The 72089-nt window shown below is 44.6% G+C and overlaps 2 protein-coding genes and 1 pseudogene across 9 annotated transcripts; all 3 read left to right on the top strand.

The window, feature by feature from the left end:
- Positions 1-25336: 25336 nt before the first annotated feature.
- On the top strand, positions 25337-31892 carry LOC123494653 (cysteine-rich receptor-like protein kinase 6). Of its 8 annotated transcripts, XR_012189005.1 has the most exons (11): positions 25365-25659; positions 25759-25879; positions 25974-26042; positions 26179-26277; positions 26834-27017; positions 27119-27374; positions 27670-27892; positions 27995-28118; positions 28732-28947; positions 29233-30374; positions 31688-31892. XR_012189005.1 is itself a non-coding variant. In XM_073503431.1 (10 exons), exons 5-10 carry the CDS (start codon positions 26856-26858, stop codon positions 29389-29391), a joined length of 1140 nt encoding a protein of 379 aa, XP_073359532.1. In that variant the 5' UTR covers positions 25337-25659; positions 25768-25879; positions 25974-26042; positions 26179-26277; positions 26374-26855; the 3' UTR covers positions 29392-29907. The 8 variants fall into 8 exon arrangements, 4 of the variants coding, with proteins under 4 accessions (XP_073359532.1, XP_073359531.1, XP_073359533.1 ...); XM_073503431.1 differs by lacking the exon at positions 31688-31892 and having other exon boundaries at positions 25337-25659; positions 25768-25879; positions 26374-27017; positions 29233-29907; XM_073503430.1 differs by lacking the exon at positions 31688-31892 and having other exon boundaries at positions 25337-25659; positions 26374-27017; positions 29233-29907.
- LOC141026795 (putative disease resistance protein RGA3) lies at positions 29397-32222 on the top strand (annotated as a pseudogene).
- Positions 32223-47260: 15038 nt separating this feature from the next.
- Positions 47261-50080, top strand: LOC109755852 (phosphomannomutase). Its single transcript, XM_020314733.4, has 10 exons — positions 47261-47539; positions 47677-47743; positions 47878-47954; positions 48040-48075; positions 48204-48259; positions 48327-48426; positions 48501-48596; positions 48674-48763; positions 48982-49033; positions 49682-50080. Exons 1-10 carry the CDS (start codon positions 47420-47422, stop codon positions 49735-49737), a joined length of 750 nt encoding a protein of 249 aa, XP_020170322.1. The 5' UTR covers positions 47261-47419; the 3' UTR covers positions 49738-50080.
- The last annotated feature ends 22009 nt before the right edge of the window (positions 50081-72089 follow it).

Here is a 72089-nt window from a genome sequence, read left to right as displayed (position 1 = left end):
TCGAAAACCATAACTATATACGATTGACTATATATTGAAGTGTCTATTTATTAGGCCGTTCTTATCGGAGAGTTTGCTGGTACAAGTTTTCGCACACCGGCGAGAGTATAGGCAGTGGCGGAGCTACACCCCAGGCCTGGGGGGCCTGGGCCCGGGTCGTGGCAGGAGCAACCTTCGTTGACTGTAGCAGAAATTGTACTGTTGATCACTGTACATCACCATTGTTTTAAATAGCGGGGTATTGCCAAATAGCGGCGGAGCTTAAAATCTGCTATAGCCTATAGCGGGTTATTTGTACATAGGATCATTTAGCGGCACCTTGCTGAAAAGGCTATATAGCGGGCTATAGCGGAGCTATAGCCGGCTATTTAAAACATTGTACATCACTGTAGCAAAGAAGCAGGCCCGGGGCCCAGCTTCAGCCTGGCTCCGCCCCTGAGTATAGGAACCGTGACGTATACTTGAATTTCGCCGACGACTCTTGATATGATCCAGAACACAATCGAGAGGAAGGATGTGAAATACTCCCTCCGTCCGAAAATACTTGTCGAAGAAATGGATGTATCTACACGTATTTTAGTTTCAGATACATCCTTTTTATCCATTTCTACGATAAGTAATTCAGGACGGAGGGAGTATAAGTTAAACTCTATATGCATGTTGTCAATTATAATTATGCCGTCCTCAAATCATTCAAAAAAATGTATGTTTGTGCTCTCTGTTAACATTTATTCTCCAAGTTAACACGTGCATCTTCTCTTGGCTTGGCTTGGGCTAGTCGACAAACGTTGAGCGGCCTAGATCATGGGAGAACTATATTTTTTACGCTCAAATCCCTCTTTATTCATTGGTGCAGTAGTTACATCCCTGATCAGCAAAGGAATAATAGCCACAGGGGCGGGCCTCATCTAAGCAAATTTCAGAATTGGAAAATCTACCTAAGCTAGCTAATTCATCGGCTATCACCTTAGCATATCTAGGATAATGTTCATAGATTAGATGAAAAAAACTCGTGGTCATGTGATAGCAGTCTTCGAAGACAGCTGCTGCATTTTTTTTCGAAAAGGGGATCACCCCGGCCTCTGCATCAGAGTGATGCATACGGCCATCTTATTAACGAAATATAAGGTTCCAACAAGGTTTCAAAGTCTTGTACTGAAAAGTAGTAAAAAGACAGCTCACACAGAGCTAAAGAGGCTAGAAACACAGACTAGCCAAGATACGACGCCACAACCGGCTGGCTAAAGATAGAGAGGTAAACTAATTGCCTATCCTATTACATGACCGCCATCCAAACCGGTTGAAGATATCCTGAGCTACCATCTCCCAGCGGATAGATCCAGTAACCAAATGCTCCCTGGCCTCCATCGGAGTGAGTAGCGACCATGAACGGATCAAGGCCGTGGCTCGGAAAATAACCTGCAAAAAGTGAATACGTGATGTTCTGTTAAAAACCAAATCATTTCTGCAAGTCCAGATAGTCCACAACAAAGCGCAAACTCCAACACGAATATGTCTCGCTAAATCAAGCTCAATCCCAGTGAGCCATGTCCCAAATAACGTAGTGACAGAATTCGGTGGAGTAATGTTAAAGGCAATGTGAACCGTCCGCCAAAGGACTCTGGCAAATGGGCAATCAAGAAAGAGATGTTTGATCGTCTCGTCCCGATCACAGAAGCTACACCTCGTAGGTCCTGTCCAATTACACTTAATCAAGTTATCCTTGGTTAAAATAACCTGTTTATGGACAAACCACATAAACACTTTTATTTTCAAAGGAACTTTGACAGCCCAAACATGCTTGGAGGTAGGAATGGAGCTCGAATTAATTACATCAATATACATTGATTTAACCGTGAATACTCCTGACCTAGTAAGTTTCCAGCGTAATTCATCGGGTTGTTGCGAAAGATGTACATCCATTAGTCTCCGAACTAGACGGAGCCACTCTTCCCAACGATTGCCCACTAACGACCGTCTGAACTAAATATTAAGGGGGATAGATTGAAACACCGTAGCAACGAACACCTCACGTCGTTGAACAATGCGATACAAAGATGGATATTGAATGGCCAAGGGTGTCTCGCCGAGCCAAATATCCTCCCAGAAGCGTGTACTAGCGCCGTTGCCAATAACAACCTTTGTCCTATTAAACAGAGATTGTTTGACTTTCAACAGTCCTTTCCAGAAAGGCGAGTCAGTTGGCCTGACGGTGACCTGGGACAAGGATTTTGTCTGTAGGTACTTGCTACGAAGGATTTGGGCCCACATGGCGCCACTCTCAAAAGAAAGCTTCCACAGCCACTTGCTAAGAAGGCATCTGTTCTTAACTTCAAGATTTTCAATACCAAGACCCCCTTGGTCTTTCGGTCTACAGATGATATCCCATTTTACAAGTCTGTATTTTCTTTTTAGATCATTACCCTGCCAAAAGAAACGCGATCGATAAAAGTCCAGTCTTTTCCTAACACCAACTGGGACTTGAAAGAACGATAAGAGAAACATAGGCATACTCGTGAGCACCGAATTAATCAGAATTAATCGGCCTCCGTATGACATGAGCTTGCCCTTCCAGCAACTTAGTTTCTTCTCAAACCTGTCTTCGATGCACTTCCATTCTCTATTAGTTAGCTTTCGATGGTGGATTGGAATACCTAGGTAAGAGAAAGGTAAATCTCCCAAGTCGCACCCAAACAATTGCCTATAAGCCTCCTGTTCGTCTTTGGCTCTACCAAAGCAGAACAACTCGCTCTTATGAAAGTTAATCTTTAACCCGGTCAATTGTTCGAAAAGGCATAACACCAGCTTCATATTTCTCGCCTTGGCCAAGTCATGCTCCATAAAGATGATTGTATCATCAGCGTACTGAAGGATGGATACTCCTCCATCAACCAGATGAGGAACCAAGCCACCTACTTGACCATTCTCCTTAGCCCTTCCTATCAAGATGGCTAACATATCAACCACAATGTTAAACAGGATAGGGGACATCGGATCTCCTTGTCTTAGGCCTTTATGTGTCTGGAAGTAATGACCAATATCGTCATTCACTTTAATTCCCACACTCCCTTTTTGCGTAAATGATTCAACCTGGCGGCGCCAGGCTTCATCAAAACCTTTCATACGCAATGCCTGTTGGAGAAATGGCCATTTGACCTTATCGTACGCTTTCTCGAAATCCACCTTAAAATTACACCATCTAATTTCTTGGAATGGATTTCATGGAGAGTTTCATGAAGGACGACCACCCCTTCAAGGATGTTTCTGTCCGGCATGAAGGCAGTTTGGGATTGCGGCACCACAGAATGCGCAATCTGTGTGAGCCTATTAGTCCCGACCTTGGTGAAGATTTTAAAACTAACATTGAGAAGGCAGATCGGCCTGAACTGCTCAATTCTCACGGCATCCGTTTTCTTAGGAAGCAGTGTGATAGTTCCAAAATTCAAGTGAAATAATTGAAGTTGTCCAGAGAACAGATCATGAAACATAGGTAGCAAATCCCCCTTAATAATATGCCAGCACTTCTTGTAGAACTCAACCGGAAATCCATCCGGTCCGGGACCCTTATTATTTTTCAACTGTGCTATAGCACCAAACACCTCCTTCTCCGAGAACGGGGCAACCAGAATATCATTATCAGCAGCTGAAAGTTGAGGCACATCCTCAGTCCTGGACTCATCGAGGGATACACAATTATCCTCCGGAGGTCCAAATAACTGCCTATAATACTCGGTTATATAGGTTTTTAGGTTATCCTGTCCTAAAATAGTGCCCTCATCTTGTTCAAGTTGGAAAATTCTCTTCTTTCTGTGCTTACCATTAGCAATCAGATGAAAGAATTGAGTATTCGCATCCCCTTGGACCACTTTGCGGACCTTTGCCCGCAAAGCCCACTTCAATTCTTCTTCGCGGAGAAGTTCTTTCAACCTCTTCTCTGCCTCAGTTTTAACCTGGAGCTCATCAGGCATCAAAACCGTGGATTCGGCCTTATTGTCCAGAGTCTGTATAACCAGCAAACGAACCTCCTTCATGTATAGTTGTGATTACATTGGCGTTATTAGAGTTGATTATAATTCAGTTACAGCTGACTGATTGAGCTAGATTCAAACCAAATCACAGCGCAATAGCTTCCGCCATAAGAGCATCCACACAAACCTCAAGTTTCTCATTTGCTGCTGCTATGAAGGTACCTCTATCATCTCTCGGTATTGCACCAACTGCAAGTTGAAGCGAATCAGAGTCGAAAGCGGCATCAGCATTCAATTTCACATATCCCCTGAAAAGGTTTACACCACCCACCTCCCTTTAGTTTATCCTTTTGGTGAGTAAGCAACCTGAAAGTTTGCTGCTAGAGACCGGACGAAGTGCTTATTTGCCTTGGCAACTGGACTTGCTTTCCATGAACCAATTTCCTTCTTTCCCACAACAGTTGCCATGTTGTTGTTGTTGCCAAAGGCCTCTTTGAATCTCGTATTACCAAGACTATGAGCCTCATGGTCAGGTATGTCTTTTTTTCGACAAAGGGTGAATTTTATTGGCTCAAAATGAAGCATCAAGAAATCAAGAGGATACAAACAAAATGAACATACACCCGGCCTCTACGTAGCTAGGATGCACACAGCCAACACGAACACACACACGCTGGCAAATAGAAAGTCATATAAGACCAAAGCTAGCGTTGGTGAGAAAAAAAACCATTGGCTCCATGATCAGCAAACTACATCAATGATAATATTTGCAGCAACATCTCATGAGACCACATAGACGACGAGGTTCTTCGACAGCAACGCCTTCAGGAAGGAAGCGATGAGCAAGCATCGCCGTCACCAGATCCAACCAAGCAAGGTCAGATTCTAAGTTTCCACCCTAAAAAACCAGTCCGAGCATGTCCGAGCAATACCTTCAACAAGGTAACGATCTGAAAATCGCCATTGCCAGGTAAACAATGCTGAAAACAATAATCATAACGACCGGGTAAAAAAAGAGTACATCCACCCAGCGGCATGGAGCGAGATAGGTGCACACAGCAAACGATTTCGCATCAGATTTCACCTAATTTAAACACAAACTCTGCTGGAAACGTTGCATTCCCCTTGCGGACACGATCCAGACCAAGAAAAAAACGGCACGATTCTGCTGGGATCGAGAGTCAACCCCCGCGCGCGCCAGATCCAGCGAGATCTCAGCCTAAAGCCCCAGCCCCGATCGAAACTGCTGGGGCGAAGCAGAGGAGGGAGGGAGGGACTTACTACTCGGGATTCATGGCGGGATCTAGGCGCTCCCGCGACGTCCAATCTCTCTCGCAGGCAGGAGGACGGGGATCGGCTTGTTGGCGGGGATCGAGATTGAGTCCTGGGCGGGCGGAGGCAGGAGGCCTCACGACTTCCCCGAGTTCTTGGCGTCTCGCTCTGCCCGTGAATCAATCAACAATGCGCTGGGAGAGGACCCGGCTCCAGCAGGCCAGCCCAATTTTAGACCAGGCTCCTCGGAACCGGCCGGCGTGGGTGGTGGAGGCGGCGAGGAGATCGTGGGGAGAGGAGCCGGGGTGGGGTGGACCGAGGAACATGTGAGTTCGTGAGAGTGTAGTTTTAGGGATGAGAGAGAGGGAGTGGTGGGGTGGACACGCTTAGTAGTAGCGTGGGGGTCTTACCTGCGCTACTACTACTTACTTAGTAGTAGCGCCGGTTTTATACCCCTGGCTACTACTATGGCCTATCCCCGGGGCATTGTTGGAGACCACCTAGTAGCAGCGCGGGTTTATACCCCTCGCTACTACTATCAACTTAGTAGTAGCGTGGTTTTTATATCCCTGGCTACTACTAATTAGCAGTAGCGCCCACTTTTAAACCGCGCTACTGACAAACTTCTGTGTATAAGGTTTTCCCTAGTAGTGGTAGTCCCTCGCGTATTCACGGTGCTTTGCGCAGACTCCCAAGAAGCCCTCGTGCATGAAGTATGGGTCAGCGACACAGATATAAGGTATCTGCTCAATCCCGATGATGTAGTTCATGTACAAGGCATAAAGGCGGACAAACGTAAAATCCAGCTTCTTCAAGTGAAACATGTCGAAGATGTAATCGAATCGAAGGAAGAACTTCTCCGCGGGGAATGTGTGGACGTACGACCTTTGCCGCGGCACGTTAACCACGTAGAGTGGGTATCCTGGATTTTCCGAGGCGATGAGGCTTTTCTCTCTCTGCAGCACATTGTCATGAAGTCTCCTTAGATCGCCGTGTGTGGCCTCTATCGCTGCCTTAGGTTGGATTGGTTCACCAGGGATATACCATTTTGCCGCACCGGGGATAGGTATACGGTCTTGAACCCGAGGCTGCGGAGGCGGCTGCATCATAGAAGCAGCTTTGTTGCCTTTCCTCGGTCTCTTCCTATGCTTCTTTGCTGCCGGAAGGTCGTCTATAATACATTCAGCCTCCGGAGGCGGCAATTCAGGCACCGACTCATGACGCTCAAACCGTGAGTCCTCATCTATGGCGACCTCATCAGCGACTAAGAGCCTCTTCCTCACCCCGTCCGCTATCACCCAACACGACAGCCGACGCTAATTGGGTAGGTGGGGTGTTGATGTTCATACCTTGCTGAGGCTGCGTGCTCGTGGGTGTGCTCCCGGCCGCCTCCAGACGAAGTAGACTCTTTGGCCACAATAGGACCCACCCATTGCAATCGCCAAGCCGCCGCGGGGTCTCGTCGTCATCCCCCCTAGTACCGAAGGAGCCAAATTCTCGTGGCCCGGTTTGACACTGGCCACGGAAACCTTGAAGATGTCAGGGGGGATCGGCGAGCTGTGGAACAATGGTTCCTTCGGCTTCATTATCGTCGCCTTCCCCACGTCCACCTTCTGGTTGCCGATGGTGTGCAAAATGGTGCACGGGGTTACGTCGGCCTGCAAAGATGAAAGGATCGTGAAGAGGTGTCTAGAGGGGGGTGAATAGACTCTTAGCGAGAAAAGTGGCAGTTTTTAATTTCTTCAAGTTGAGGTGGAGTTTTAGCACATGTTTAAACATTCACAATACATATCAAGCAAGCATGGCAAGAGTATATGAGCAACGGAAAGTAAAGCATGCAAATTGTAAGAATGTAAAGGGATGTGATTGGAGCACTACTAGGATGTAAAGGCTATAGCTCATATGGACATTAATGGCGCACAATGTATAGCAGTGGCGCACCAGATACAGGTGCGCCATTATTGACAAATTACTAATGGCGCACGTGGTGTGTGGTGCGCCATTAGTAGTTTTGAAAAAAAAATAAAAAAATTTGTTAGCAGTGGCGCACCAGGGGATAGTGCGCCAGTACTAGTTGACATAGTAATGGCGCACCACACCCACCGTGCGCCATTAGTAGTTTTGAAAAATATATAAAAGAATTGTTAGTAGTGGCGCACCATGGGATAGTGCGCTGAAAAAATATAAAAAAATTGTTAGTAGCGGCGCACCATGGGATAGTGCGCCATTACTACTAGTAATGGCGCACTGTCCACTGGTGCGCCACTACTAACAATTTTTTTTCAAAACTACTAATGGCGCACCACACACCAGGTGGGCCATTAGTAACCATGGTGCTAAAAGCACCCCCCTGGACCGCCTTTTCAGTTAAAAAAATAAAAGAAAATGATGGAAATGTCAAAAAAATAAAAGAAAATAAGTTTCCCATATGATATGTGGTCTAGTTGTTGGAAAAATTTACAAATATGAATTTCGACTTTATTTGCAAAATCTCTCTGGAATTTAGTAAAGTGGGCATAACTTTTGCATACAAACTCGGATTAAAAAGTTTTTTATATGAAAAATCATCTACTCGAAAAGTTACATCCGAATTGAACCGGGAGAACTTTGTTCAACATCTTCAAAATCCCCAGAAACCTAACAGAACGAAAGATATAGGTCTTTTAAGATCTAGAGGGGGGAAAATGAAAAAAAATTCAAACTTACTAGTGGCGCACCATTTGCTAGGTGCGTCACTAGTAACAGAAAAAAAATTGGTTTCAAAAATTTGTTTTTGGAATTTTTTTCAAAATATGATACGTAATATGACCGGGAAGTTTGAAATATTTTTTCAAAATTTCATCACTCATGAACATGAACAAAGTCCTAGACATCAACAAGGTTTAATCGGATTGATATGATAAATATATCAACAAGTGCCTGTGAAGTGAGCTGGTGCTGGGGTTGGATAGAACTGCGAAGTTAAGCATGCTCGGTCTGGAGTAGTGTGAGGATGGGTGACCTTTTGGGAAGTTTGACCACGGAGTGCGATTTGACTTGAGATTAAGCATATTGACCTCAGATTAAGCCATAGTGACCCGAGATTAAGAAAAGAACGTTTTTAAATTTGAAAAAAAATTCTGAAAAAAAATTTGAAATAAATATTGTTAGTAATGGCGCACTTCTATGTGGTGCGTCATTACTAAGTCAGATAGTAATGGCGCACCAGATAGGCATAGTACTGGCGCACTATAGGTGCACCATTACTATCTGGAATACTAATGGCGCACCAGAGGTGCGCCATTACTATTTTGTTACTAATGGCGTGATAATAGTGGCGCACCTGTAGTGCGCCATTAATGGCAAAAACAGGTGCGCAACTCAGAGATTTTTTATCCGTGGTTCCGATAGGTGATGCTATCGTACATCCACGTTGATGGAGACTTCAACCCACGAAGAGTAACGGTTGCGCGAGTCCACGGAGGGCTCCACCCACGAAGGGTCCACGAAGAAGCAACCTTGTCTATCCCACCATGGCCATCGCCCACAAAGGACTTGCCTCACTAGGGTAGATCTTCACGAAGTAGGCGATCTCCTTGCCCGTACAAACTCCTTGGTTCAACTCCGCAATCTTGACAGAGGCTCCCAAGTGACACTTAACCAATCTAGGAGACACCACTCTCCAAAAGGTAATAGATGGTGTATTGATGATGAACTCCTTGCTCTTGTGCTTCAAATTATAGTCTCCCCAACACTCAACTTTCTCTCATAGGATTGGATTTGGTGGAAAGATGATTTGAGTGAAAAGCAACTTGGGGAAGGCTAGAGATCAAGATTTATGTGGTTGGAATGGAAGATCTTGGTCTCAACACATGAGTAGGTGGTTCTCTCTCAGAAAATGAATGCTGGAAGTGTAGGCACGTTCTGATGGCTTTCTCCACGAATGAAGAGTGGGTGGAGGGGTATATATAGCCTCCACAAAAATCTAACTGTTACACACAATTTACCAAACTCGGTGGGACCGAATCAGAAAACTCGGTCAGACCGATTTAGTTCATAATGTGACCGTTAGGCATTTCGGTGGGACCGACATGATCAACTCGGTGGGACCGATGTGCTAGGGTTAGGGTAAAGCCTCATCTCGGTTTGACCGATTACTCAAACTCGGTGGGACCGATTTGGGTAATAAGCGAAACAGAAAGTTGGCCAAGCAAACTCGGTTGGACCGATTGTATATCTCGGTGAGACCAAGATTATTGCAATGGGCAACAGAGAGTTACAAGCCCATCTCGGTGAGACCGAGAACCCATCGGTGAGACCGAATTGATTAGGGTTTGTGGCAGTGGCTATGACAGCTGAACTTGGTGGCGCCGGATAGAAAGTTTCGGTGGGGCCGAGTTTGACTTTTGCTTTGGGACATATGTGGACATGAGAAAGTGGTTGAGGGCTTTAGAGCATATCACTAAGTACTTTGAGCAAGAAACCCATTAAGCAACACCTCATCGCCTTTTAATAGTATTGGCTTTCTATGGACTCAATGTGATCTTGGATCACTGAAATAGAAAATGTAGAGTCCTGAGCTTTGAGCTTGAGCTAATCCTTTGTTCTTAGCATCTTGAAGGGGTTCCACATCCTCTTGTCCATGCCACTCCACTGTTGAACTTATTTGGAACATAATAGGTGGAAATATTAGTCCAACAAGAGATATGTTGACATTAATTACCAAGATCACCCAGGGAGCACTTGTGCTTTCAATCTCCCCCTTTTTGGTAATTGATGACAACATACATCAAAGCTTTAGAATAAAGATATAGAGAAAGGTAGGTAAAGCTTTGGAAGGACATGTAACATGCATAGGCTCCCCCTACATGTATGCATTTATGTAAATATGAGTATAAGAGCATGTGAATGCATGATCATGACAGAGCAAGCAATGAGTTACATGTATCTTGGCTATATGCATCAGATCAAAAGGTGTGAATATAGGAAATATACCTTCATGCTCATGAGTTTTTCTTGCAAACAATATGTACATCAGCAAGAGATCCTCATGCACATGAGTGTGATGCATATACTTACCTTGTGGTCTTGAGCTAGCTTTGGAAGAGATGAACCTGGGTAAACAAGGTTAGATAATCCAGATACATCTACTAAGAAAAGCAAGAACAGCAAACCACAAGAGTACCAAGATTGGGATGACATGTACAGAGTGATTACTAGGTACTCTATTGGATATAGACATGTCCCCAAAGGTAAAGATATGCAATGAATTCAAAGATTTCCTTCCCTTAGATGTCTTGCTCCCCCTGAATCTTGTATGGGATACTGGGAGAAAATAGGGAACAGAAAATTAGAGCAAATGCAAACAACCAATTAAACAAAAACAAGAACATGCCTTCCCCCTCTTAAAGACATGTGTCTTTTCTCCTCTTGAACACCAAGCATCTGGGGCTTTTGATGTGATTCCTCTTTCCCCCTGTTGAAGAACTCTCTCCCCCTGTTAAAGTGATTAAGCTTTGATGTGATCTCTCTCTCCACCATTTGACATCAATTTCCAAGAAGGGCTCTTCTGGATTTTGTTTCAAATGGTTTTGGTCCTTGAGTCACAGAGCAAAGCAGCATATAGAATGTGATGCTGGTAGAGGACAAGAGTCATTGAGTGGAGCTGGAACAAACAAAAAAAACAGGAACAAGTGGCAAATTGTCTTTTCTGCAGTGAAATCGGTGACACCGAATTGTGTTCTTCGGTTTCACCGAAAGAGTTCGGTTTGACCGAGAACAACAGACCGGTGTGACCGAGTTCAACACAGAGAGAACACTTGTCACCTCAGCTCACTAGGCAAATAAGATCTCACAAAGATTTGCAAGGAATTAACTGAAGGATTTGCAATGAATTGGATGCAGGGAATGCAGAACAGAAATAAAAAGAAAAGAAATCTAGATGAGGTTTTTTTTTGAAAGGGGAAACAAACATGCATGAGTCGAATGCAAAAGCACAGAGAAACACAAGAGAACTTCATCTAGAATTGGTCGGCGACAAAGTCACCTATGTTAGAGTATATTGACTTAGGAGTCAAGTGAAGGCACTTGATCATAGGTCATACTCATCGTTTAAGCTCAAAATGGGGTTACCATTTTTCGTTTAAGCATCTTGATGTATTCACATCTTGTTGAGTTGCTTTGACCCATGACTTGGGATAAAGCTTCTCTAAGATGGAATAACATACCTTAGGTGGTGGTGTTGATCTTGATCATGTAGTTGAACTTGTGTAGGTTGCTCAAGGTTGATGTAGCTCATCAAGAGTTGGGAGCACCACTTGTAATTGGAGTTCATCTACCTACATGGGTTAGTCTTGCAAGGAAGAGCACTTGTGTATCCAACATGAAAATCATGGAATTTGATACCAAATGAAATTCGATATATGGAATTTGTCAAAGGATATGTTGAAGGGTTTCATGCTTCCTTGACTTCAACCACCATGGAGTAGAGACTTGGTGATGTAGAGATTGCTCAAAATGTGAGTGAGTTGCAATCTCATGGATTTAGATTCATCCAAGTACCTATAAGGGTTAGATAGCATGCAAGGGTGCGAATGTATCCAAGACATATGATTATCATCATAAGAGAAATATCAAGGATTAGTCAAAGGCTCATGCCTTGCATGTATCCGAATGGAGTTCCTACTACAAGTTTGAAGCATCAATGATGTTCAATTCACCTCTCAACTGGCAAAATACTTTCTCATCAAGCGGTTTGGTGAATATATCCGCCAATTGCTTATCGGTACGAACATGCTTAAGATCAATGTACCCTTTAGCAACATGATCTCGAATGAAATGATGACGAACTTCAATATGCTTAGTTCGAGAATGTTGCACGGGATTGTGAGCAATCTTAATGGCACTTTAATTGTCACAAAGCAAAGGAACATGTTTCACATATATCCCATAATCTTTAAGAGTTTGGGTCATCCAAAGTAATTGAGCACAACATGAACCAGCGGCAATGTATTCCGCTTCGGTGGTGGATAAGGATACAGAGTTTTGTTTCTTGGAGGACCAAGACACAAGAGATCACCAAGAAATTGACAAGTACCCGAAGTGGACTTTCTATCAACCTTGTCTCCGGCATAGTCCGAATCGAAGTAGCCAACAAGATCAAAAGAAGACCTATTAGGATACCAAATGCCAAAATTTGGTGTATGTGTTAAGTATCTCACTATCCTTTTCACAGCCTTAAATGACATTCTTTAGGGGCCGCTTGATATCGTGCACACATGCACACACTTAGCATAATATCGGGACGGGAGGCACATAGATATAACAATGAACCAATCATAGAGCGGTAAACCTTTTGATCAACCGGTTCACCATCTTTAGTCAAATCAAGATGTCCACTAGTAGGCCTGGGTGTATTCATACCTTTGCATTCTTGCATATTGAACTTCTTGAATAAGTCCTTGGTGTACTTTGTTTGAGAGACAAAGGTACCTTCCTTAGTTTGCTTGATTTGCAAACCAAGAAAGAATTTGAGTTCACTCATCATAGACATCTCAAACTTCTCCGACATTAACTTTCCAAACTTCTCACTAAAATGAGGGTTAGTCGAACCAAATATTATATCATCAACATAAATTTGGCACACAAATAGTTCACCATTAACCCTTTTAGTAAAAAGAGTAGAATCTATTTTTCCAATTTCAAAGCCTTTTTCAATAAGGAACTTGGTCAAGCATTTATACCAAGCTCTAGGAGCTTGTTTAAGACCATAAAGAGCTTTGTGAAGTTTGTAAACATGATTAGGTTTCTTAGGATTGATAAAGCCGGGAGGTTGCTTAACATAAACTGCCTCCTCAATTTCACCATTTAGAAAAGCACTTTTAATGTCCATTTGGTATAAGGTGATATCATGGTGATTAGCATAAGCAAGTAAGATGCGAATGGATTCAAGTCTAGCAACGCGGGCATATGTCTCACCATAGTCCATACCTTCGACTTGAGTGTAGCCTTGGGTGACGAGACATGCTTTGTTGTGGATGACTTGACCATCTTCGTCTTGCTTGTTGCGAATCACCCATTTGGTACCAATGATGTTGTGGTTGTTGTCGGGCTTCTCGACCAATGTCCACACTTGGTTTCTCTCAAAATTGTGTAGCTCTTCGTGCATGCAATTATCCAATCCGGATCTTCCAATGCTTCTTCAACCTTCATAGGTTCAATGCTAGAGATGAATGAATAATGTTCACAAAAATTAACCAAACGAGTTTTAAAGCGAGTGATTCTCCCGGTTTGGATATCATTGTAGATTTGCTCGACGGGATGGTCTTTGGCGACTCTTGCTCGAACTCGTGAGAGCTTTTGTTTTGGTCGGGGTGGAACATATTCTTCATCATCTTGTTCTTCTTCTTCTTGGCCTTCTTCATTGTTGATGTTGTCATTCCCTTGTCGTGGTGGAGAAGGAGGTTTATGAGGTTCATCTTGGTGTACTTCCTCGTTTTCTTCGTCTTGGTGTGTACCACTTGTGGATGCTTCCGTGTCAACTCTTGGTTCACCTTGTCATGAGGTAGAAGCTTCCACTTGGACGGATGAGGTACTCTTCTTCACCTCCGTTGGACGGATCTTGCCAATAGACAAGTCTTGGATTGCTTCCGAAGGGTCTTTGTCTCCTACATCAATTGGCAATTTCTCTACGTGTGAGCCGTTAGATTCATCAAACTTCACATCTACCGTCTCTTCAACCTTTCCGGTGAAATTATTTTAGACACGGTAAGTGTGAGAGTTTGAGCCATAACCAAGTAGGAAACCATCATGAGATTTAGGGGCAAATTTAGAACGACGATGCTTATCAAGAATGTAGCACTTTGAGCCGAATACTCGAAAGTATCCAACTTGGGGTTTGTTACCGGTGAGGAGCTCGTATGCCGTCTTGTCGAGTAGTGTGTGAAGATACAAGCGATTTGTTGCATGACAAGCCGTCTCAACCGCTTCCGCCCAAAAGTGTTTTGGAGTCTTGTACTCATCAAGCATCGTTCTTGCCATCTCAATAAGAGTCCGGTTCTTCCTCTCAACAACTCCATTTTGTTGAGGCGTGTACGTAGCCGAGACCTCGTGTGAAATCCCTTCTTCGTCAAGAAAGGTATCTACATTTGCGTTCTTAAACTCCGTTCCGTTATCGCTGCGAACCTTCTTGATCTTCACTTGAAATTGATTTTGGGCCTTCCTAGCGAAGTTCTTGAAGATCTTTTGGACCTGCGATTTATCATCAAGAAAGAACACCCACGTAAATCATGAAAAATCATCGACTATGACTAGACCAAATGAGTTACCACCGAGACTCTTGTAGGCATTGGGACCAAAGAGATCCATGTGAAGTAGCTCGAGCGGTCTTCTCGTGGTCATGATGTTCTTCACGGGGTGGCTTCCTCCAACTTGTTTTCCTGCTTGACAAGCACTACAAAGTCTATCCTTGTCAAGTATAACATCTTTTACTCCAAGGATATGATCACCTTTAATAAGCTTATCAAGATTTCGCATGCCCACATGACCTAACCTCCTATGCCACAACCAAACTTTAGAAGATTTAGCAATCAAGCAAGTTCTAGGTTGAGCCTTTTTAGTGAAATAAATAGTGTAAAGATCACCTCTACGTATACCGGTAAGGACCATTTTATGATTGTCTCTTCGAAACACTTGGCAATCTACTTCAGTAAATAGGACATTGAAACCGAAATCAGCAAGTCTAGATACTGAAAGTAAATTATACCAAAGAGATTCAACGAGCATGACATTTTGTATGGAGCTATCATGTGAGATGGCCACCTTACCGAGGCCAACCACCTTACCCTTTGAGTTATCACCAAAGGTGACATACTTTCGAGGGCCGTCGTTTTCAGCAAGCTCATGAAACATATCCTTGTCTCCGGTCATATGATCGGTACATCCACTATCAAAGACCCATTCCTTTCCTCCAGCCATGTAGCCGCGAAGATTAGCCATAAGACCAAAGTTTCTCATCGCGTCATCAAGATCATAGTTACTATCATCATCCTCATCATAGTATCTGTGTTCAACATCGTCTTGTGATTGATCAATTCCTAGAGAGGGTAATTCATTAGACAAATGATCATCACAATGGTCATCTTTGTGAATTCTAATGGCTTCGGAGAAGATATTGCTAATGATTCCAACATCTCCTTTGGCACGCATGGGACTTGTAAGCTCAAATAGACAATCAGCAAACTTAGGATCATTGGAATTCATCTTACTCAAGGCAATAGACTTATGGAGAATTTGATCTAAGTTTTGCAAGGAATAGTTTGGAAATCTTTCCTCAAGAAATTTCCATATAGTGTAGTGATGACCCACAAGTATAGGGGATCTATCGTAGTCCTTTCGATAAGTAAGAGTGTCGAACCCAACGAGGAGCAGAAGGAAATGATAAGCGGTTTTCAGCAAGGTATTCTCTGCAAGCACTGAAATAATAGGTAACAGATAGTTTTGTGATAAGATAATTTGTAACGAGCAACAAGTAACAAAAAGTAAATAAAGTGCAGCAAGGTGGCCCAATCCTTTTTGTAGCACAGGACAAGCCTGGACAATTTCTTATATGAAGGAAAACGCTCCCGAGGACACATGGGAATTATCGTCAAGCTAGTTTTTATCACGTTCATATGATTCGCGTTCGGTACTTTGATAATTTGATATGTGGGTGGACCAGTGCTTGGGTTCTGTTCTTACTTGAACAAGCATCCCACTAATGATTAACCCCTATTGCAAGCATCCGCAACTACAAAAGAAGTATTCAGGTAAACCTAACCATAGCATGAAAACTATGGATCCAAATCAGCCCCTTACGAAGCAACGCATAAACTAGGGTTTAAGCTTCTGTCACTCTAGCAACCCATCATCTACTTATTACTTCCCATTGCCTTCCTCTAGGCCCAAATAATGGTGAAGTGTCTTGTAGTCGACGTTCACATAACACCACTAGAGGAGAGACAACATACATCTCATCAAAATATCGAACGAATACCAAATTCACATGACTACTAATAGCAAGACTTCTCCCATGTCCTCAGGAACAAACGTAACTACTCACAAAGCATATTCATGTTCATAATCAGAGGAGTATTAATATGCATATAGGATCTGAACATATGATCTTCCACCAAATAAACCAACTAGCATCAACTACAAGGAGTAATCAACACTACTAGCAACCTACAGGTACCAATCCCAGACTTAGGGACAAGAATTGGATACAAGAGAGGAACTAGGGTTTGAGAGGAGATGGTGCTGGTGAAGATGTTGATGGAGATTGACCCCCTCCCGATGAGAGGATCGTTGGTGATGATGATGGCGATGATTTCCCCCTCCGGAGGGAAGTGTCCCCGGCAGAACAGCTCTGCCGGAGCCCTAGATTGGTTCCGCCAAGGTTCCGCCTCGTGGCGGCGGAGTCTCGTCCCGAAAGCTTGCTTCTGATTTTTCTTCGGACAAAAGACTTCATATAGCAGAAGATGGGCACCGGAGGGCCAACAAAGGGCCCACGAGGCAGGGGGCGCGCCCAGGGGGGTAGGGCGCGCCCCCACCCTAGTGGCCAGGGTGTGGGCCCCCTCTGGTATTTCTTCCACTCAGTATTTTTTCTTATTTCCAAAAATAACTTTCGTGGAGTTTCAGGACTTTTGGAGTTGTGCAGAATAGGTCTCTAATATTTGCTCCTTTTCCAGCCCAGAATTCCAGCTGCCGGCATTCTCCCTCCTTATGTAGACCTTGTAAAATAAGAGAGAATAGGCATAAGTATTGTGACATAATGGTTAATAACAGCCCATAATGCAATAAATATCGATATAAAAACATGATGCAAAATGGACGTATCATGTAGGCACAATCAAGAGTAGGCAAACATCCAATCATGTTTCTAGGCAAGCATCTAGTGATAAGATTAACAGTTCTAAGGTTGCGGATCATGTCAATAGACTCATCAAGGGTAGGATGCAAAGGATCAACATGAGGTGCACAAGGGCTAGTAATGTACTTGTTCAAATGATATTCATTCAAAATCTCAAGCATCTCATTTTTCCACTCATGAAAGAACTCTCCATCAAGAATAGGCACTCTACGTCTAAGACTCCCCAACGTAGACTCATCCATCTTCCTCCAATGGTGACTAAACCAAAGCAATGGAGACCAATGCTCTGATATCAATTGAAAGGATCGAGAAGAGGTGTCTAGAGGGGGGGTGAATAGACTCTTAGCAAGAAAAGTGGCAGTTTTTAATTTCTTCATGTTGAGGTGGAGTTTTAGCACATGTTTAAACATTCACAATACATATCAAGCAAGCATGGCAAGAGTACATGAGCAGCGGAAAGTAAAGCATGCAAATTTCAAGAATGTAAAGGGATGGGATTGGAGTGTGCAAACGGAATGTAGACTCGGAGCTTTTTTATCCGTGGTTCTGATAGGTGGTGCTATCGTACATCCACGTTGATGGAGACTTCAACCCACGAAGGGTAACGGTTGCGCGAGTCCACGGAGGGCTCCACCCACGAAGGGTCCACAAAGAAGCAACCTTGTCTATCCCACGATGGCCATCGCCCACGAAGTAGGCGATCTCCTTGCCCATAGAAACTCCTTGGTTCAACTCCACAATCTTGACGGAGGCTCCCAGGTGACACCTAACCAATCTAGGAGACACCACTCTCCAAAACGTAATAGATGGTGTGTTGATGATGAACTCCTTGCTCTTGTGCTTCAAATGATAGTCTCCCCAACACTCAACTTTCTCTCATAGGATTGGATTTGGTGGAAAGATGATTTGAGTGGAAAGCAACTTGGGGAAGGCTATAGATCAAGATTTATGTGGTTGGAATGGAAGATCTTGGTCTTAACACATGAGTAGGTGGTTCTCTCTCAAAAAATGAATGCTGGAAGTGTAGGCACGTTCTGGTGGCTTTCTCCACGAATGAAGAGTGGGTGGAGGGGTATATATAGCCTCCACGAAAAATCTAACCGTTACACACAATTTACCAAACTCGGTGGGACCGAATCAGAAAACTCGGTCAGACCAATTTAGTTCATAATGTGACCGTTAGGCATTTCGGTGGGACTGACATGATCAACTCGGTGGGACCGATGTGCTAGGGTTAGGGTAAAGCCTCATCTCGGTTTGACCGATTACTCAAACTCGGTGGGACCGATTTGGGTAATAAGTGAAACAGAATGTTGGCCAAGCACTACTAGGAAAAGGGCTATAGCTAATATGGACATTAATCTCGCACCATGTATGTGGTGCGCCACTGCTATATAGCAGTGGTGCACCAGATACAGGTGCGCCATTATTGACATATTACTAATGGCGCACCTGGTGCGTGGTGCGGCATTACTAGTTTTGAAAAAAAATAAAAAAATTTGTTAGCAGTGGCGCACAAGGGCATAGTGCGCCATTACTAGTTGACATAGTAATGGCGCACCTGTACAAAGTGCGCCATTACTATGTGTATGACTGGGTCAAATCTTGGTCAAACTTAGTAATGGCGCACTTTGCATAGGTGCGCCATTACTATGTCAAACTTAGTAATGGCGCACCTACACAAAGTGCGCCATTACTAACTTTGACCAAGGTTTGACCAAGTGATACACATAGTAATGGCGCACTTTGTGAAGGTGCGTCATTATTATATTAACTAGTAATGGCGCACTATCCTCTGGTACGCCACTGCTAACCAAATGTATCCCCCTGGACCGCCTTTTCAGTTTTTTAAAAAAAATGTTGGAAATGTCAAAAAAAATAAAAGAAAATAAGTTTCCCACGTGATATGTGGTCTAGTTGTTGGGAAAATTTACAAATATGAATTTCGACTTTATTTGCAAAATCTCTCTAGAATTTAGTAAAATGGGCATAACTTTTGCATACGAACTCGGATTAAATAGTTTTTTATATGAAAAATCATCTACTCGAAAAGTTACTTAACAGAATAAAAGATACGGGGCTTTTAAGATCTAGACGGGGAAAAATGGAAAAAAAAATTCAAACTTACTAGTGGCACACCATTTGCTAGGTCCACCACTAGTAACAGAAAAAAAATTGGTTTCAATTTTTTTTAATTTTTTTTCAAAATATGATACGTAATATGACCGGAAAGTTTGGAATATTTTTTCAAAATTTCATCACACTAATGAACATGAACAAAGTCCTAGACATCAACAAGGTTTAATAGGATTGATATGATAGATATATCAACAAGTGCCTGTGAAGTGAGCTGGTGCTGGGGTTGGATAGAATTGCGAAGTTAAGCATGCTCGGGCTGGAGTAGTGTGAGGATGGGTGACCTTCCGGGAAGTTTGACCACGGAGTGCGATTTGACTTGAGATTAAGCATATTGACCCGAGATTAAGAGAAAAATGAAAAAAAATGATTTTTTTTAAAATTGAAAAATTTTGTTAGTAATGGCGCACTTCTATGTGGTGCGCCATTACTAAGTCAGATAATAATGGCGCACTAGATAGGCATAGTAATGGCGCACTAGATAGGCATAGTAATGGCACACTATAGGTGCGCCATTACTATCTGGGATACTAATGGCGCTACTATTTGTTACTAATGGCGTGATAATAGTGGTGCACCTATAGTGCGCCATTAATGGCCAAAACAGGTGCGCCACTAATTAGCCTTTTCCTAGTAGTGAAGCAAACTCGGTGGGACCGATTGCATATCTCGATGAGACCGAGATTATTGCTATAGGCAACAGAGAGTTTGCAAGCCCATCTCGGTGAGACTGAGATCCCATCGGTGAGACCGAATTTATTAGGGTTTGTGGCAGTGGCTATGACAGCTGAACTCGGTGGCGCCGGATAGAAAGTTTCGGTGGAGCCGAGTTTGACTTTTGGTTTGGGACATATGTGGATATGAGAAAGTGGTTGAGGGCTTTGGAGCATATCACTAAGCACTTTGAGCAAGAAACCCATTAAGCAACACCTCATCCCCTTTTAATAGTATTGGCTTTCCTATGAACTCAATGTGATCTTGGATCACTGAAATAGAAAATGTAGAGTCCTGAGCTTTGAGCTTGAGCCAATCCTTTGTTCTTAGCATCTTGAAGGGGTTCCACATCGTCTTGTCCATGCCACTCCACGGTTGAACTTATCTGGAACATACTAGGTAGAAATATTAGTCCAACAAGAGATATATTGACATTAATTACCAAAATCACCTAGGGAGCACTTGTGCTTTCAAAAGACATGTCTGCGACGTGATACATCCGAAAGGAAACGGAAACGGGAGATTATACATTTATTGAAGAGGGCCGGTGTGACAGATATCGTGAGGGCGTCGAGCTCAGCCAAAGACGAAGCACTGCCGAGCAAGTCCGAGACGGAGGACGGGCTGCTATGAGCAGGTGTGGGAGCCGGTGCAGGAGCTGGTGCGGGAGCCGGTGCAGGAGTTGGTGCAGGTGCTAGTGCAACGCTAGTCGAGCTGCTCCCGAAGAAGTCGGCAAGAGGAAAGTCCGCTGCATTTTTTTCGGGATTTTGCTTGCTCCAACTAACAATGGCCAGAACCAAGACACCAGACATATCAGCAATCACCTGTTTTGCAGCAGCTACCGCTGTTGCGACTGTCTCAGCTGATTTCTTCTCAACCGCAATCTCAACCTGCTTGTCTATGTTTTCTTCAGTTAACCTCCTTCTTTCCTTTCTCTCCTCCGTGGTCTCACGGTAGTACTTCTTCCACGTGGCGCCGTCTCCGACACCGTGCACACGTCCATACGACGGTCGAGTGTCCACCGGGAGTCCATTCAATATGTTCAACGTCCGGTTGAATGGGGTGTCCCACTTGGGCCTCGCCAATGCCCCAGACGGCGAGTCGCTTTCTGCCGCAACCCTGTGCTGCTCTCTCAGCAAAAGGAACAAGGATCGTTTACAAATATGACTAAACGTGCAGTCAAATTGATCAAAAACTAAAATTACCAGCAGTCTCATGAACTCCGTTGTGACCGGGTCCGTCTCGAAAACCTTCTTGAGTGTGTCCCAATGGTACCGGGCCCTGAGGAAGTCACGCTCCTGCGGGACGGTGAACTCCGCCAAGGGGTCTGGGATGCCCAGACTTTCACGTTCCACGTCCTCCTTGGCCCATATGGACCTCTTCCTGCCGTAACAACGGCTTTCGAGGTGGTGGCACCCCATGTTCCTCTGTTGAAGCCCCTTCATGTACTTCGACTTTTCTTTGGCAGCTTCGGCCTCGCAAGCCGACTTGAATATTTGAAACTGCTCTTCCGTGATTGTCGGATTATCCTTTACAATCTCGGAGTAGGGTTCCTTTTTCTTGATGATCCGATGTTTCACCCTTGCTTTCCAGGCGGCCAACGCGTCGCTAAACTTGGTCATGGCGCGTTTGTTTATCTTCTTCATTGCCGGGTCTTTATCTGGATTTTTATATTCCTTTTCATCCCGGCCCGGGAACAAGAATATCTGGTGCAGCTTCTTTAGGAGGGAGGGCCTCATATTATCTATCTTCTTTAGTTTCTCATCGTTGATGGTGGCGGTTGTCCCTACGATGCAGCCTATTTGATTGCCGTAGCACGCGCGCGCTTCCGCGGGCTCTTTTGGCTCAAAATTGTCGTCGTCCACCTCCGTGACCACCAGTCTAGTAGTCATGAGCTGGTTTGGGCGCCATTGCCTCTTTGCTTTCGGTTCTATACCGGCTCCCCTAGTCTCGATGCCGGTCCCAGCGCTGGTCTCAGTCTCAGCGCGGTCGGGATGTCGGTCTCAGTCTCCGATGCGACAGGTGGGCCCAGCAAGAACAACCGTTGATCGTCGGCAAGGTTCAAAAATTCATCCGCCGCCCGGTAGACGTCGACGCAATCACGAGAACCCTGTCCTTCATCATTGCTAGCCATGTTTCCTACGATTAAATCTAGTCAATTAATTCTAGACCAAATAAAATGAATAATGATAGAAAAAATGCCTATATTTTGCAGGAACGTTGATTCCTTGCCGGTGCGGCAAATTCCGTGCACTCGATATGTCCTAGTTTGTAGCACAAGTCATGCCGAAATTCACTGAAAATTTTGGCATGACCTTTGCTAAAAAGTGGACAAATTGAGCACCTAAAATTTGCCGGAATGGAAATGAATCAACATTCCGGCAAAACATAGGCCACTCGGCTTCATTCCCTGGAAACAACAAAAGGCCACTTGGGCACAATCGAACCACTTCAATGAAAAGATATAACATGACCACTTCAATGAAAAGATATAATCAACAATAAAATTCTAGGAAGGGATCATCTTTAAAATAAAACTTGCCTAAATTCTTTTCCTAGAAAAATAGTGGTCTTTTCAAAAATCAAAAACCTTTGCAAAATGACCTCACTAAATACTTCTCTGCCTAGGACAGAACCCAAATTCTGTTCTATCTATTCCCCTCTCTCTCTCTCTCTCACACACACACACACATTATTTTCTCTAACCCTTCTCTGCCTACGACAGAACCCAATTAAATTGCAAAGGAACTCCATTTGTCTAACCCTTCTGAACTAATGCTCTAAAATAATTTTTTGCTCTAACCTAGCTTGTTAACCTAATGAACCATATTAACCTAGCTAGTTACCCTAGTTAGTTAACCTAGCTAGTTAACCTAGTTTACCTAGATAATTAACCTAATTATCTAGTTAACCTAGCTAGTTCTCTGTCAAAGCCCTAATTTTTTTGCACTAACCTAGATAATTAACCTAATTAAACTAGTTAACCTAACTAGTTCTCTCTCAAAGCCCTAACTAAATTTTTGCACTAACCTAGATAATTAACCTAATTAAACTAGTTAACCTCGCTAGCTAGTTCTCTGTCCTATGTTTGTGCTATGCATGAGAGAGAGAAAGGAGGGGTGGGGGCTTAGAGAGGATGGCTCCGGTGGTGGCGAGGGAGGTAGTGGTGGCGAGGGAGGCAGGGGCATCTCCGGTGACGGCGAGGGAGGCAGTTGTGGCGAGGGAGGCAGAGGCGTCGAGGGTGGCTCCGGTGGCACCGAGAGTGGCTCCGGTGGCGTTGATGAGGTTGCGCGGCTCCGGTGGCGTCAACGGTGCGCGGCTCTGGTGGCTCCGGGGGCATCGACGTCGGCAGGAGACGGCGGCAAAGTGGGGCGACGGTGAATTGGGGAGACGGTGGCGAAGTGGGGCGAGGGATATGGGGGAGAAGTGGTGGCCGGGGGGAGGGAAACCGCTTTTGGGTTAAGTCAAACTTAGCGGTAGCGCGTTAAGTAAAAACACGAATTTTACTAAACGCGCTACTGCTATAGCTATGTATTTTCCTTTTCTTTTCTTATTTCCTTTTCTCTTTCTATAGCGGGGGTCTAAGAAACGCGCTGCTGCTATATTATCTATAGCGTCTCTTCTGAACTGACGCTACTGCTATGCCTTTCTCTTTTTTTCCTTTTTCATTTATTTTTCTTTACATTTTATTTTTTTTCCTTTCTCCTTTTTTTATTTCTTTCATTTTCATTTACTTTACTATTTGTTTTTCATTTCATTTTATTTTCATTAGCAGTAGCGCCTTTCACCGTAAACGCGCTGCTACAATAATCTTAGCGGTAGCGTGGTTTTTATAAGACCGCTACTACTATGTGTAGCCTATCGACTTAGTAGTGGGAATTTTAGTAGTAGCGCTTTTACAGGGAGACGCGCTACTGCTACATTTGTATCTGTAGCGCGGTTATCCTGCACGCGCTACTGCTATGTAACACTAGCGCCCTTTTTTAACAAGCGCTACTGCTAAAGTTCTGTGTATAAGGTTTTCCCTAGTAGTGACTGCAGAGTGCTTGGTCTGCTCCAACCCTTACCTGTACCTGATGGTCCTTGGCAAGCAATCAGCATGGATTTTATTGAGGGTTTGCCCAAATCAGATGGGTACAATGCAATTCTAGTGGTTGTTGACCGTTTTACCAAAGTAAGTCACTTCTTACCACTAAAACATCCATTCACAGCAACATCAGTAGCAAAAGTTTTCCTCAACACTATGGTCAGACTGCATGGGCTACCTCTGTTTATAGTTTCAGATAGGGACAAAATATTCACCAGTGACTTTTGGAAAGAATTGTTCATAATTTGGGGCATTGAGTTACAGATGAGCACAACATACCACCCTCAAACAGATGGGCAAACAGAGAGAGTAAATCAGTGTCTAGAAATGTATCTCAGGTGTGCTGTACATGCTTCACCAACTAAGTGGGTCTCATGGCTACCTCAAGCAGAGTTCTAGTACCACACCACCTACCACTCTTCTCTGGGTTGCACTCCTTATAAAGCTTTATATGAATATGAGCCACATGTGGGACAACTGTACAGTCAAACTCAGTCTCACAATACTGAAGTACATCATTGGTTGTCTATACATACTGAACACACAGCAGCAATAAAGGAACAGTTAGCTCGAGCACAGAGCAAGTACAAGCAGTTTGCATATCGTAAGAGGACTGACAGACAGTTCACTGAAGGAGAGATGGTCTATTTCCGACTGCAATCGTATGCCCAGTCGTCAGTGGTCAATCGTCCCTGCCCTAAACTGGCCATGAAATACTTTGGTCCCTTCAAAATTCTCTCCAAGATCGGTCAAGCAGCTTACAGACTGGAGCAGCCGCGCGGAAGCTTGGTTCATCCGGTCTTTCACGTCTCTCAATTGAAAGAGCACATGCTTGACTACGCCCCAGTGTTCACTACTCTGCCAGCGCCACTGGACTTGTCTGATCCCGTTATGCAGCCAGAGGAGATCATTAATCGTCGCTTGGTCAAGAAAGGCAATGCCGCTCATCAGCAAGTGCTGGTGAAATGGATAAAGTTTCCTGCAACTGAAGCTACATGGGAAGACTACCAATTACTCCGTTCCAGGTACCCGACTACACCAGCATGGGGACAAGCTGGTTCTCCAGGGAAGGGTACTGTCAGTACTGGCGCACTGATCGCAGTCAAGAAGCAGAGGGCAGGGAGGAGCTTCGCCAAGAAGAAGACAGAAGAAGTGAGCGGGTGATTCAAAAGGGCGAGTTGGGCCGCATGCGTTGCGTGGTTGTTCGGCCGTGGGCCGGCCCAGTCTTGTAAACGAACCGTGCGTAAATAAGCAACGGTCGACTACTGTAGCAAGTCATCGTTGAAATGAAATCAGTTTTGAACCTCTCGTTCGCTCTTATCCACTTTGCTGTCTTCTCCTACCTTCCGACTCCTTCCCGATCTAGATCCTCTTCTCCAGCTCCGATCCGATCGCTGGCGAAACCCAGCCGCCCCTAGGGCGTGACAATCTCCCAGCTGCGCAGATGCCAGTGGACACCAGCACTCCCCTGGAGGCTGACGACGATTTGGAATCTGGATGCTGCACACACTGGCTGAAGCTTGCGGCGACTCAGATGACCTGACGAGGCAATAGATGTTCCTGGTGACCGAAACTGGGATTGGGAGACTACAGAGGTACTGACTTTGCTTCCATCCTGACTCTTGGGCAATGATTTTGTGTAACCATTTTAGATTGCCTAGCCCTGTAATTAAACAACCTGCTAAAATAACCAGCACATGCAGTGAAGGCAATGTTGACAAGCAACTCTGTTGAGATAGGCACCGCGTTTGCATCCTGCAAGTAAACTTTGAACCGCATATTGGCAGCGTCATCCAGCTTGTTCCAGCACACAGAGTAATCGGATATTTCTGATGCAGTTTTTTTTGTCCAATTTGTGTTCAGGATCTAGATCGAACCTCTTTGCTTAAAAAATCTGTCATGCCTGCAGATCAATCTACTCTCGCACGTCTAGACAGTGCTGGGTTGGTGGATGCTGTAGACAGACAATGAGAAAAGTGTAACCTCCTTTCCCCTCTCGCACGTCTCTCCTCACCTACTCTCTTCTTCCTCGATTCCTCATCTCCTCTAGTTCGGGCCGTGACAAAATCCACGTCTAGACAGTGGGCAACATCTAAAATTCATGATCGTTGCAGAGGACTGCAGCTGAGCTTCTTAAGGTAATCACTGCAGAGGACTGCAGTTGAGCTTCTTAATGTAATCGCTTCAGAGGACTGCAGCTGAGCTTTCTTCAGGTAATTGCCATTTTTTTCTGCCAGCAAAATATCTTCTCCTGCATGCATGATTGCTGTCTTTACTTACAGGACATCCTGCTTCTTTATCGTGTTCAGGATGCTTTGAACCAATCATCCACACAGTGGCATCTTTGATTCAAATAAATCCCATTGGAATTCTGAGAAGTGGGCTTCTTTTAAATGTTTTCGTATAAGAACCTTTCTTTATTCAAAGGAATTATATGGAATTTTGGAGTACTCTGTTCTTTGGGACTTCCCCCCTATACAGCATGTTTGATTTGTTGGACTGAGAACCATATGAATTTCACGTGCAATTCAAAAGACTATTTCACGTGCAATTCAAAAGAAGAGTCTAACCTCATGGGTTTGTTCCATTCAAAAGTGACATGTTAAGTGTTTGTGACATGTCTCATGCTAAAGCGTAGCGCTGTCTAATGTTTTCCTAAAAGTGTAGTATAGTAATAGTATTGAAAAAGAAGTATATTGTCATGAGCGATGAGAATCTAAGAGCCAGATCTAATAGACTCATGAAGAATGCATTTTTTCTTGTTTTAAGGGTATTGTGTTTGTAACTGCAAATGGATCACCGAACTATTACCTCACAAAAAGTACTGGAGCGTATTCTATTTGATGAAAGCGCAGAACCAAAGGCCCTATCGTTATCACTTCTGGAGCACATCACCAATAGTTTCTCTGATGACAAAGAAATTGGCTGTGGTGGCTTTGCAACGGTTTATAAGGTACGCCTATACAGTAACTCTCAGTTAGTCAACTGCCCTCGTCTTGATCATGGTTTCTGTGAAACTTAAGTTGACGCTGCCAAAGCATGTTGCTGTTATAGGGAGTGCTTGACAATGGCACTGTTGCTGTGAAGAAGCTTTGCGATATGGTTGATATGGATGAGAAGAAATTCAGCGAAGAAATTCGTCGTCTGATGAAGGCAAAGCACAAAAATATAGTACGGTTCCTAGGATATTGCTCTGACACACAAGGGGAAATGGTAGACTGCGAGGGAAAACTTGTCTTAGCAGATGTACGACAAAGGCTACTCTGCTTTGAATATCTACCTAAAGGCAGTCTAGATAAGCACATCACCGGTAGGATGATGTCACATGTATTTGGTTCAATCATCCATTTTATTTAGTGTTTAGCAATGTTTTAAATAGCCGGCTATAGCTCCGCTATAGCCCGCTATATAGCCTTTTCAGCAGGGTGCCGCTAAATAGTCCCATGTACAAATAGCCTGCTATAGCCCGCTATAGCTCTGCTATAGCTGATTTTGAGGTCCGCCGCTATTTGGCAATAGCCCGCTATTTAAAACATTGGTGTTTAGTGACTAAGGACTTCAAGTTTCTCAAATACAAAACCAACTTTCTGCTCTCCGTTTTGTAGATGTATCTTGTGGACTTGAATGGAGAAAGCGCTACCAAATCATCAATGGAATTTGTGATGGTTTATATTATCTTCACCAAAATCACATCGTTCACTTGGATCTTAAACCGGTAAATATACTGCTAGATGATAATATGTTGCCGAAAATTGCTGATTTTGGTCTATCGAGGTGCTTTGATGAAAAGCAAAGCCAGGCTATTACATCAAAACTAATTGGAACTATGTAAGCTTGCTATGACTCCTGTAATATTATTTTTTTGTTATGTATGAATGAATATGAATCCCCTTTTCCATTAATTGATTAGATTTATAAATATTCATGCAGAGGATATTTGGCACCAGAATTTTATACGCGCAAACAGATCACATTCAAGTTAGACATTTATAGTCTTGGTATGATAATCATAGAGATACTAACAGGAGACAGGGGACATGCTGATATTGACAATGTAAGATGAGTTTGCTCTAATATAAAGGCTTGATTTCAGAATTACTGTGTTACACTGCTTTGTATAATATCGTTCTTCCATTTAGACATAGCATAACATCATTTTTGTATCACATAGTACTGCAAAGCAAAAATTAGCTGCACAAGAATCAAACATTTTTTTCACATGGTATCGGTAACTGTAAAATTATATACGTATGAATAATGACATGTTTCCACGATGCATCTTATGCTGTTACCTTCTATTAAAATCTAGATGAGCAGTGTTATAAGTGTAAAATGTTTATAGTGATGCGTGTTAAATTGTCCTTACATCCTACTGGGTCAAGTAGACACGTGACTCTATCCCTATAGTTATATATTTTCTTGCTCATTATGTTAGTGTGTTGCTTGCTGTGCAATTACAAATCTTTGTAATGGCTGAAGGCCTGTTGCTTCTAGGTGCCATGAGGTTTTGCTACGATTTATGTCTCCTTTAACAAACATTTCATGCCCTTTTTTATCATTATTTTGCCTCTCTGCTTTATATATATGAGGATATGCGGAAGATGGATTCTATAAAAATATATATTGCTCCTCCACATAAATCATAACTCAGGATGGCAATTTCGTAGGTACTTGAGAGGTGGAGAAGTAGGTTGGAGAAATCTCAGGGAGACAGACAACTGGTACAAGTACGAGTATGCACTGAGATAGCGATTGAGTGCGCTGACTTCAACCCGGCGAAACGACCAGATACTCAGCATATAATTGATAGGCTCGGCGAAACAAGAAATGCGGATGAGTTCGCTACTGAAACTGGGGCGAGTAGTAGTTCATCAGTAGCAAAGGTATGGTCACATATACATACCTTATGAAACTTCTTATGTGTCCGGTGCTGCATTTTCTCCAAGGTTTCATCTTGACGTATTACTGTCTTGCTGCTTTTCCCAGCTGGTTTGCACATTCTTCAAGGAGTTTAACTAAAAATCATCTACTACTTTGGTTTAATTTGAAATAAATGTAAACTTATTTAGGCTACAGATATGTACAATTTTGCATCTCACGAATTTATATTCCACGAAATTATGACCATGATATCTATTGTGATCTTTCCATGTACTTACAACTTGCAGTCAGGAGCTGTGGCCCCTGGTCCCACAATTGGTCCAGAGAATACAATGGCTAATGAGTTAGAGAAGTTGACAGAAGGACTATATGATATGACAAAAAACCAGCGTTTCAGTTTGATGCCCGATGATAGCTCTAATGTGCAGCAAGAAACTGACATATAGGAAACACATCATCAGATGTGGAAGAATCACTGATCATCGGGAGGACTGAAGAAAGAGATAACATAGTGGCTACTTTATCTGGGAGTATCTCACCCGAGTTCACTGTCCTTCCAATATATGGCTTTGGAGGTATTGGTAAGACAACGTTAGCCCAACTAGTTTTTGATGATGCTCAGTTTGCAGGTTACTCTAAGGTTTGGATCTATGTGTCCCAAAATCTCGTCCTGAATAAAATTGGCAACTCTATAATATCACAGCTATCAGAGGAGAGCCATGTAGCTGAAAGGCAGATGATACATATTAAACTCAGAGAGCTACTTGCTGGTAAGAAGATTCTTATTGTCTTAGATGACGTGTGGGAGAAGAATCCAGATACACTAAAATCTCTGATTGCTATGTTAAGGGTTGGTGCGGGCAGCATGGTGACAGTTATCGTAACCACAAGAGATGAAGCAATTGCAAGGGAAATTTGTCATACAGTTGAGCCATACGAGCTAGAGACTTTAACAGATAAAATCTGCTGGAAAATAATAAAACAGAAAACTGCCTTTAAAGATCGAGTTGACAAAAACCAATTGAAGCATATAGGAAGGGAGATTGCAATCAAATGTGGGGGTGTGGCCTTAGCGGCTCAATCACTTGGATACACGCTGAAGGGGAAGACGCCTGATGAGTGGGAGTCAGTAAGAGACCATTATATCTGGAATATATCTATTTTGGAGGAATCTTCGTCAAGAGATCATGAAGTGCTCGCGTCCATGCTGATAAGCTATAGTCATATGCCTGAATGCTTGAGGTCGTGATTTACCTATTGTGCAGTGTTTCCAAAAGGTCATAATATAGTGAAGTATGATCTAATTCACCAATGGATAGCTCTTGGATTCACTGAGCGGTCTAGGATATTTGACTCTATGCAGCTCTGCGAGAAATATGTCATGCAACTTTTGGGGATGTCCTTCCTTCAGTATTCAAAGACACCTATGGTGAGTTATTATGTATTACTACTATTTTCATTCTCATGTATTCCAACTCACGTACTATATATTTTCATGACGACTCCCGGAGCAAAACCATTATAGTGCACAAGGCTATGTAATTTCTTTACGTCAGTGGATAAGTATACAATCTTTTTTGTAACATGACAAGTATACAATCTTTGTATGATGTTAGCTGAATCTAACAATAACAATAAGTCGAATGATGAAAAATGCTATTAACTTTGTCAAACAAGTTAATCACTAGCTTAGCGAAGCGCACATACCTATATTAACATGAGTCTAACAGAAGTACTGAACCATATGTATATCATTTTGTGCATACATAGCCACACTTATAAGGCATACTATTACTTTCTGTAATAAAATACAATACCAAGTCAGTATTCCTCCAAGTATGTATATATAATAGCTAGCCAAGACACTTACAAGAAGTATATGCACTTGAGGCCATTTTCAGTTTTAGAAATGGAAACAAAGGATTCTGGAACATGAACAAACGAGAAGTTACAGACACTTTTCAGGAACAGTGGGTGGTGCAATGGTCCATGCAACTGAACCCGGATTACAAGGCTGGGTGCATGTATCGCCCAGAACATGAAATCAGGCAGACGAAGGGGCGGGACTTATTTGAGGCACAAGTGGGGGGCACGGGCTACTTGTCAAGCGCCTCGGAGACCTCAGGTTGAACCTGCGGCGCTGATATGTCCCGCATGATCAGCGCTGCCATAGGATCTAGTGGCGAAGAGAAGGCTTCGTAGGATAGAGACATAGTTGAATCTGATTAGGTCTGGACTATGGGCTGCGATGTGGGCATGTAAACAGGGCAGCAGTGGCTGACTAAATTAACCACCAATTCTGGTTAATTTGAGCTAATCAATGACTGAACTTACCATTAAGTCACCCCCCCCCCCCCCCCCCCCCCCTAACTTGTCCCGCATAACTGTTTGTTTACTCCACTGTACTAAGTTTTTTTTTTTGCGCAAAGTACTAAGTAACTTCTTAACCTATATGGATTTGAATTTGACCTTTTGCTTGTGTGATCTCCTAGACAAAACTTTGGCCACTGCTTGGTCTTTCAAGAACCTAGCTTTAGTAGACACTATACTCACAACGTCAAAATACTATATTCCAAATTGATGGTCATGGAAATATCGTACCCACATGAAGTACTTCCATTGATATACTACTCTGTTTACACTTCTTTTTAAAGTTAATGGAAGTACTTCCATTCATAAATATACTTCTACGGAACAAAATAAATTCAAAATTCTAACACCATTAGGTCTTCTTTGCTGCAGAATGATAGATGGCGAGACAAAGATGTTACAGTGTTCACGATGCATGACCTAGTGCATGATCTCGCAAGAGCAATCTTGGCCGATCCAGTAAACAATAAGGGCAGTGTTGTGGGAAACGGATGCCTTTATGCATTTCTCACAGATTGTAGCAAGCCATTGCAGTTATCCGCGACTTCTTCTGCAAATATAAAGGCGTTGCATTTTCTAGACTCTGGCAAATTAGAACTCCGTGGTGATGCCTTTTCACTAGGTACATGCCTCCGTGTCTTGGATTTAAGTGAATGCCTTATACGGAAGTTGCCAGAATCTGTTGGTCAACTGAAACTATTGAGGTTTATTCGTGCTCCAAGGATCCGAGATCAGATGATTCCTAATTGTATCACCGAGCTCTCAGAATTAAATTACCTCAACCTTAGAGGCTCTCATAATCTCTCAGCACTGCCGGAGTCAATTGGTGGTATGAAAGGTCTGATGCATCTTGATCTATCAGGTTGCCATGGAATACGTGAACTCCCAAAATCATTCGCGGAACTGAAGCAGTTGGTGCATTCACTAGTAGGAAAAGGGGCTTTTACCCCGGTTCATAAGGGCCTTTAGTCCCGGTTCAGGAACCGGGACTATGCGATGGGCGAACGACGGGAATTGAACCCGCGCATGGTGGATTCACAATCCACTGCCTTGATCCACTTGGGTTGTTACTAATGCCCTAGCCCTTTAGTTCCGGTTCTTACACGAACCGGGACTAAAGGCCGTCCACGTGGCCGGTGCGGGGAGCCCAGGCAGGAGGGCCTTTGGTCCCGGTTGGTGCCACCAACCGGGACCAATAGGCATCCACACGTCAGCACCTGGCAGAGCTGAGGTTTTTGTTTTTTTTTGAAAGGGGGGGGGGGGGGTTTGGGGGTTTTGGTGGGTTAATTTAGGTTGTTATTAGGTAGCTATTAGAGAGAAGTGTCCTCTCTTATATCTCCGTGCTTGGTTTACCAACGCTACGTACTGCTATGCCTAAACATGGCTTAGATTGAAGTGAAGGCAACATGTGATGCATGTCGAAAGTAATACTAATCCGGACTTGATCAAGTGTGGATTGTACTACTTTCGACACGCACCACATGCATGTTGCCTTCACTTCAATCCAATCCATGTTCATTTCACCCGCTGATATATAATAACTCTTCATGCACGCACCATGCATCATCATATATAATAACAAGTCCTACTAATCATCATCATACAACTTCTACTCGTTATTACTAACAAGTCATACGATCATCATCCTCACAGTCATCGAACCAACCCTACTTAATTGTTCTTAGCACATGATCATCAGTATTAGGTAGGACCGAAATACCCTCTTTAAGGTAAAATAGCATAAAACAATATAGACCCTGACTCTCCATTATGGAGAATGGAGATCATCCTGTCTCCAATTCTTGCGCCTCGTTTCCTTTTGCTTCCAAGAAGCTCCTTGCGACTGTCCATACATTTTTTCCATTCTTTAATTTGCATGTCTCCACTTCTTTTAGAAATCCGGTATGGACAGTTGAGATTCGTAGGATGACCTGGTTGTATATTCAAAACATCAAGCCTACCATTCTGATACATCAAATGAGGCACACAATCCTCTGGGATTATCTGTTGAAAAACATAGTAATAACTTCATAGTTAGCAATGATAATGCACTAGTTTCAGAACTATGCAAAATATGCACGGATGTCGTAATAGTAAGAAATCTTACCAGGGTATCTCCATAGTAGTTACCGTAGTTCACCACGTGCACTAGTGGCACGTATGGAGGACCATAATGATGAGGAGTTTGATTGTAGATATTGTAATTCTCAATATCAGTACAAAATCCGACCAGATGAGTTTTCTCCTTATAAGTTAACTCAGAGCCATCGGTGTAGTAGGTTCTGTCTATCATGTTCCGCACATTGTTTGAACAATCAAAATAAGCTGTCAATGAAAATAAGCTGTCAACTATTTTGAAATGAACAATATAAATTAGCTAATAACTATGTTTGAGAAACTCACATAGCGGTAGAATTGCAGGCGTATCAACAAGGACCCAAATGTCCATATTGTCTTGCTCGATGTCAGGATCACCAAGATCCATGGTGACAAGCATACCCTCATCAAAACCATACATCTTGCAAAATGCTTCCCAATTTTTGCAACCAAAATGGGTTACGCTCTCAGAATTATACAGCTTTACTTCAAAATCTATATCATGATGGGTCCTTAGGTGAATTTTCTTTGTTTCCATACTTTCATGGTCTTCAAAACCCATCCTCTCCAAGACGTAGCGTCTTGCATGGCATGGGATAAGATAGCCGAATTGTAAAAGATGAAAAGTACACGTTGAAATAGTTGAAGTCGTGCTTAATTACGAAAAAATAACACTTGTCGTCGTTGCGTACCGTTTCAACATCGAACGTCTCCTCTAGCTTAATACTGAAGCGCCGATCTTCGTCCAGGTGAGGCCTGTCGCACTGACCTCGGTCGTCGTGGCACCAGTCGCACTCCCCCGGGAGACTTTCGTCGTCCAAGTACGACATTTCCTATGTTCATATACAATTCAAATATTAAACATCTACAATTAAATATATGTACTAAAAAACCTAAGTTAGATCATTATTATTCATCACGGGTTGACTACAGGTTTGTCGAGTCTTTTCTTGAAAACTCTCAGCTCACGTGGTGTATACATTCGACCGTTGGTGATGGTCGCTCCTCCCTTTGTCCCCGTGTGCATTACACCAAAATGTCTAGCTAGCACACGGGAACAAAGGAGAAGCGACCCCCACGACAACAGTCGGGATTCTTCGTCCTCTCATATATATATGGTGGAACTCTCCCTCACTGATTCCTCTCTGACATTTGCGACCGTCGCTGATGGTAGCTCCTCCTTTCGTTCTCGAGTGCATTACATCAAATTGTCTAGCACACGGGAACGAAGGAGAAGCTACCCCCACGACAACACAGTCGGGATTCTTCGTCCTCTCATATATGGTGGAGACTCGACAGACTTACAGTCAACTCGAAATATCGTTTAATTATCTTTCTAAAAGAGGATTTGGCTGGTCTCACCTCGATGTCGGAGGGGGCGGTGACGGGGACGACAGCGGGGATGATGGAGGGGCCGGGGGGGCTCCTAGATTTCTGCGAAAACAAAAACCCTATAAGCTATCAACTAATCATAGTGCTCTCCAATTTTAGCATTCAAAGTAGGATCGGAGTAGTTTTCCACTTTGAGCATTCAATAAGCAAAATCAAATCACAAAATAAAGTAGTATTCAAATTAGGATGCATTCAATTATAAGCAAAACTACATCATCTCCATGCGTCCGTACATCGCCGAATATTATCACTAATACACCTCGAATACTATCATACATATAGCATCGCTAGTACAGCTAGAACAGTAGCGCCCGACGGACATCGGCGCGGGCGGTGGACACCCAAAGGGACGGAACCATCACAGGATCATAGCTCCAGTGAGATCCCTAAATAACCTGCCAGGTACTGTCGAACCTGCCCTCCAACGCAACCATGTAGCGACGGACGTGCTGGTCCTCCTCGCTGACACGGTGACGTACCTCCTCCGCAGTGTCCGGAAGCCTCGGCACCGTCACTGGCCCACGCGAGCGCCACCAAACAAGGATCGGGTCAACGACGGGCTGGTTCCTCACCAACCTACGCCCACCGGAAGGTAGCACCTCCCAAAACCAGCCCAGCGGAGCCCAGTCCCGGACATGGCCCCTCTGATCAAGCCGGCCTCCTCCGCCGAGTCGACGACGAGGATGCGGGATAGGCATCGTCGACGTCGATGCGGGAATAATTGCTTTAACTAAAAAACAAACTAGTTCTATTAATTTCCTTACTATAAATAGAATAAAGTAGTACTTACTAAAAATAAACTAGCTAGTTTAACTAGTTCTATTATTTTTCTAACTAATTCTATTAAACACTTTCTAGGTAGTACTTACTAAAAGTTATCGGGGAGGGGGGTACATATATTGACAACGACATACCCGATAAAAAATAAGAAGAGGAAGAAGACGCAAAAAAAGAGGAGAAGAAGAAAGGAATAGAGGAGGAGATCGAAGAAAAAAAAAGAAAAAAAGAGGAGAAGAAGAAGGAATAGAGGAGGAGAAGAAAAAATAGAATAATATATTATTGTACTTCTTCTTCTTCTCCTCTATTTCTTCTTCTTCTACTCTTTTTTTTCTTCTTTTTCATCTTCTTATTTATTTCTCCTCTACTTCCTCTCCTCTTCTTCTCTTCTTCTCTTCTTCTTCTCCTTCTTATTTTCCTTTTTTATCTCCTTCTTTTTCTTCTAAATATGAACATACATAAATGACTTTGATCATACACAATTTCTATGAACAAAAAAAATCATAAAAATTCTATGAACAAAATTACAACAGAAAAAATCATAAAAATTCTATGAAAAAATTGATATATTCTTTGCATATGAACATACAAACATTTGCATATTCAATGATAATATCACCAAAAAAATCTAAACTACACATCTAAATTACAACAACTAAATTATCTAATTAAGTACACATCCAAATTAATACAACTAAATTACAAATCTAACTACACATCCAAATTAATTAATACTACACATACAAATCTAATTACAACAACTAAATCTAACTACACATCGAAATTAATACTACACATACAAATCTAATTACATCCAAATTAATAATACACCTACAAATCTAATTACACAAATCTAACTACACATCCATATTACAGGGAGGAGGAGGAGGGGATCGGGGCGGCGCTCACAGGGTGGCGGAGGGCGACGGCGTGGGTGGCGGAGGGCGACGGCGACCGCGGCGGGCCGGGGGCGGAGGGCGGCGACGGTGACGTACGGGGCGACGGCTCGGGGGCGCGCGGCGGAGGCCGACGGCGACGGCGGCGGGGGGCGGAGGACGACGGCGACGGGCGATGGCATGGGCTCGGGGGCACGGGCGACGGCGACGACGACGGGGCAGCCTGGCGGCGTAGATCGAGCTCGCGGCGTCGTCGGGCGGGGGGACACTGGCGATGGAACACCGCAAATTTCCAAAGTGCTACTTATATAGCAAGGCCTTTGGTCCCGGTTGGTGGCACCAACCGGGACCAATGCCCCCCCTTTAGTCCCGGTTGGTGCCACCAACCGGGACTAAAGGCCTCTTTTCACCAGCACAAAGGGCGGGAAGCAGAGGCCTTTGGTCCCAGTCGGTGGCACCAACCGGGACTAAAGGGGGGGCATTGGTCCCGGTTGGTGCCACCAACCGGGACCAAAGGCCTTGCGCTGCCCGCGCCCAAAAGTTTAGTCCCACCTCGCTAGTTGAGAGGGGCTCGGAGTGGTTTATAAGCCCCACTGTGGCTGCCCTCTCGAGCTCCTCTCAAATGCAGGCTTACGGGCCTAATGTCACACTGTGCTGTCTGTGGGCCTATTGGGCCTTCTGCGGGCCTGAATCCTGGCCCAGGTTGGGTTTCTAGTCGTATTCAGGCCGTGGTGGCCCAATAGGTGGCAGTTTTTTAAAAAATTTGCATTATTTATTTTCTTTTGTTTTTTGCTTTATTTTTTAATTCTTTTTGCTTTTAGGTCAGCAAAATTATAAACTGTCTGTTAGTGCCATTAGTTTTAGAAAACATATAAACTTTCTATTAGTGCCATTAGTTCTTTATGAAAATTCTTTTTGCTGTATTTAGTTTTTTTATTTTCTTTTTTGCTATATTTATTTTGTTTTATTTCTACTTACAACAAAAAACTTATTTATTTTATTTTATTTTGTTTCTAATTACTTATTTATTTTACTTTATGATAATTCTTTCTGCTATTAAAGTTTCTATCAAAAAAAGTTCTTTATGAAAATTCTTTTTCCTTTTAATGATTAAAAATAAAAAAGAGGCTCAATGCGCGTTGATTTGCTTCAAGCCTTTCGGAATAGTGTAGACTGCACTGCACATAGCTCGATGCAGTCTACCTTATTCCTCAAGGCTTGAAGCTAAGCAACGTGAGCATTGCGCCTCTTCTTCATCGTCTCTGCAATCAGGGCTTATAAACCGCTCCTAGTGCCTCTCAGCTAGCGAGGTGGGACTAAAAAACTGCTTAGCTAGTAAGAAACTCTAGTACCGGTTCGTGCCACGAACAGGTACTAAAGGTGCTCGTGGGGCCACAGCCTCATTAGTACCGGTTCGTGGCACCAACAGGGACCAAAGGGTGGAATTGGTCCCGGTTCGTGCCACCAATGGCATGTTACAAAACGGACAATCTCTTTCAAAGTATCAGGATTTCATCCGGAAACTCGTCTGTTACAAAGGGATTTCATTTTTTAAAACTTATTTGAACTCCTGACTTTTTGTGTGTTCAAAATGCACCATTCGAAGCCACATCATCATTTTTCAATCCTTTCTGACTTCATTTGTTATTTTTCATGCATTTACTAATTATTTTGAGCTATAAGACCCTAAAATTGAAAAGCATTTCAAATGAACTCTGAAAAGGTTGAAAGTTTCGCATGATATCATCATTTCATCCACATAGCATGTGAAAGAAAGTTGAGAGGGTTACGGCAAAAACTGGATGCACTTCGAGTACAAAACGGACAATCTCTTTCAAAGTATCAGGATTTCATCGGGAAACTCGTCTGTTACAAAGGGATTTCATTTTTTAAAACTTATTTGAACTCCTGACTTTTTGTGTGTTCAAAATGCACCATTCAAAGCCACATCATCATTTTTCAATCCTTTCTGACTTCATTTGTTATTTTTCATGCATTTACTAATTATTTTGAGCTATAAGACCCTAAAATTGAAAAGCATTTCAAATGAACTCTGAAAAGGTTGAAAGTTTGGCATGATATCATCATTTCATCCACATAGCATGTGCAAGAAAGTTGAGAGGGTTACGGCATAAACTGGATGCACTTCGTGTACAAAACGGACAATCTCTTTCAAAGTATCAGGATTTCATACGGAAACTCGTCTGTTACAAAGGGATTTCATTTTATAAAACTTATTTGAACTCCTGACTTTTTGTGTGTTCAAAATGCACCATTCAAAGCCACATCATCATTTTTCAATCCTTTCTGACTTCATTTGTTATTTTTCATGCATTTACTAATTATTTTGAGCTATAAGACCCTAAAATTGAAAAGCATTTCAAATGAACTCTGAAAAGGTTGAAAGTTGGCATGATATCTTCATTTCATCCACATAGCATGTGCAAGAAAGTTGAGAGGGTTACGGCATAAACTGGATGCACTTCGTGTACAAAACGGACAATCTCTTTCAAAGTATCAGGATTTTATCGGGAAACTCGTCTGTTACAAAGGGATTTCATTTTTTAAAACTTATTTGAACTCCTGACTTTGTGTGTGTTTAAAATGCACCATTCAAAGCCAAATCATCATTTTTCAATCCTTTCTGACTTCATTTGATATTTTTCATGCATTTACTAATTATTTTGAGCTATAAGACCCTAAAATTGAAAAGCATTTCAAATAAACTCTGAAAAGGTTGAAAGTTGGCATGATATCTTCATTTCATCCACATAGCATGTGCAAGAAAGTTGAGAGGGTTACGGCATAAACTGGATGCACTTCGTGTACAAAACGGACAATCTCTTTCAAAGTATCAGGATTTCATCGGGAAACTCGTCTGTTACAAAGGGATTTCATTTTTTAAAACTTATTTGAACTCCTGACTTTGTGTGTGTTTAAAATGCACCATTCAAAGCCAAATCATCATTTTTCAATCCTTTCTGACTTCATTTGTTATTTTTCATGCATTTACTAATTATTTTGAGCTATAAGACCCTAAAATTGAAAAGCATTTCAAATGAACTCTGAAAAGGTTGAAAGTTGGCATGATATCATCATTTCATCCACATACCATGTGCAAGAAAGTTGAGAGGGTTACGGCATAAACTGGATGCACTTCGTGTACAAAACGGACAATCTCTTTCAAAGTATCAGGATTTCATCGGGAAACTCGTCTGTTACAAAGGGATTTCATTTTTTAAAACTTATTTGAACTCCTGACTTTTTGTGTGTTCAAAATGCACCATTCCAAGCCACATCATCATTTTTCAATCCTTTCTGACTTCATTTGTTATTTTTCACGCATTTACTAATTATTTTGAGCTATAAGACCCTAAAATTGAAAAGCATTTCAAATGAACTCTGAAAAGGTTGAAAGTTGGCATGATATCATCATTTCATCCACATAGCATGTGCAAGAAAGTTGAGAGGGTTACGGCATAAACTGGATGCACTTCGTGTACAAAACGGACAATCTCTTTCAAAGTATCAGGATTTCATCGGGAAACTCGTCTGTTACAAAGGGATTTCATTTTTTAAAACTTATTTGAACTCCTGACTTTGTGTGTGTTCAAAATGCACCATTCAAAGCCACATCATCATTTTTCAATCCTTTCTGACTTCATTTGTTATTTTTCATGCATTTACTAATTATTTTGAGCTATAAGACCCTAAAATTGAAAAGCATTTCAAATGAACTCTGAAAAGGTTGAAAGTTTGGCATGATATCATCATTTCATCCACATAGCATGTGCAAGAAAGTTGAGAGGGTTACGACATAAACTGGATGCACTTCGTGTACAAAACGGACATTCTCTTCCAGACGCATTTTATTTTTATTTATTTTACTGCTGCTATTTTTATTTATTTTACTGCTGCTATTTTTACGTAATTTATTAAGGTTTATTTATTGTAGTTACTATAGTTTATTTTATTAATGTTTATTTAGTTTTATTTATTTTATTAAGGTTTATTTATTTTATAAATGTAAAAAAATGAAAATAGATGCGCTTATAGAGAAAATTCAACCTAAATTCATAATAAATTTCTATGAAATTTACTATGAATTTAGGTCAAATTCCCTGTATAAGGGCATCTATTTTCACTTTAAATGGCAGAGAGGGACGGGCTTATAAACTGGTGTGAGCCCCCTTCGGTTGGCGAGGTGGGACTAAACACTGGCCGCGCCCTTTAGTCCCGGTTTGTGGTATGAACCGGGACTAAAGGGTGGTGGGCCAGGAGCGTGGTCCATTGGTCCCGGTTTGTACCACCAACCGGGACCAAAGGGTCCATACGAACCGGGACCAATGCCCATGAGGCCCCGGACGGCCCCCTGGGCTCACGAACCGGGTCCATTGCTCACATTAGTCCCGGTTCGTGACTGAACCGGGGCTAATGTGAAAACTGCCATGTGACCTTTGCCCCGTTTTCTACTAGTGATCTGGATTTATCCCATTGCTATATGTCTATTTCAAAAGCTTTTGGCGGCTTTACAAAGCTTCAATATTTGAATTTATCAGTTCAATTTATTATTGTAGCAAATAGGAGAGGTCTGACAGAGGTTATTGGTAATCTAACCAAACTCAGATATCTAAATCTATCAGGGTGCATGCATGCTATGGCCCAGTCAGAACATCAAGTTGACATCTTGCTTGCCTCTGTCAGCACCCTTTCCAATCTAGAGCATCTGGATTTATCTGAGAATCGAGGGCTTTCCAGTATACCTGAAAGTTTTGGCAACCTCAGGAAGCTTCATACATTGGACCTCATAGGCTGCTCCAACATAGAGAAGCTTCCTAATAGGATGTTTCAAATAGTTAATTTGAAGGTTCTAAATGTGGACAACATTATTAAATCAGGGCTCTCTTGGTTAAATTTTGCCTTGTTGCCACACTTTGTGGTGCATCCTTCTAGTGATAAAAGTAGCAGCAATATCACCCAGCTTCAGCCTACAAGTCCCGATATGCTGACAATAGATAGACTTGAAGATGTGAAGTCTGCAAAAGAGGATGAGAGTATAAAACTGATCGGGAAACAAAAAATTAAAATGCTAGCATTTCAATGGACTGTAGCTGCTGTTAGGTTTGTGGATGATAAGGATGTTTTGGAAAAACTAGTGCCACCAAGCAGCACACGGATAATGTCTATAATTGGTTACAGGAGTGTCAGCATTCCTGATTGGTTTATGAGGATTAGGCAGTACCTATTGAATTCATGCACCAGCCAACTCATCCAAAAGTCCGAACTGATGGAGGAAGGTGGGCAATATATTTCAACACTCCCCCTCACGTCTAGGCTATTTTAGTCCTTAAACGTGGGTTCGATGTAGGCCGTGGAATCGTTTTATTTAATACTGCATTGGCAGGGTCTTGAACTCAAGACCTCTTGGCTCTGATACCATATTGAATTCATGCACCAGCCAACTCATCCAAAAGATCGGTCTGTTGGATGAACTGGTTAGGTGCATAAACTTACAACCAACAGGTTCAGGGTTCAAAACCCAGTAAACCCAATAAATAATTGCGGCCTGCCCCCGCTTCCGCTGCCCACGTCATATAGCTCCAAAGGAGCATAGACGCGAGGGGGAGTGTTGGAGTATAATGTTCGGCCCTCTCTCTCAGATCTAAACGTGGACCGAAAGTGGGCTGCAATTTAATTGCGCCAGCCGGGTCTTGAACTCAAGACCTCTTGGCTCCGATACCATGAAGAAGTGCATGCTGTAGCCAATGCAACCAAAAGACCGATCTGAGAGAGAGGGCCGGACATTATATTTCAACAGTACCTACCTAATCTTTGTAAGATAAATTTGTGTGATTTTCCTAAGTGCAAGAGCTTACCACCACTCGGTCAACTACCAAATCTACTAGAGCTGGGTCTTTATGGTATGGAGAGCTTGGAAGAGTTGAACACGGCATATACCAGTGGGGAGGGAGGTGCAAATGAGTTAATGTTCCCTAAGCTTGAGGCATTGACCGTAGAGCGATGTGCGAAGTTGAAGATACAACCATGTCTGCCTAGAGATATATTGGTCTTGATGATAATAGATTGTGATAATGTGCTATTATCATTGGGAGAGAGCTTGTCACACAGTGCTGCTTCCTCCTCATATCCAATAACTGATTTGACTGTTCGTAGCAGCAAGGTGCCCATGCATCAGTGGAGGTTGCTTCACCACCTCCCTGCCCTCCGTAAGTTGACTATCGGCCGTTGCAGTGATTTGACCACCTCAACTGAGATTATTCAACACCTCTCCTCTCTCGAATCATTGTCACTCGACCAGCCAGAACTCCCGAGTTGGTTGGTTGAGCTGACTTCACTACAAGATGTAAGTTTGTCTACCTGCAGAAGCATGAGACTTTGCCATCGACGTTTAACACTAGAAAGATGTCTTAGCCCTCTTTATGTTCTCTCTACATCCATCCATTGATGCTACAAATGAAGTTTAGAATAGCTCACAACTTGTAAACAAGTGATGTATTTTTTGGTGTGAATCAAACTAATAGCCTGAAGCAGACCATCTCAATTTGACTCCCATATGTAAGGCAATGGTAGATGGTTGCACAACAAGTATTGCATCTGTAATTACTGTACATCCATCTTGTTATTTCCAAAAGGGAAACGGTTGCACATGTAAGTTAAGGGATGATCCTCTGTACATCTTGAGATATTTGGTTTCAGTTCTGAAACCTCATTAAAATGTATTGTTACTGTTTTATGTAACAGCAACAACGATAAATATGATGAATTAAATCATGTAGCTTGGATTGTAACAAGAAAAGGCTTCGAAATTAAAACTAGAACCTGAAGCCAGAGGTCGGTTTACACCATACTAACACAACCTCTCAAATTAACTCGTCACGACATGATATATGTAGGATGCCAGATTGTCATCACGTCTCTCCTAGATGCATATGGTACCATCATATAAAAGCCATGTGAGCACATGACACGGTAAAGATATGCTTCTATCATAAAAGATGAGAGACGGTGCGTGTGCTGAAACTGGAGATACCTTACAGCCGCACAAACCGATAAATATATACATTGTAGTGAGCTCCTTCACATCAGAAATTCCTAAGTGATAAATATAGTTGCATTCCAGATACGTAGTTATGCTCCTCTAGTGATGATGAATCAAGATCGTCCATATATGCAAGAAGTAGCAATCATGTCTTATCTAAATGAATTGCGTAGGCTTGAGAAACATCGATGATTATTCTACTGCGTTTCTGCTGCATCATTGAGCAATAATGGAAAACAGACCACACGCTTCTTTTTCTCGCCACTTTAGATACTCTCCACCAATCCAAGCTTTGGCCGCACAGCGGTGACCTAGGGACCAAGCACCTGCAGGGAGAAAAGAGGCAGTTACACGGCACGGTTGAAGACCACCCAGCCCGTAAGGAGGAATCGAGGACATTAGGAGGCCAAGCCCCAGCCAGTCAGATTTCGACATCCTCGAGTACGGTAAAGCCTAGTGTGCATGGAGTCTATGGACTATGGAGGGCCATGTAGACTTTTGGATGAAAGAGATTTTTATTGATTAGTAAATTGCTGTTGTATTGTTCTGATATTGGCACAGAAAAATGGAGTTAGAATGGGAACATGGGTCTTAAGTTTGAGTTTGTTACCATTTTATTTGACCATCCTCCGTTCCTATTATTGTCATATTTCTTACTTGGCATTAACCTGTGAATATAATAAATGCACAGTGGATATATAAGAGAATCGTGTTCGTCCAGAAAAACATGGAGAGGGGTTTATAGAAGCTAAAGTAAGTATATTGTAATGACGAACAGAGGAGAGGAATAAATAGGGTTAACAGGCATGTAACTATATCAGCTGAAACTGAATATCATGCTAAGAAAGGATTTGTGTACGTGTCAGGTTCAGAGGTTTAGGTCATGGATCATGTCAGGCAGTAGCGAACGGCAACATCATATGCTGAATAAGGATTTCTGTAGAAATGCATTATTTCCACAGAAGAACAAACCCGTAGGGCATTTTTGTCAACCATAAACTCTACCTCCTAGCATATACTCTACTACATATTGGATTGTGGACTGAAAAAGTTTACATGCATATCTCTGACCATTAAAGACCTTATTCATAATAGCATAGGACTGTTTGTGTGTGTTGCTCTGAATATGAGTATCTTGTTTCATGCTTCTCTTGAAGAAGAAACAAATAGAGTCATGATACTGTTAGGATCAGGGACGCATGTGCACGAGTTATTTTTCAAATGTATGTCTGCACTTTTATCACCTAAAATTAGGTTCACTGGACCAATATTTTGAGAGAAGAACAACCGAACTTCCAGGCGCACATATCTGATTCAACTTGAGAATTATTTTCAGAGAAACATATGTACCATATTGTCCTAGGTTTAAGTTCAGGTGGAGGAACTAGCACAGGAAAACCAACTTGTTAGAGTGTTCCTTGAGTTGATTGTGTGTTTCATCCATGCTTTACTGTTCATGATACACATGGACACATGGTCATCTCTATTCTGCAACAGTACATTTGAGCACTTGTCCTGAAAGCACAAAACTGATAGAATGCTTGCTATGTACATGCATGCATGTTGGCTAAAATTAACTAGCCTATTTTTCTCTCATCATATTAGAAAGAGGGAATCATTCGACCATTTGGAAAATAAATAGTAACTACACCCCTGTAGGCTGTAGCAGACATTCATGTTCCAGCAAAAGAGCTAAGTTCCAAGAAATCAGCAGACTAGGCGGTGTTGAAATTGAGCATTTTCACCTTTTGTTTAGGTATCCCAGTTACACGTGCTTAACATAAACTAACTTACACCCGATAGAATTTGGATTAAACAATTTTAGAATAATAAAACAAAATGACCAGCATATGACCATGCTATGCTGGTTTAGATTTAGTTTCTGTAGCAAATGATGAAAGAATCACAGGTGCCATATATATTTAGTTAAACCTCTTAGAACAAAGATAAGCCTAATGATTCTAATTTGGTCCTGATGCCCGCACACCAGGACTATCACAACTAGATTAACCATGCACTGAACTTAGTAGTTCCATGTTTCCACTTAGCATCATGGTTTCGACTATTGGAGCAGACACTAGTACATCATTATGGTCAGCAGGACAGATTCACATACATACTTCCAATACGATGGCCAGTAAAGGTCAAGGTTACTCACCCCTATCAGGTTGGCCAGTAAAAGCAGCCACCATGAAGTTGTCAATGCAGACCAGAAGACGCCTGTGACCATGATATGCACAACAAATCGCCGCCCTGGTGAAGAAAATGGAGAAGGTGTGTAGAATGCCCTATTTCCAGCCAAATGGAGGCGGAGAACACAAACCTGACATGCTCACCGATGAGACCGAGTCTGGCCAACCTTCATCGCTCGAAACTTGAGCCCGAGGAACAAGATGTAGATCCACGTTGTCCGCTCCACAAGATTTGTGCGACCGCCACAAACCTGTAGAAGAAAATGCTAGAACCGACGAAACAAGATATGAGGATACACCATATTCCATACGAAAAAGCATCATTGGAATGTGGGTGAGGTGCGGAGACCTAATTCCACACCGAAGATGACACCCTCATCTCGCTACCAGATGGGCAACCTACTTAATGTCCCAAGAGAGGGGTACTACGGCTCCCACATGTAGATTGGAGCCTTGCTACACACCCTCACTGGAGGAGGAGGAAGAAGTCGGCTATCTATCGACGGAGGAGGATGATGGTAGGGGAGGAACCTCGATCACTATTTCTTCTCTAATCTATAGGCGGGGGAGGATGTTTACTTTTTTTAATCCACCAAGCCAAGATATAGCAATATACTATATTACTTAGCTGGCTACATAGTTAACCAAACCGGTTGAACAAAATCCAAGCGACCGTCTCCAATAGCTATATGCACAGTCTTGTGTAGTCCACACCTTGACAGTTGAAGTGATGACTATACATGGATCTACTACGTGGCCAAGTGTATAATCAGTGGTGTGCTCGATCACTGAAACCATGCCAAAGAATATTTAGTGCCATCAGCGAATCTTTTCTAGGAAAATTGCAAAGCTATTGAAGGAAAATTGTGAGAGGAGACGAACATAATTTATGGATGTGTTTTCTTTGTTGCCGCTAAGAAGAAAAAAAGGTGAAGGAAGGGAGAGCATGGTCGATGAATTTCAGCTTCAGAAAGCATATGGCGGCGCGAGATCCTCTCATAGCAATGTCTATCTGGTTAAAATGTACTATGCACTGAAGCGTCTGTCCAATTTACGATCTGTTTCCACCGTTGTCTTCATATAGCTGAGGTTTGTTTTGAGAAAACCTCTTTTGTATGTATCATAAAGTTGTAATTCCACGATAATGAACGTGCCATTGTATGCATGTCAAAAGTTAGCGGTATCGACATCAAAAGGAGTGCCAATATTGTGGCAACTTGATTATTCACTCGGTTGCAACTTTTAAGATGATTTTTCCGCCCTAACACACACTTACGAGATTTAGGCCCTGTTTGGCAACCCACCCACTCCTGGAATCTGCGGAGCAAGGATACTGTAGCTCCGTGATTTTCTACTGCAGCTCGGCCCGCTCCGGGAGTGGAGCTGTGGAGCGGCGCGATTCCGAACAGGGTGTTAGTATTGAAACTCTGGTCCTGCTAAAATCAAACAATGACGGACAAATCGTATAATTGGATACGCGATTTGAAAGTTAACAAAATTTCAAAAAATAACATTTATTGTGCGAAAAACACCACGTTCGCGCGTATTGACTTTCTCCGCCCCACGCATCGATCCCCCTCCCCCTCCTTTCGCCGGCGGCGGCGCTATATCACGCGGCCGCCGCGAGGAGGTGCGCCCCATCCCTTCTTATTCGTAGCAGCTGCAGCGGAGCGCGGGAGGACGAGCAGGGATGGCGGCGGCGAGGAAGAACGCCGCCGTGCTCGCGCTCTTCGACGTCGACGACACCATCACCGCGCCGCGCAAAGAGGTGTCGCCGGAGATGCGCGAGTTCATGAAGCGACTGCGCGAGGTGAGGCCTAATTCCAGTTTCTCTTTCCGTGGGATTCTCCGCCGGGCAAATTATCAACTGGGGAATAAAGTGTGGGTTAAGATCTAATTTCCCACTTACTGTATGTTGTGGCAGTCTGTGTTTCTTCCGGGGAGCAGATTGTGAGCGTGGGCCTGGTGGGGGGATCCGATCTGGTCAAGATCTCCGAGCAGCTCGGAAAATCAGGTACCCAGCCTGCCTGGATTCAGCAGAACAGTTTGCTAGGATTCCGAGTTCATCGCGAGGCACTGTTTGCTCACCTTGTCTGAAACCGTAATCAGTTGGGTCTGAATATCTGATGTTTGTTCTCTCCTCTGCAGTCATCACCGATTACGACTACGTCTTCGCCGAGAACGGTCTGGTTGCGCACAGGAACGGCGAGCTTATGGGGACGCAAGTATGTCTCCACCACATTATATATGCACACTGAGTTTACTACTGGAGATGTTGCGTACACTGCTGAATTTCGCCTGGTGTTGCAGAGTTTGAAAACGCACCTCGGAGATGAACAGCTTAAGGTGAGCCAATGTCGTGTGGCGTTCTTCTCATGTACTTGTCGCAGATGAGTTTTCAGGCCTTGATGGTGATATTATGTGTTCCTGTTAGAGTTATATTTATGTATTTCCTAACAGTTCCTACCTCACAGGAAATCATTAACTTCACTCTTCATTACATCGCGGACTTGGATATCCCAATTAAAAGGTCAGCGCTGAACCCGAGAGTTCCCTCCGCTGCTACCTCTTTACTCACCGAGTTAACATTTGCCCAGGGGTACATTCATAGAGTTCAGGAATGGAATGATCAATGTGTCGCCTATAGGGAGGAACTGTACTCAAGAAGAGCGTGATGATTTTGAGAAGTATGATAAGGTACTTTAGTTCGAATCAGAAAGGGGAAAGATGTCATTAGAAGAACATGGAACTGAGCCAATTCAATTCTTTAGGTACGTAACATTCGGCCTAAAATGGTGTCAGTGCTTCGTGAAAAGTTTGGCCACTTGAATCTCACATTTTCCATTGGAGGGCAGATTAGCTTTGATGTAAGTATTGTAACTAACTAATACATATCTGCTAGAAATATCCAGTTTGGTATTTACTACTGCATCACTGAATTCAGGTATTCCCAAAAGGCTGGGACAAAACCTACTGCTTGAGATATCTCGAAGAATTCAAAGAAATTCATTTTTTTGGGGACAAAACCTACAAGGTGAGAGATGTATATTTTAGTTGTGCAGTGCTCCCAAGGTAAGAAATCTCATTGTCTTTTCTGAAGTGAAGTACCTTTGTGCACACAAGGTGTTCGGCAACTTTTCAAGCCACTGTTAACGACATCCCATTTGATTACTACAAACTTAACTGTACTGCATCTTTCTCTAGCATTTTGTCTGACTAGTGCTTCCTTTTTCCTTCCATTTTATTTAATAGGGTGGCAATGATCATGAGATATTTGAATCTAACAGAACAATTGGTCATACAGGTATGCTGGTTGTGTGATAAAAGTTCTTGTATGCTTGTGAAATCATGGAGTTGCTTTTTCTATATTTAAGTTGAGGACATATCCCTGGATGAGTAATTTTTGCAGGACAAGAAAGGCCATAGCTAACAAGAGAGACGTAGAGAGCATCTTTGTATTGAATTAAATGAGCTGTGCTGCAGAGCATGCAAATAGCAAACGGAATTTTTAGTTGCTAATGCTAACTGATTTCATATTTGGTATTGTGCTCAAGCATGAAGGCAGTATCATTAACATCCAACTTCTCTGAATTGTTGATGATCGAGCTGTAGTGGCTGCCAGAAACTACCTTTTCATCATCATAGCTAATCATCGAAGTAGCACCATTTTTAAGTCATGTTAAAAGCTGCCAGAAACTACCTTTTCACCATCATAGCTGTAGTCCCTGAAGAGTGCACCTCAGGCTGATGGAGTAGTGAACTGAGTAGCCATAAGGCATTCGATACTCCTTCAGAAACATTGCATAACTCCCATTGTGATTTAGTTGCGAAACAGTTATGTGGTTACTCCACTTGCTAGCAATTTTAAATCTGTTGCCTGGTTCAGTTTATTCGCTGAGTTCAACCCATGGTTTATCTGTCTTTGATGCTGAGAAATCATTTACATGTGCAGTTAGCAACCCCGACGACACGATGCAGCAGTGCAGATCTATCTTCCTGTCGAAGTGATTGCCAGACTATCGTCCCATATACATTCATCTGTTTACATTCAGAGAAACATATGTACTATAGTGTGCTAGGTTCAGATTCAGGTAGAGGAACTAGAAATCAGGAAAAAGAACTTGTTGCCGTTCCTTGAGATTGTGTCTTTCATCCAAGATTTACTCTTCTTGATACACATGGTGATTTCGTTCTGGGACAATACATTTGAGGTAGAGCTTTCCAAGAAAAAAATGCTTCAGTATTTGGGAAGAGAGCATAGGCCAACCAATATTTCTATGCATGTAAGCCTTCTCCACTTCCTATTTTCACTTCTCAATCCGAATCCCAACGATCAATTTGTAGCTCCAATTCCAATCAATTGTCCACAACGCATGCATGAGATGATCGGCTAATGACATGGATTTGTCTAAGAAGTATAAGGTGGATAATTGCAAGGATTACTTATGAAGTCATAGACATGTATGCCGTAACTTTGTGAGGTGGGAGGCTGCATGTTAAGTGAAATTAGATGTAGTGGAGATCAACTATTTAGGTATATAGGATAATAGTTACTATACTCCTGTAAGCAAGCAGATATTCAAGTTCCAGCAAAAAGGAGCTAGGTTCCAGCAAAAAGGCTGGTGACGAAATTGACCATTTCACCTTTGTTTTAGTTTGCCATTTACACATGCTTAAGGTAAACTGACTTATACCTGATAGAATTAGATGAAGGGATTTTGGAACAGTAAAACCAAATGACCATCATGTGACCTTACTATGCTGGTTCAGATATAGTTCCTGTAGCAATGATCAGTGAATCACAGGTGCCACAGATCTTCAGTTAAGGCTATTAAAACAAGCATATGGCTATTGATTCTAATTGGTCCTGATGCTCACACACTAGGGCAGGGGAGGTCCAACATTTGTCAATAGCGAACTGCCAACTTTATGTATCTAAGTAATTTATTACTCCCTCGGTCCCATAAGGGGCTTTAGTTTTGTTTGCACTGAATTTTTCAAAGAGTCACATGCCTACTTTAATTCCCTTTGAATTGACTTACTACATTGCCATATTTGTGTGGCAAAAGTCCAAATTAAGAGCTGATGATGACATTAGCAGGTAATCAAGTAATTCATGAATGATTAGTTCATGCTTTGCCCTTTTTACAGCCCCATGCTTCAAGTTGACAGTAATAGTTTCCTAGCAGCTAAGAGATTAAATTAAACTACAAGTAGTAGCACTTGAGTGACAAATGAAGGAGATGCCTGTCTTGTCCAGTTATTGCGGTCGCTTTTTTCTCCGCTGACTAGTCAACATTGTATCCTAGAAGAAAATATACACGAGCGACTTGTTTGATCTAGCGCTGTGATAGGCTTGGTGTTCATTGCTTTCAAGGAGAGGTGACCGAGAATGTATATCCTGCCTGACAGTAACCGCCGCCATCAATTTATTGTGTGAATTAAGAGACGTATGTGTTTGGTCATGTGACATGCATGGTTTTACTTTGAGAGATCTGGTAGGGAGGAGATCATTTTATATTGTGGATCAAATTATGTGATAAAAGAGTACATGTGGAGGGGCTTGTAAAGCAAACCTAAATCATAAATGGCAAGGAAAATGTTTTAATGTTTACATTGCCTAGTTCAAATTGTACTAGTGTATTGCATGGGCACGATCAAATCTCAGTACTCCAGTAGAGATAGAATGGTTTGGATCCTTTTCTATCGTTCTACTGGATGGTTATCCATCTAGGATTGATGGAATTATGACGGATTTAACCATCACTTGAGTGGTTCAAAATCCCACCTAGCACACTAGATTGACTCTGCCATTAGTGTTTAAGACTATAAGGATGCCCTGGCCCTCTTTTTGTTCTCTCTTTATCCATCCAACTATTGATGCTAAGAATGAAGCTTGCAATAACTCTCGACTTATAAACAAGTGGATGTATGTTCCCCTATGTCAGAGGTAACATAAGGTAGTTGAATTTTATATCTCGATTATAAAATCTATTTTCTGATCGAAGAAATTGAAGGAAGTTTGGAGGAATGTAGTTCTTGTATTACTCATATTCGTCGATGCTAAAATAATGCTAATCATTTCGTGGCAAACTTTGGGAAATCACAAGGACAAACTTATGTATGGCTTGGATCTGGCCCAGAGGGAGTCTTAGACATTTTCAGACATGATTGTAACCCTTGATTTTTCTAGTATACAAGAATTATTTCGCAAAATCAAAGAAATTTCTATATGGCAGAGAAAGTCACGTTGGTTGACTCACCATACATAAGTTAACGTCTGATGGTTGAACAACATGTATTGTAGTATAATTACATTCATTATATTATTTGTTTTCTACAAGGCAAGAAATACGCATGTAAGTTGAGGGATGATCTTTTGTACGTTTTGCACATGTTCTAAGCCATTTGAGATATTTGAGTTCACTTCTAAAACTTCATGCAAAACAAGTATGTAGTCCACGTTGTAACTAGGACCCGAACCCAGAGGTGGGTGTGCACACCATTAATAACATTGTCCATGGTCCATACGCGTACAATTATATCAAAGACATGTGAGCATATGACATAGTAAAGATATAATATATAAATCTACCATAAAATGCAAGATAGCAAATCGAACGGGCTAGAAGTGGCGCATGTGCTAGAGTTGGAGATAACTACAGCTTCACACTCTGATATATATATATATATATATATATATATATATATATATATATATATATATATATATATATATATATATATATATATATATATATATATATACACATCACGGTGAGCTGCGAAGCACCTTCACATAAGCAATTCCTAAAGGATGAATATAGTTCATCCCAAGTCTCTTAGTGATATACCTCTAGTTGACCATATATTCAAGAATTAGTGACCTACTGAGTTGGGTTAGCTTGAGAGGCATCAGGGGTTAGGGTTAGTTTGGTTCGTGTCCTCATGCCATACGGCCAGTCCTGCAACGTGCTTTGGGATTCACAGCAACTCGTTTGGTTACTGTTCAACCCAAGAGGAGCCACTAGCTAAGTGGCACAGCAACAGCGCAGGTTACATATGGAATGCGTGCAGGTTGGATTGAGACGGGTTGTACGTGATTAATTGTGGCATGGGTTGGATTGGCATGTTGCCTAGTCCGTACATGGAATGAATGGAGTACAGAGTGCTCTTAGACCATCCCCAGTATGGCTAAGGGAAGCAGCACAAATCGGTGGTCTGAGGCATGCACGTAGCACAAATCGGCTAGCCACTTCGTTGCTACCCGATAGATAATTGCATGTAGGGAGTGAAATATGATGCTTTGTCGGCTGCCGCCACCCTAAGCCTCCTTTCGCCTCGCCTGTCTCGAGCACATCCGGCATGTAATTAGCCGGAGCCAGGCCTACAAAATTTGAAGGCCAGGCTCAAGTGCACGCACAGTCACGATTCTACTCTTCAATTTTTCTCTCCGCAGTGTTACAATCCCGCTACCCTCCGAAACATTTTAAGGTTCTCCACTTCTCCTGCAGGCACAAACCAAACAAGATGCTCTCAAACTTGCATTGTTAGGCAGAGATTAAGCATACATTTTAGCCAGGCATGAACGTTAAGGTCACCAACCAAACCATCCCAACTTTTTTTAGGTCGCCATCTAAATTTCCCCACCCAAACGAAAGTAGCCACCAAGTGGACCCATGTAGATATAAAGTACTGAAGATAAACGAGGGAAATGCATTGGAGCACGTGGGTGCCACACACCCCTATATGAAAATAGCATTAAAAATATCTACAAATTATTAAAAAAATCTGAAATTTTGGGATATCAAACCTGGGTGCACGTTTTACACCCGTATTCATTTTAGCGGTGCAGGAATTACGGTCCGATATATTTGTGTCCCCGGCAAGCAATCGACCTGCCCAAACTAGGTGTAGCAACCTCCACATTGGCAAGCAAGTAACAAAGTTCCTTCGCGAAGAGAGCATCTGGATTTGGAGTAGGTGCCAACACACTTCGCTCAACATTCATGGGCATCACCTGCTCGAATGTCGCAACGAGGGAAGGGCATCAACATCTAAAACTCCACTCTCCATGACACCGAGAGGTATGCTGGCTGACGCCTCAGACCCAATGGACTTTTGTGAGCGGGATATTGCAACGTCCAAATCACCATATTCCTCGGCATCAAGTCTCTGGCTAGACTCTAGGGGTGATGCTGGCTGTAAAGCCACGATCGGGATCTCGAGGGGGGGGGGGGGGTCTACCTTCAGTTGTTCGACAGACAAAGGAAGTGTGTGTCGTTTTTCTTTTATCTCTTCTCCTCATGTGTCCCCCCGGTATCTCTGGATCACTTGAACCTATCTTGTGATAATAATCAATATTGCATTCAACAATAAAAGAACAAAATAGCAAATCAAACTGTCTAATATAAGTAGCATGTGCATTCTACCATAAAAGTTTGTTTGTGCCAAACCTTTTTTTGTGTGCGGGTGACGGTGCAAGGGTCGTTATAGGCGGAGACGCATTGATGGCGGTGGCCGGTGGGGTTGGGGATGGGTTTTGAGTATCCATTCAAGACGGAATCGGGGTCATCAGTGATGGCAGCGGCCGGAAGGGGTAGCTGTGCGGGCGGGAGAGAGGGTGGGGGTGAAATGTTTACTCGCCCATGGCGTGGTCGAGTATATTTACTAGAGTTGGGGAAACTTTTGTGCTGAAGGAGTATAATATTTAGTCCACTAACGGTTTGGGAGTTCAACTAGATGTGGTTAGCCACCTATTTTGCTCCTCTAACCGATTATAAGGGATCCGCTGAAGTTGCTCTTACAACCCTAAATCCCTAGAAAAATTACTCATTTCATGCTACAAAGCTTGCAATTTAAGTTCTTTTACTTTATCTATATAAACAGGCTATTGAAAAGCTATACAAATTAATATAACTAATTTTTGCTAACAATATTATGAAATTTTTAGCAATGTGTTCATACACAAAATTTTGCTGAAATTTTCTCTTAGAGAATCTGTCCATATCTAGAATATCTTTCTTTGTTTGAAAAAGAAATCCATTAAAAAGTTTATCTCCAATCTTGTGTGTTTACAGCCCTGATGTTATTTCTCTAGTTACATGACGTCCCCATATATGTTGTAACACACCATATAAGCACATCTAATGAATGCTAAAAAAGAGAGCTTATGATGCATTTTCTAATCCGTCTATGTTGAATTCAAATCTGCATCTAATTGAACCTCTGTCTTCTGCTCTAGTATTCTCTAGAGAGTCAACGCCGAAGCCAAGCACATAGTTGTCGGACAAGACACAAAACTGTTAACGGCGGCTGGAGATGAGAAAAGTTGGTAACTTTCAAATACCTTTACCTTGGCCGTTCACACTATCATTTTAACACACTTCAGGGAATGCATTCGGTTTCACCTAACCTTTTTGTACTTTTCAATCATATGAACACTCATGGACGAATAATTTGATGCACGTTGTCTGATTAAAAGTCATTCTGCGTCACTGATTACCCTCGGCAGGACTTTCACTCTGTCAATCACCAACGCTCCGAATGAGAAAGTTCTGGACTGTGTGTTTGCCTTCTGTTCAGTCAAAACCGAAAGTAGCAACTACTGATCTGAAAAGGGCCATCAATAATTGCATTGGATGCCCTTCTGTGAGAGATAGCTTTTCTGAGCTAGATAATGGAGTGAAGGAGGGTTTACAACCTTGCAGGCCTGCCTTTCTTACCAAATCGGTTGCATACTTCTCTTGAGAGAGATGAAGTCCATCCTTGTGTTTCTTCACCTCAATCCCAAGGAAAAATGCAAATCTCCAAGATCCTTGAGAGCAAATTCTGCACTTAAATCCTTCAACAATGATGCAATGGCCTCACTAGATGAGCTTGTAACAATAATATCATCAACATAGATTAGAACAAATATGCATGTATTGAGCTTATTGTAAATGAACAGTGAGGTATCTGACTTGGAAGGGACAAAACCAAGTGATTGCATCTTGTGACTAAGACGGGAATACCACGCCCTTGGGGCCTGCTTCAAGCCATAGAGTGCTTTATCAAGTTTGCACACAAACGAGGGACTAGACTTGCTCCCAAACCCGGGAGGCTGTTTCATATACACCTCTTCTTCCAGAACACCATGAAGAAACGCGTTCTGTACATCTAGCTGTCTGAGACTCCATCCTCTAGAAACAGCAATAGACAGAACAAGGCGAATGGTGGCAGCTTTTACAACTGGACTAAATGTATCCTCATAATCAATACCATATCTCTGTTTAAAGCCTTTGGCAATAAGCCTAGCCATGTATCTATCAATAGTTCCATCAGATTTCCTTTTAACTCTGAACACCCACTTGCAATCTATAAGATTTTTACCTTGCCGTGGGGGAACCAAATGCCATGTTTCATTTTTCTTCAGTGCCACATATTCTTCCATCATTGCTTTTCTCCACTTTTCATCTCCAAGTGCCTCATCCAAAGTTCTTGGTTCAGCATGTTCATCTGTAAAACAAACGAGGCCATATTTGCTTAGATTTTTGTAATTAAGGGGTTGAGTTACACCTTTTTGTAACCGTGTGAGCCGCCTAGACTGCACTGCTGGATCAGCCGGCGCAGAAGATCCGGAACCGCGCACAGGAGTCCCTGGTGCAGGCGATCCCGAGGCAGATTCGCATGACACCCGCACTTGATCCTCTGTGGCTTCAGCACGTGACGGCGAAGTTGTATCAGCCACAGAAGATCCTGGCGCACCTCCTGACGCACCAGCAGGCTCATCATGAGCCAATGATTGCGCGGGGCCACGAGGATCAGCACCGAAGCCCGCGCCCTCCTGGCTGGTCGGGTCAGCGCTGGATCCCGCACCCGCGCCGGTCGGCCGCGCCTGGGCCCGCCGCTTGTAGCAGTGCGGTTGGTCGGGGAAGCGCACGCCGCCCGCTCCACTGGGACGCCGCCGCGTGGCACCGGGCGAGCCACCAGCCGAGGGCTGGTCCACACGCGCGGCAGATTCCGTCGCTGGCCGGTCTGGCGCGTCTGCTAGTGCGGATCCCGGCGCGGATCTGCTGGACTGCAGCTGGTTCGGCGCCGATCCTAAGGTGGATTTGTTCCCCAAATCTGGACACAGCCAATATGTCACTTGGGAGCCATTTTCTTCATCATTTTTTTCGCTGGTTGTTGAGGATATAAACCTTAGAGTCACCCGCCCGGTGGGGCCGGGTTACTCATAAGGGTCATCACCTGAAACCTGGCGCCAAGCTTGAAGACGGTGGGCCAAAGATGGGCTTAAGACCCGGAGATGGCTAGGGCCCGTAGTTACAACCGTCATTATGGTAGAACTTGTAGTGTAAGGCAAGAATAGTTGAGAGTCCGAGCCGGACACTCTTATGAGCCGGCCGGGACTCTGAGAGCTGCTGGGCATCAACCTCTCTATATAAAGGGACGACCCGGCAGCGGTTTAGGGAAAAGAAAGATCTCGTCGAGAGCCAGGCATAGCAGTTAAGCTCCCTGGTCATCGAAACCCTAAACAATATCACCTCAACTGGACGTAGGCTTTTACCTTCACCGTAAGGGGCCGAACCAGTATAAACCCTCGTGTTCCTTGTCCCGTTTAACCCCTTCAAGCTTCCTAGCGGCGATGGCTCCACGACTAAGTCCTAGCTTGAGGACATCTGCCGTGACAATTCCACGACAGTTGGCGCCCACCGTGGGGCCAGCGCACGGTGGATTTGAGTTCTTGAAGGGCAGCTTCGAAGGGCTCAAGGGATACGCTGTGGGCCGGATGACCAAGAGTCGTCGCGGCAAGCTCTACATCGACGATGCAAACTGGGGCCCCGACGCCGGCTCAATTGAGTACGGATACCGGGTCCCCTTCGGCGGAATTCATGTTTTCATTGGCAAGATTGGTGAGCCGGGCCCTGAGCCGGATATCTGCGCCGATCTCATCGAGACGGCTCAGCGCGCAGGACCCGCCCGGGCCCTGCCCGCCTTGAAGCATGCTTTTGTGGGATGTATCCATGGAGGGCTCTCTGATGGATCTGGATCTGGTGATGAGACGGCCGCCGGCTCTGACGGCGAGTCGTCCACAGATGAGTCAAACTCGTTGTATCAACTTCAAGATGGCAGGCTCATGGGTTGTTCCGATGGTGACAGTATTCCGGACCCGTTTGAGCCGCCGAGCCGGGTTGGAATCTTCATGGCCGGTGCGCAGCCTGTTCAGAACCCTGCTGCTGGGGTGGGAAACCCGGTGCCCTCGCCGGCTCAGGTGCTGATGGATCTCATGGACAAGATGACGGCCCTGTTGACCGCCGCGGTTGACCCGGCGGATCAAGCTCAGCATGACGCGGAGGTGGCACAGTTAAAGTTAGATCTAGTGAAGGCCAAGGAGGATCTGGCAGCGGAAGGGATCAGGATGGCTGCGGAGAGGGCGGCTCTCGACGCCCAAACTCAGTTGATTCAGGCGCAGTCCTTCCGGCTCACGATGGATCAGAACGCGTTAAATGAGGTCATGAGAAGGAGGCACCAAAAGGCTCAATCTCGACTCCCTCTGGTCTACGATCCTCGAAACCTCTTCAACACGCCAGGTGCAGGGTCTAGTAACCCGCCAGGGATCATAGTACCCGGGTCTGGGACCCCTGTTCAGCCACAAGTGATGGGGCCTCCCCGGATGAACCCTGCCCCGCCTCAGTATGTGCCAATACCACCGGGTCATTATACTAACCCGCTGGAGAACATGGTCGCCGCAGCAGCACGGCTGGCGGCCCTCCCAATTGACGGCGACTCTCCAACGGCTATTGAAACCCGCCGGGTCAGAGAACTCCTTCAGACAACGCTGGCGCAGCAAGAGGCGTATTCTTACAGCCGGGACAGGATCAACTCGACCCCTCATCCAGGCCGGAGCCCGAGTTATAGCAGACACATGGTCTCAGCGACCGGCTCAAGTAATGTCCGACGCCATGACCCGCCCCCTGGCCATGGCCCGGCTCATAACGGAGCCTTTCACGCAGTAGACCAAGACAGAGCGCGGCAAGAGGCGGAGCAGGTGCCTCAGTTGACGGCTTACCAGACTCCCTCGGCTTATCCGACGACTTCCGTCGACGTGGGTATCCCTACGAGGACTGGAGGTGTCCCTTGTTTAGTGCCAGCTCTCCAGAATGAACGTCTACCCAAGGACTTCAAAGGCCCTAGGAAGGTGCCTAATTACACGACTGACTTACAACCCGGAGCCTGGATCGAAAGTTACGAGATGGCCATGGAACTGCTGGAGGTCAGTGAAGCGGCAATGGCCAAGTACTTCACCATGATGCTAGATGGGACTGCCCGCACTTGGTTGAAAGGGCTACCGCCGAATTCCATCGGATCTTGGGCTGAGCTGAAGGCCCGGTTCATACAAAACTTCAAAGACACCTGTAGGCAGTCTATGTCAATAGTGGATTTGACTAACTGTAAACAGCAGGAGGGTGAGTCTACGACACATTGGGTTCGCCGGGTCAAAGAGATCATACATTCATCGGATAAGATGGATGCCGTCTCTGCAGTCTTAATGTTGGAGCAAAATTGTCGTTTTGTGCCCCTGAAGATGAAACTCGGGCGGCTTAAGCGCGACTGCAATGATATGGGTACGCTGATGGCGGCTCTCGTCAAGTACGCCGATTCTGATAGTACCAAGGACCCCGCTTCAGATGATGAAAGGACAGGGAAGGGAAAGAAGAACGGCAATGGCAAGGGTCCTCAGCATAACCCGGGGAACCAAGGAGGTGGCAAGCGTAAGGCTGACGGCAGCCTAGAGTTCGTGGCCAACGCCAGCTCACAGGGTAATAGCCAGAGACGCAAGGGGAGGCCCCCTCCCCGAGCCAGCGGGTCAGGCCCAACGCTGGAGCAGCTGTTGAATGAGCCCTGTCCAAGGCATGGCTCTAGAGAGAAGCCAGCTACTCATCTATGGAAGGATTGTGCAATCATGAAGGCCTTTAAGAATTCCAACACCTTTAACGGCAACAATGGCCCGGGCGGTGGTTCAGGTGCCGGCGGCTTTCATGGCCCGGGCGGCGGCTCAAATTCTAATCCTCAGAACGGTCAAGGGGGCTTTAATCAGCAGTCTGGCCAGGGTCATCAGCAGCAGCAGGGGGGTTATCAGACCAATCCAAAGCAGCTTAGCGGTGGACAGTATCATGTATTTACCACCAGTCTGTGTAAGCGAGATCAGAAGCTTCATAAGAGGGCTGTGAATGCTGTTGAGCCGGCGGTTCCACGCTATTTAAGATGGTCTGAGCAGCCTATCGTGTGGAGTAGGGAGGATCACCCTCCCCGGGTGGATAATCCGGGTCACTTGGCCTTGGTGGTGGCTCCTCAGGTGGGAGGATATAAGTTCACTAAGGTGCTCATGGATGGAGGCAGCAGCATCAACATCCTCTATTATGAGACTTTCCGTCGTATGGGGTTGATTGATAAGAACCTCAGCCAGTCAAACACTATTTTCCATGGTGTGGTACCTGGTAAGTCGGCTTATCCAGTCGGCAAGATCGAGTTGGAAGTGGCCTTTGGAGACGAGCACAACTACAGGGTGGAAAAATTGACCTTTGAGGTGGTCAAGATAAGAAGCCCGTATCATGCCATATTTGGGTGGCCGGCTTACGCCAAGTTCATGGCACGGCCGTGTTACGTGTATTTACAGCTCAAGATGTCGGGTCTCAATGGGACCATTACGGTTCATGGCAGCCGGAAGGTGGCCTTGGAGTGTGAGGAAGGCGATGCAGCTTATGCAGAATCTGTTTGTGCAACAGAGGAGTTAAAATTTTACAAGGACAATGTTGACCCAACAGATATGACCTCTCTGAAAAAGCCGACTACGGAGCATGAGCCGGCAATGAAATTTAAGTCGGCTGATGAGACTAAACTTGTTGATTTCGTTCCAGGTGATTCATCTCAGCAGTTTAGCATCAGTGCCAATCTGGATCCAAAATAGGAAAGCGCGCTCATCGAGTTCATCCGTGAGAATAGGGACATTTTTGCATGGAAACCTTCTGACATGCCAGGTGTACCTAGAGAACTCGCTGAGCACACTCTCAATGTTGATCCGAAATTTAAGTCGGTCAGGCAATTCCTTCTGCGGTTTAATGAAGAGAGGCGGAAAGCTATTGGTGAAGAGGTGGGCCGGCTCTTGGCGGCCGGGTTTATTGTTGAAGTCTTTCACTCAGAGTGGTTAGCTAACCCGGTGCTCGTGCTCAAGAAGAACGGCACCTGGCGGATGTGTGTGGACTACACGGACTTAAACAAGGCGTGTCCGGCTGATCCTTTTGCCCTTCCCCGTATTGATCAAATCATTGATGCTACGGCGGGTTGTGAGCGCTTAAGTTTCTTGGATGCTTATTCTGGATATCATCAGATGAAAGTGGCAGTTAAGGACCAGGAGAAGACGACGTTCATCACTCCCTTTGGAGCCTTCTGCTATGTGTCTATGCCCTTTGGACTCAAGAGTGCACAGGCGACTTATCAGCGTTGCGTGCAGAACTGTCTTCATAACCAGATTGGGCGCAATGTTCATGCTTATGTGGATGATATTGTGGTTAAATCCAGGAAGGAGGAAACCTTGATAGATGATCTACAAGATGATGCTTAATCCGGCCAAGTGTGTTTTTGGTGTTCCTGCAGGCAAGCTCTTCGGTTTCTTGGTTTCTAACAGAGGCATTGAAGCTAACCCGGAGAAGATCAAGGCGATCACCTCCCTGGCTAAGCCGGCGTGTATAAACGACATCCAGCGCTTGGCAGGTCGTATCGCTGCTTTAAGCCGGTTTATAAGCCGTTTGGGTGAGAAGTCCATGCCATTATATCAGTTGATGAAGAAAACTGATGACTTTGTCTGGAATGATGCAGCTGATACTGCCTTTGAGGATTTGAAGAGGCAGCTGGCAGAGCCCCCAGTCCTTGCTGCTCCGGTTGACAAGGAGCCTTTATTGCTGTATGTGGCTGCTAACACACGAGCCGTCAGTGTGGCTGTGGTGGTGGAGCGCAAGGAAGAGGGTAAGGAGCATCCGGTTCAGCGGCCGGTTTATTATGTCAGTGAAGTGCTCATCGAGTCCAAACAACGGTATCCACATTGGCAGAAGCTTGTTTATGGTGTGTTCATGGCAAGCCGGAAGCTTAAGCATTATTTCCAGGGTCATCCCATCACTATGGTCAGTTCTGCCCCCTTGGAGATATCATTCAAAACAGAGAGGCCACAGGGAGAGTGGCTAAGTGGGCTATAGAGCTTGGACCTCATGGTCTGAAATACGTACCACGCACTGCTGTTAAATCTCAAGCCTTGGTGGATTTCATCAACGATTGGACAGAGTTACAAGTGCCCGAACAAAAGCTGGATAACACATATTGGACTATTCACTTCGATGGGTCCAGGCAATTGGAGGGCTCGGGGGCTGGAGTCGTGTTGGCTTCCCCTAAGGGTGACAAGTTCCATTATGTGCTACAGTTGATGTTTCCTTGCACGAACAATGCGACTGAGTACGAGGCCTTGCTCCATGGTCTTCGTATGGCCAAGGAGATGAGCTTGAGCCGGGTAAGGTGCTTCGGCGACTCAGACATGGTGGCTCAACAAGTATCAGGAAAGTGGGACTCCAAGGACCCTCTCATGGCGGCTTATCGCCGTGAAGTTGATGCCATTGCTGGGCATTTTCAGGGTTACCAGGTAGACCACATCGATCGCAGGAAGAACGAGGCGGCTGATGCTTTAAGCCGGCTGGGCTCTCAGCGAAAACCGGTGCCGCCTAATATTTTCCTGGACGTCCTGCATAACCCTTCTTTTAAGTTGCCTACGGAGGAAGATTTGGCTGTCCCTGACCCGGAGGCACGACTGGTGGCGGCTCTCCACATCATCCCGGACTGGACAATGCCCTATCTGGCTTACATGACCCGGGGAGATTTCCCTGAGGATGAAACTTTGGCCAGACAAATAAACCCGCGGTCTAAGTCAATAGTTGTTATCAATGGTGAGCTGCATCGCCGCAGTGTTACGGGAGCGTTCCAGCGTTGTGTCTCCCCTGAGGAGGGTCAAGAGATCTTGCGTGAGATTCATGAAGGGGATTGTGGCCATCATGCCGGCTCAAAATCCCTTGTGGCCAAGGCTTTTCGTCATGGTTTTTATTGGCTGACGGCTCATGCTGATGCGGAGGACTTGGTCAGTAAATGTGATGGTTGCCAAAGGTTCTCGCGACGGGCTCATGTGCCGGCTCAGGAGCTGAGGATGATCCCAATTACTTGGCCCTTTGCGGTCTGGGGGCTTGATATGGTTGGGCCTTTTAAAAGGTCCAAGGATAAGAAGACCCACCTCTTGGTGGCGGTTGACAAAATCACAAAGTGGGTTGAAGCAGAGCCAGTTAGCAAGTGTGACGCGGCCACGGCGGTTCAGTTCATGAAAAGGGTGATCTTTCCCTTTGGCTTTCCACATAGCATTATAACTGACAATGGTACCAATCTATCCAAAGGCGCCATGGAGGAGTTTTGTCAACGAGAGCATATTCGACGTGATGTTTCATCAGTGGCTCACCCTCAATCCAATGGTCAAGCTGAGAGGGCTAATCAGGAGATTCTGAAAGGCATCAAGCCCCGGCTTTTGGTCCCTTTACAACGGACGCGGGTTGTTGGGTGGAGGAGTTACCCTCCGTGTTGTGGAGCATCAACACTACTCCTAACAGGTCTACAGGTTTCACGCCTTTCTTCATGGTTTATGGAGCGGAAGCAGTCCTCCCCAGTGACATCCGTCATGACTCGCCTCGAGTGGCAGCTTATGTTGAGGCGGATAATGAACAGGCGCGCCAAGATGCTCTTGACTTGTTGGACGAACAGCGTGATGTGGCAGCAGCTCGCTTAGCGATTTACCAACAAGACCTGTGCCGTTATCACAGTCGCCGGGTTAAATCCCGGGTCTTCCAGGAAGGCGATCTGGTGCTCCGGCTCATCCAAGATCAAACAGATGCGCACAAGCTATCCCCGCCTTGGGAAGGGCCCTTTGTGGTCAGCAAGAGTTTGCACAATGGGTCATATTACCTCATTGACATTCGGGAGCACAAAGATTCACGTAAATCGGAGGAAGAGACTCGTCGGCCGTGGAACATAGCTCAGCTTCGGCCTTATTACACTTAAGCCACCGGCTCTCATAATGTACATATTTCTCTAAGCCATGTATATATTATGATAAGCAATAAAGCAGGACCTCTGTCCTTTTTTCTCCTCCAAAGGTGAACGTGTTGTTTTCATTGCAAGATCACATGATAACTTGAAGGAGGATCCGGCTTATGATCATATTCGAATCTAGCCGTACGCAATATAATCACTTGGGGGCTTCCTGTTCAAACATAGGTCGTATTGGAACCAAAGAGAACATAGCTGTCGATACCCATTTGATTGGCAAAGTGCCGAGCTCATTGGGGAATTTTCTTTGATCATATTTGAATCATAGTTCAACCCCCTTTGGGAACCGACGTGGATCGTATTCGAATCAGCGTCGTTAAACAACTCCTAAGGTCATTTGGGGGCTTCCTGTTCAAACATGGGTCGTATTCGAACCAAAGAGAACATAGCTGTCGGTACCCTCTTGATTGGCATCGCCACACCCACTGGGGGCTATATGATCGCATTCGAATCTTAGCATAACCCCTTTGGGACGGGTCTCTGGTCGTATTCGAACCGGAAGCCCCTAAGCTTTTCTGATTTACAACGAGTTCTTCTGATTGTTTCAATAGTGTGCACGGCGGGTCTCACTTTGCCGGCTTAACTTTGATTCACAGTGCTAGTCGAACACAATCGGCGTTATTCAGACTGGTAAACCGGAATTGAGGTACCAACCTTATTACCCGGGTTATATAAACCGGAAGTGTGCTTGAAGGCCGGTAAGTGTGTTATTACGGTTATATCAAGGACATAATTGAGGATCAGTCTTTTTGTGACTTAGATTCATATTCCAGGTTATATGTATGAGACTATGATTCTCAGTGCGGTAAGCCGCCTAGAGACTTGTGATTTGTTTTTCTATGCAGGATAGTTAAAAACAACTATTTGAGCTTAAGGAAAATGAATGATCAATTATGACCCGGAGGAATATAAGGAAGTAACTTCAATGGAATTCAGCATTCAACACGTGCGCGATGGCACGACAAAGTTAAAATGTTGGTCCTATTCTATTACAAGACTCCCCGAGTCCAAAAGGGTGAACCATTGTTTAATAAGCCGCCTGAAGAGTCAAGATGCTGGCCGGGTCGAAGCATCCGGCTCATCCCTCTCCGCTCCTCCGGCTGTTCCTATGCCCTGGAAGGTTGACGATTTCTAGTCAATGCCGCTCAGAGCTTCAAATTGCGCCTCCTCGTCAATTAACCCGGCCGGGTCAATGTCTGGGGCAAAGGTGTGCTTACGAGTCGGCGGGACTAAGCTGAGGGCTTCCTAACGCGGAGTGGGGATCCTCTGATTTTCTGCGTCGTAGCCCGGCTGGTACTTGGTCAGATCGGTGTCGTTCCCAATCAGGGTGGCCACCGGGCGAACGATCTTCACACAGGCAGCAAAGTCCTTTTGGTCGAAAGGGGTGCCGTCTTCCTTCAAGCTGGGATAACCAAGTGCAATGTCCGCCGGGTCTAGCTCTGGAAGGAAAGCCTTGGCCCGGCTCAGAGCAGCTATGGCTCCGGCTCTTGCAGAGGCCCATCGCAGCTCTTGGACACGCTGAGGAAGAACGGCAAGCCGGCGAAGAACTTCCGCCAGGTGAGTCGACACCTCATTGGATAGGGCCACCACGGCCAGGGCGCGCTGTGACCCGGTGTAGAGTTGCTCCACCAGAGTGTACACGGCCTTCAACTTGGTCAGCACACTTTGGTTGAGATTGGCGCTTCTTGGACCTGTTTAACAGAGTAAGATAAGCCGCTGGCGATGATGGGCGTTACGAGACATAAAGATTATAAACTTGATGAAAGCCGTTGGAATAACTTACCTAAGATTGCGGCGACCATCTGTGATACGTGGCGCTTTAAGCCGGAGAGTTCGGCGGTTCTCTCCGTCAGAGCCTTCTCCGCCTGTTCGGCCCGGCTCGCCAGAGTAGCTTTCTCTTCGGCCCAAGTTTTCCGTTCAGCTTCAAAGTCCTTTTTCAGCTTCTCTTGAGCAGCAATACTGGACACAAATTTGGCGTTGGCCTTCCGAGTCTCAGTTTCCTGCGTCCTCAGGCGGGTCTTCAGATCGGAGATGTCAGCCTGAAACTTCTTGCAAGCAGCCTGCACAATTTTCGGGTTATAGTATGAACAATTATTATGCAATTTTAAAGTCCCAAGCACTTTCCAAGCAAAGACACTCGGCACTTGGGGGATAATGCATGTCGAACGTTTCTATTTACAAATTACCGGTTCATGGAAGTAAGCCGGAACTTTAGTCTACAACATATTCAGTCATAAGTCGTCGACTTGGGGGCTAGTATGGTAAAGATAACTATGCTGTAAGCAGTAGAGTGGTACCTCAGACTTCTGATGTATCTGATTCACCATGTTGATCTCCAAATCCCGGCTCTTGTGCACCTGACTCACATAGCCGGAGACGATCTCTCCGACGCTCAAGTTCGTATAGTTGGTAAGGTCCAGATTGGCCCGGCTGCGCTCTAGCAACTCTTCCTTGGCGGAGCACTTGGCCAGCGCAGTGGGTCTCCCCGGCTCAACAAACTCCGTCCGGGTGATTACCACGTCCGGGTCATCGGCCGGCTGAGCCGGGCTGGAGATATCCGGGTTGGTGGAAGTCTCCATGGCTGGCTCGTCGGTGGGAGCGGTGGCTTCAGGTGCAGAGGCGGCTGGCGGCTCTTGAGCAGAAACTTCCGGTTCCGTCACGACCGACTCCTCCGCCGGCTTATTTTTCTTTGCTCTTTTACTGAGCTTTGCTTGAGCACTGAAAGGACAAGAGGTTAGTACAAAAGTATGAGTAAAGATAAAGCACAGCAAGAGATGATCATCATTACCCGGGTACGGTCTTGAAAGCCGGCAGATTCGACTGCATCGAGTCACCAGAGGATGACGTATAACACCCGCCAGAGGATGAAAAGGATATAAGTTGGAGATAACCTCGGTCCGGCGCTTCCTTGATGCCTCAGGTAAGCCGGAGGAGAGGTGTGCCGCCGGCTCTCATGAATCTGTTGCTTCAAAAGAAATTGAGGATCTTGATAAGCTAAAGGATGTGAAAATCTTACTTTCCGGGTTACCCTTCGGACTTTCAGCCTTGGCAAAGGCTCTGAGTCGGAGGAAAGTGACATTACCTCTTCAACCACCGGGTTACTTGCTCCGGTGTCATCCTGTTGATGAACAGTATTGATAAGGTGGACAGAAATAAACAAGAAATACAACAAGAACTTACAGGTTCAGGGGTTACCTCTGACTCGGAGCTGTCACTCAGTTGAAGCAGCTCTGAGGCAGTGGGCCTGCTTCCCTTCTTGCGGGGAGCGGCTCTCTTGGCGGCTTTCTTAGCCTTCCTGGCCTTCTTAGCCGCCTCATGGTTATATTTGACCTTCTAGAATTTGTCATCAGCCTTAAATAATACAATGACCACTTCTTAAAGTTCAGATGAAAGCTATCTACAGAAGAAAATAAGATGTTCAGACCAGCGGCTTACCGCTGGGGCCGGGTTGGTCTTGCAGAAGGGGCTTAAGCCGGTCCTCCCGCAGTCTGCCAAGCTCTCGTTCAAGAGAGCCTTGGTCATGTCTTCAGCAACGTCTTCAGGAAGATCGTTGCGGCTGTGTCTCAGGGGGTCATCTTTCCGGCCCGTGTACTCACACATTAAGCCGGGGCGGCAGCTTAAGGGGGTCACCCGCCATGAGATCCAGACTCGGACCAGGTCAATGCCATTAAGGCCATTTCCCAGGAGAGCCTTGATTTTGTTTATAGTGGGGATCAGAGGTTGGCGCTCCGCCTGAGATAACTTGTCTCACAGAGGGTGAGTTGGTTCCAGACGCGAAGGACGAAAGCCGGGCAGCGGGCTCTCGTCAGCCGGTGAAGTGCAGTAGAACCACGTCTGGTTCCAGTCCTTTGGGTGGCTTGGCGGCTCGGCGTAAGGGAAAAGGCAGTCTCTCCGTCGCTGAATGGAGATTCCACCAAGTTCTATGCTCGGCCCGTTGGCGCACTCGTTCTGGCGGTTCAAATAGAACAGCTCTCTAAAGAGCAGAAGGCTGGGCTCCTCTCCAAGGTAGACCTCGCTGAATACTTGGAAGTTACATATGTTCGACACCGAGTTGGGTCCTATGTCTTGTGGCCGCGGGTCAAAGAAATTCAGTACATCTCTAAAGAACTTTGAGCCGGGCGGTGCGAAGCCCCGGCTCATGTGATCCGCAAATATTACCACCTCCCCGTCCTTTGGCTGTGGTCTCTCCTCTAACGGGTCAGGAGCGCGGTAAGACATGACATCCTTCTTGGGCAGGTAACCCGTCTTCACAAAATCCGCTAAGGTTTCGTCGGTGACGTTGGACCTCATCCAGTTGCAAGTGATGGGTGCTTTGGGAGCTTTGGGAGGAATGGTGAAAGTCGGAAGCCTATGATAAAAGGAAATGTCCGGTTTAATTATAAGCCGGAGGGAATTTACAGTTCAATGTTTAAAGCGGCGGCTTATGAAGGGGCCTAATGACATATGGCTAAATGCATCAGATTATCTAAGCCGCCGAAGGTAGTGAGAATAATTTAAATTGTCTACAGCTTTATCATGAATGAGCCGGCAAAAATTTTACGGCACGTGGCTTCTTTGAGCCGGAAATGTAAGCCGCCATAGGTCAGCAGATGCAGTTTTTTTACTATGTGTGGTGAAAACAAGTTTCACAGATCGTGGTGAAAATTTTGGATCAAAATGGTTGAATAAAAGGAAAGGTTTCTAGACCTAAAACAGATGCAGAGGAAGTTCATAAGCCTGAACGGAGCCTGTACGCAGTAAGAAGGGATCTATGAACATTGGAATGGGCGTGAAACAACTACCACAACAGTCCTATGCAGTTAGAGATCAAGAAAGGTGGTAAAAATAAAAACTACCGGGAACTTGCGAGGAACGGCGAAGAACACGGGAAGAACAGCAGGAGCCTAATGTGGATCTACTGTACGGAGTGGCGAAAACTTACAGGTGCTGGTGAGTCACGGGGGTCGCCGCCGTTTTCTCTGGATGCAACAGGTTGATGCAGCGGCCGGAGTCGGTGAGGACGAGCAGACCCGCGGTGGCGACGGCAATGGAGCTCAAGCGGAAGAACAGTGGCGTGAGGAGGAAGACGGGTGGCTGGAGGCTCATCGGGCCGGACTACTTATAAGGGCAATCTCATAAGTGGGCGCGAGAAACGAGGAGGCCACGGCGCGGTCATGTCACCATAAAACGCCTCGATTTTCGGGATGGCAGTAAAGATAAGATCCGTTGCGGATATGGTGGAGTAAAAAAACGGACTTAATGGAAGACGACGTCACGGCGGATTACCCGGAATCCAGAGGATGACGTCACGCCGGGTTATGGCCTTCACACAATTGTAAGCCGGAGATTTTCTGTCGAAAGGATTGACGATTGACATGAGCCGGTTCAAATCAATCTGGGGCCTAATGTTGATGATATAAACCTTAGAGTCACCCGCCCGGTGGGGCCGGGTTACTCATAAGGGTCATCACCTGAAACCCAGCGCCAAGCTTGAAGACGGTGGGCCAAAGATGGGCCTAAGACCCGGAGATGGCTAGGGCCCGTAGTTACAACCGTCATTATGGTAGAACTTGTAGTGTAAGGCAAGAATAGTTGAGAGTCCGAGCCGGACACTCTTATGAGCCGGCCGGGACTCTGAGAGCTGCTGGGCGTCAACCTCTCTATATAAAGGGACGACCCGGCAGCGGTTTAGGGAAAAGAAAGATCTCGTCGAGAGCCAGGCATAGCAGTTAAGCTCCCTGGTCATCGAAACCCTAATCAATATCACCTCAACTGGACGTAGGCTTTTACCTTCACCGTAAGGGGCCGAACCAGTATAAACCCTCGTGTTCCTTGTCCCGTTTAACCCCTTCAAGCTTCCTAGCGGCGATGGCTCCACGACTAAGTCCTAGCTTGAGGACATCTGCCGTGACAATTCCACGACACTGGTTGTTCCTGCAACGTCACAAGAGAACTCGGGTGCGCCATTTGGAGGGTTAGTCGGCATTGAATCATCACAAGTAATTCCCCCATGATCAAGGCCGGTGAGAGAAGAGGGTAGGAGTAGAATTTCTTTGCGAAGTAAGGCACCGGCGTTGGGATGAAGATCAGCGAAAGGAAACTTTGTTTCGTCGAAAACAACATCACGGGAGATATAAACTCGCCCCGTAGAGACATCTAGGCACTTGACACCTTTGTCTTGGGCACTATACCCAAGAAATACACATTGCTTTGATCGAAACATAAGTTTGCATTGATTGTATGGACGAAGATTAGGCCAACATGCACACCCAAAAACACGAAGAGACGTGTAGTCAGGTTTGGTGTGGAGTAGCCGTTCTACTGGAGTTTCATTATTGATAACGCGACTAGGAAGCATGTTAATGATGTGAACGGCAGTGAGAAAGGCTTCATCCCAGAATTTTAAAGGCATGGAGGCGCCAGCTAAGAGAGCTAGGCCGACCACAACAATGTGCCTGTGCTTGTGTTCAGCAGAGCCGTTTTGTTGGTGAGCGTGCGGGCACGACACATGGTGAGAGATGCCTAGAGTTTGAAAGAAAGAGTTTAATTTCTCATACTCTCCGCCCCAATCTGATTGGACATCAAGTATCTTGCTGTCAAATTGGCGTTCAACGAGTGCTTGAAAGTTCTTAAAAACTTGAAAGACATCGGATCTTTTCTTAAGAAGATAAATCCAGGAAAATTTACTGTAGTCATCAATGAAACTCACGTAGTACGTATGTCTACCTACTGAGTTGGGGGCAGGACCCCAAACATCTGAAAAAATTAATTGCAATTTTTTGGTAGACACACTAGTGGATATAGGATAGGGTAGCTGATGACTCTTAGCTCGTTGACAGGAATCACAAATAGTTTCAATATTGTGCTCACCAACAAACGGGAGCTTATTCTTTCGAAGTATTTTTTCAACTAAAGAAAAAGAAGCATGTCCTAGACGTTCATGCCATCGTGCGGATGAAAGCTTGATAGCACCACAAGCTTGTTTATTCAGTCTCCTAAGCTCCGGAATCAACGGGTAGAGTCCACGAACGCATCTACCTCGATAGAGAATTCTCTTCGTCACCTGATCCTTGATCAAAAAGAAGTAAGGGTGAAACTCAAGGAAGACATGATTATCAAGAGCAATTCTATGGACAGAGAGAAGACTTTTGTCGGCATTAGGAACATGCCAAATTTTCCTAAGATGGATTTTACGAGAAGGGGTACTGTCGTGGAATTGTCACGGCAGATGTCCTCGAGCTAGGACTTAGTCGTGGAGCCATCGCAACTAGGAAGCTTAAAGGGGTTAATGCGGGACAAGGAACACGAGGGTTTATACTGGTTCGGCCCCTTACGGTGAAGGTAAAAGCCTACATCCAGTTTGAGGTGGTATTGATTAGGGTTACGATCATCAGGGAGCTAAACTGCTATGCCCGGCTCTCGATGAGATTGTTCTTGTCCCTAAACCGCTGTCGGGTCGTCCCTTTATATAGGGAGGCTGACGCCCAGCAGCCCTTAGAGTCCCGGCCGGCTCATAAGAGTATCCGGCTCGGACTCTCAATCATACTTGCCTTACACTACAAGTTCTACCATAACAATGATTGTAACTACGGGCCTTAAGCAATATCCGGGTCTTAGCCCATCTCGGGCCCATCGTCTTCAAGCTTGGCTCCGGGCTTTTGGCAACGACTGTATGAGTAACCCGGCCCCTCCTGGCGGGTGACTCTAAGGTCTATATCCTCAACATTAGGCCCCAGATTGATTTGAGCCGGCTCATGTCAATCTTCAACTCTTCCGACAGAAAAAATCTCCGGCTTACCATTCATGTGAAGGCCATAACCCGGCATGACGTCACCCTCCGGACTCCGGATAATCCGCCGTGACGTCATCCTCCATTAAGTCCGTTTTTTACTCCGCCAGATCCGCAACGGATCTTTCTCTTTACTGTCATTCTAAAAATCGAGGCGTCGTGGGGGGAGATAACCACGCCGTGGTCTCCTTGAATCTCGCGCCCACTTATGAACTTGCCTTATAAATAGGCCGGCCCGACGGGCTCTCAGCCACTTCCTCTCCGTCTTCTTCCTCGTGCCATCGCTCCTCTGCCCGAGCTCTGCTACTGCCGCCGCCGTCGCGCCCCTGGTCTTCGTCAACTTGGCCGCTGCATCACCCTGACTCGGACCAGACAAACGGCGGCAACCTCCGCTCTTCTCCAGCTCCGGTGAGTCTCTTCT

This window comes from Aegilops tauschii, chromosome 7 (genome assembly GCF_002575655.3).
Source record: "Aegilops tauschii subsp. strangulata cultivar AL8/78 chromosome 7, Aet v6.0, whole genome shotgun sequence".
Lineage (NCBI taxonomy): Eukaryota > Viridiplantae > Streptophyta > Magnoliopsida > Poales > Poaceae > Aegilops > Aegilops tauschii.
The sequence above is the reverse complement of the archived record's forward strand: the minus strand, read 5'-3'. Positions and strand labels throughout refer to the sequence as shown.

Coding starts and splice junctions, on each gene's coding strand:
- LOC123494653 (XM_073503431.1), top strand. CDS start 26,856: ATGGATCACCGAACTATTACCTCACAAAAAGTACTGGAGCGTATTCTA. Junction 27,893..27,994: donor TCAAAACTAATTGGAACTAT/GTAAGCTTGCTA, acceptor ATATTCATGCAG/AGGATATTTGGCACCAGAAT. Junction 28,119..28,731: donor GACATGCTGATATTGACAAT/GTAAGATGAGTT, acceptor GCAATTTCGTAG/GTACTTGAGAGGTGGAGAAG.
- LOC109755852 (XM_020314733.4), top strand. CDS start 47,420: ATGGCGGCGGCGAGGAAGAACGCCGCCGTGCTCGCGCTCTTCGACGTC. Junction 47,744..47,877: donor CGAGCAGCTCGGAAAATCAG/GTACCCAGCCTG, acceptor TCTCCTCTGCAG/TCATCACCGATTACGACTAC. Junction 48,427..48,500: donor ATTTTGAGAAGTATGATAAG/GTACTTTAGTTC, acceptor TCAATTCTTTAG/GTACGTAACATTCGGCCTAA.